Source organism: Syngnathus leptorhynchus, chromosome 4 (assembly GCF_054491065.1).
Source record: "Syngnathus leptorhynchus isolate UIUO chromosome 4, UIUO_Slep, whole genome shotgun sequence".
Classification (NCBI taxonomy): domain Eukaryota; kingdom Metazoa; phylum Chordata; class Actinopteri; order Syngnathiformes; family Syngnathidae; genus Syngnathus; species Syngnathus leptorhynchus.
In genome coordinates this window covers 441,556-502,503 of record NC_141198.1, presented here as the reverse complement: position 1 = coordinate 502,503, position 60,948 = coordinate 441,556, and the positions used below count along the sequence as shown (strand labels likewise).

Sequence of the window (60,948 nt, the reverse complement as noted above, 5' to 3'; positions counted from 1 at the left end):
TTTCATCAGTGCAGTTCACACAGTGTTTACACAATCTTTTGGTGAATAGCTTTGGGGTTAACCCTAACTCACATTATCCACATAAACTTCGAATACGATTTTATATACAACAAAACGTGGATGATTTGCAAAATTGTACGGTGAATATGAAAACCTTGCTCATACCAACAGGTCAGTAACATATTACACACTCCCACCCACCCACGCACGTACGTACACTCACAGTGTCGGCACGCAAGACTCCCTTTTATCAATGGTTCTCTCCTAGCTCCGTCCCGACTACACACGTCACAGGCGTGACGAATGGTAAATGAGCGAAACGCAGCACGTCAACACAACTCGTTCAACTGCCAGACGAATAGGGAGCACATTTAAAAGGATAATAGGAATGTTATAATAGATTTTTTTAAATTTACCAAAACCACATTGTGTTTAGAGTGCGCTCATTCGACAGGTTGACTAGTGGTGCGATGAGGCGTCTTCACACGGGCCACGCCTACATTGCCGTCACCAAGGAAACGGGGCGCGGCATGAGCGTCACTGAAGCCGGTGGGCGCTGTGATTGGCTTAATCCTCGTATGATGTAGTAACGTGTGATGGTTCCATGTTGCCTCGCTTAATTGCAGAATCCGCTCTACTTGGATGAAACTGATTTTGGGAGGCCCAGGTCCAGCCCATTCCCCATCACCTTGACTAGAGTAGCCTTTATCGCTAAAGGTCTGTCCCATTCCATTCTCCTCGCCCTCACAGGTAAGTCACTCTTGTCTTGTGTGTATTTGTATCGGTCTTTTGCATCGGTAACATTTACATGCTCCAGTACCATGTAAACTGAACGCATATACTGAGCAGCCTTAAAAACGTATACTGTAGAGAGTTACCAATTCAGCATTTGTAAAAGTAAAAGCTACTTGGTCAACTCATACGCAAGTCCATTTATTAAAATAAGTCATTCTGTGATGTGTTCTAAGGGTGTAAACATCTGAATAATTATAGAACTTTCAAAGCTGGTTTTAAAATCAATAACACCACTAAAGCCTGAGAATCTCATTAACCTTTAATAACAAAAGCTATAAAACAAACATTTTATGTACATTACAATGCATAAGATAATAATTACATCACAGTACAAGATCTTGTCCCATTCTTAAAAAAAACAGTATATTTCCTGAAGATTGAAATGGATAAAATAGGCTAGTGGCCAAAAATGAAATGAACATCTAGACGAAAATAACACTTATACCTCATATGAATATAGTGTAATGTCCTGTATTATTTGTTGTCGTATCCGGGCGTGTGAGGGTGGGGCCAGGAGTGAAGTGACGTCATGCGGGTGGGTTGTGTGGGCTGGTTAGCTTGGCAATCAGTGTGAGGTGCATGGGCGTAAGTTGTGGCCACCAGCAACTCCTGTTGGAATGTGTTTTTCTGTTGCCTTGTTTTGTTATAATAAAAGCGGCGATCAAACCGTCTGAACATCCTCGACGCACTGAGGGGCATTACATTGGTGTCAAAAGTCTTGGGTTCACTTGTACGGCAACTGTTGTGTGTCAGGATGTTCGGCGACGGCGGGCGGCCGAAGGTAAAGGTGGAAGCTGAGCCGTGCAGCTGGTATGGCGAGCGGCCGAAGGTAAAGGAAGAGGCCGTGCCGTGTGTTATTGACATGCCCGAGCCGAGTTGGCCCCAGCGTGATCGCCATTTTTGTGGTGTTTCGTGCCTTCCTGATCGTGAGCCCGACCAAGTAAAGCTGCGTCATGACGTAGCGGCGGCGCTGGACGTAGGTAAACATGGCGGCGCCCTTGAGCTCGCGTGGCCGGCGATAAAAGCGCTTAAGTTTTCCGGGAAGGGAAGTTGGGAAGCGTATCGAGCTCAGTTCGAGTTGGCGGCTGATGCAGCGGATTGGTCGAAGAGGGTGGCGCTTTTGCTGACGGAAGACGGTACGTCCTCTCTGCTGCTGCTGAGCCCCGAGGAGAGATTAGATTACAGCGCGCTAATGAGAGCGTTGCAGAGGCGCTTTGGGGAGTTCAATTTAAAAGACTCTCTGCGCTGTGAGTTCAAGCAGCGTGTTCGGCGCTTGGATGAGCCACTCTGTTGCCTCGGCCATGAGATTGAGAGCCTGGGTCGGCGCGCGTAAGCTGGCATGCCGGTTGGAGTCCAAAATGAACTGGTACGTGATCAATTTATCGAAGCTCTCAGACCGGATGAGCTGCGCCCACACGTCCAGCCAGCCCATCCGACAGCGCTGGGAGAGGTGCTGGCCCTCGCCATGGAGAGGGAGATTGCAGTGAAGGGGACGCTACAATCATCAACCTGCTCCGTTTCGGCAATGTCGTTGTCAGAAGGGGAGGATTGCAAACCGTCGTGGGTGGAGGAGCGGGTGTGTGCGATAAAAACGCTCGCTCAGCACAGCGTGAGGAAGGGAGCAGTTAGCGTGTGCGCCCCGCGGTCTGCTGGGGTTGTGGGCAGTCTGGTCATCTGCTGCGTCGCTGCCCGAAGATGACAAACCAGCAAGGAAACGGAAAGGGGTCCGTGTAACCCGGATGACGCGGACCCTTCCAGATGGTGACCGGGAACAGCAACCTGCATGTGGAAGGGCTGTGTGCCGAGACACCCATGTCTAGAGTGAGCCTGTTGTGATGCTCGGATGGACAGACGTGGAGGACCCCAGCCATGTTTGCGTGCTGATCGGAAATGTTTCCTGCACGGCCCTGGTGGACACAGGGTCTTCAGCCACAATTGTGAGGTTTGATGTTCCAGTGGGAACTGTCTTGCAATCGACTTAACAAACTGAGGACGGTGACTGGTGAAACAGCCCAGATGAAAGGAAAAGGGACCTTTGCATTTACCTGGGGGGGGGGGGGGGGGGTGAACGATTTACTCAGCTTGGGTAGCGGATGAGAGTGACCCTTGTATTCTGGGCTCGGACTATTTGAAAGCTGCAAAGTGTGTGGTGGACTTGAGTGCTGGAGTGCTCACCCTGCCGGATGGTCAGCATGTGGAGCTGATTGCGGCGTCTCAACGCAGCACTGCGGAAGTGAACATCGACACCATGGACTCTGCAGAGGAGAACCTGCAGGTGGGGACGACACCGGCCAGCCCTCCCAGGTTAATCGCAGTGCTGAACCATCCCCCCCAGTCTACGGTAGATTGGGTACAGTTCGCTCGCCCCGAGATGTACCACTCACTGGGGGAAGCAACGTCGTCCTGGCCAGCTGCGTCAGCGGCCTTAGCCCCCGGTCAGCCAGCAGAGGACCGGGGCGATCCGTTCCATCTGGGAAAAGAACTGCAATGGGCTGGACTGGATGTCGAGCAGCGGGAGCAGTTGTGGCAGGTGCTGTGGAACTTTGAGTACTTATTTGCCCTCAGTGAGAATCAGGTGGGCCTCACTCACTTGGTGGAGCACCGCATCGACACCGGGAACGTGCGACCTGTCAAGGTGCGGTCCCGACGCTTACCTCTGGTCCAGCAGGAGGCTTCAGATTAGGAGGTCAGTGCCATGATCGAGGCAGGATTATAGAGCCCTCCGACAGTCCGTGGGTGTCTGGCGTGGTCATGGTGCCCAGAAAGAAGAGTGCCAGACCGCGTTTCTGTGTGGACTACAGGTCAATTAATAAAGTGATGAGGAAGGACTCCTACCCACTTCCGCGGATAGATAAGACACTGGACTTGGTGTCAGGGTCTGCCTGGTTCTCATCGCTTGACTTGCGCAGTGGCTACTGGCACGTCCCTCTGACTGTTGAGTCCAGACTTAAAACGGCATTTTGTACCACCTGTGGGCATTGGCAGTATAAGGTCATGCGTTTTGGACTATGCAATGCACCAGGAACATTTGAGCGATTGAAGGATACCGTGCTCTCAAACATTCCAAGGCAGAAGTGCTTGGTGTATTTGGATTATGTCCTCGTCCATGGTGGGTCCTTCCAGGCCGCACTGGATTCTCTGAGGCTGGTGCTTGGGAGAATTGCGGTGGCTGGACTGAAACTACATCCAGAAAAGTGCCACTTTATGGGGCGAGAGGTCGAGTTCCTGGGCCACCGTGTAAACGGCGAAGGCATCAGCACGTTGGAGGAGAAGGTCAGTGTAACCAAAGACTGGCCAGTACTGAGAGACCAGAAGCAGCTTAAAAGCTTTTTGGGGCTGGCCTCCCACTACAGACAGTTCGTGAAAGGATTTTCTTGCATCGGGGCGCCCTTGTTCCGCCTCCTTCGAGGTGACCAATCCTTCACGTGGACACCGGACTGACGGGGCGTTTTCCACCCTAAAGGGTGCGCTCATCAGTGCTTCTGTTCTCAACCCACCAGATCCAGCGCTGTCTTTTGTGCTGGACACAGACGCTAGTAACGTCGGCATGGGGGGAGTGTTGTCGCAGGTGGCGCCAGATGGTGAGAGTGGTGGCCTACTTCAGCCGCACCTTCAGTAAGAGTGAACACCGCTACTGTGTCACCAGACGTGAACTGCTGGCAGTTGTTTTGGCGGCACGTCACTTCAAATACTACCTGTGTGGCGTGCCATTCACCATCAGGACTGACCACGCTGCCCTGCAGTGGTTAATGTCATTCAAGAAACCTGAGGGTCAAGTGGCACGGTGGCTAAAGGAGCTGCAGGCATTCCACTTCACTGTGGTGCATCGGGCTGGGGCCCGGCACGCCAACGCCGATGCCCTTTCCCGCATGGGCGTGAGTTGTGGCCACCAGCAACTCCTGTTCGAATGTGTTTTTCTGTTGCCTTTTTTGTTATAAAAGAAGCGCTGATCAAACTGTCTGAACATCCTTGACGCACTGAGGGGCATTACAATATTTTGATAGTATATGCATGAAGCTTTGATTGTCTGTTCTCTGGTGGTCTGCATCAACCCCTTCAATATCAACATATCATTAAAAAAGAATGCTCAATTATTTATTTAAAAAAACATTTGGAATTCCACGCCCTGTCAGTTTGAAATACATAATCTCTTGTTTTTTAATGAAAAGGATTAAATTAAAAGGAAAGGAGAAGGAAATTAAAAAACATCACAAATCAATTAATTGAAAACCCTAATACATATTAATTGAGTATTGAAGTTAGTTGTTGTTAGTTGCAGCCCTAGTGGACATGATCATATTAGTTTCAAGTTTGGCAGAACCATTACCCTGCTCACTACTAAACCACATTGAAATAGACAACTCAATGCACCGCTGTTTTCAACTGGACACATTTAGTATTGTTCTACTGTGGCTATAAATGCAGATGTTGTTGGTGGTGGTTTTTCATGTAGTATGTGGAAAATTGTAGTTTTTTTTTCACCCTCTTAGTGTTGTGCTTCTCCCATTCCGGTATCCAACAGTGCTCTTCCACCATGCTGACCCACCTGTTCCGTATTCATGGCCTGGTGGTGGCTTCCCATCCTTGGGAGGTCATTGTAGGCACCGTCACCCTCACAGTCTGTATGATGTCCATGAATATGTTCACTGGAAATGACCAAATCTGTGGCTGGAACTTTGACTGCCCCAAAACAGATGAGGTGAGTGAATCCAATACTTTAAATATTAAAACTGTGGTTGCATTGTTTTTCATTTCACATCAAGCTGGTGGCCAGCATCTTGCCTGCCAGAATTGTACATGTGGATTATAGTTAAAATAGTTTATTTAATCTCCATGATCTCTTGCCACACACTGGGCAACAGCAGATCCTTGGTCTTAACCATATTTCTCTATCTGTCTCGCATGGTGCATAAGTGGTCAGTTAGCATGTCTCCCTCATAATTCTTGTGCTTTACAATTAAACTGTGGGTGGTCAGGCTCCCTTAGCATTCCAACACCATGCATTATCAAGCTGTCACAAGTCAGAATAGACCTGACATATTATTATTTGGATCCTTGTATTGCAAGCTGAAAATACACAACACCACTGTATATCATTAATGAGAATTTTCCATGGATCCGCGGATTTCCGTGTTTTTTTTCCGTAGAAAGTATCATTTTTGTGAATAGTGTAAATCCGTCGTTTATATATCCGTATAGTTTACATCCATGCTTGAAGCTTCATGGAATTGTCCTCACTATCCAAAGCATTTTTTTTGTAATATTTCGCCTGCCCGCCGCGAAGGCATCTTACAGAAATCGGCTTGCCTCTGTAAACCTGTAAACTAACTGGCAGCAGTGATGCGACAACATCCACTTTATTTTTTGCAGCATTTTGGCGTTTGTTTTTTACACCACCACAAGTGTTTTTACACCACCACAATGTGAATTTTAGATTGGGTTTTCATCACTTGTAGACAAGTATATATATATATATATATATATATATATATATATATATATATATATATATATATATATATATATATATATATATTGAGCAGTGTATATATATTCATTCACTGCTCAAAAGAATTAAAGGAACACTTTGTAAACACATCAAATTTCAATGGTGAAAAAAAAGTTGGATATCTATACTGATATGGACAGTTTAATGTCTCAGGAACAAAAGGATGCCACATCTTTTGATCTTTTGATCTTTTGATGGAAATAAAAGTTTTCAGACTACAGAGGATATAGACACCCCAAAAATCAAAGTGAAAAAATTATGTGGCAGGCTCGTCCATTTTGCCTAAATTCAATTTCTGCAATTCAAAACTCTTTTCAATATCTTGTGTAGCCCCTACATGCTTGTATGCATGCTTGACAACGTCACGGCATGCTCCTAATGAGACGACGGATGGTGTCTTGTGGGATGTCCTCCCAGATCTGTCTAAGGGCATCAATGAGCTCTTGCAAAGTCTAACGAGCAACCTGGCGGCGTCTGATGGACCGAAACATTCTGTCCCAAAGGTGTTCTATCAGGTTTAGATCAGGTGATTGTGAGGGCTATTCAATTGTATCAATTCCTTCATCCTCCAGATACTGTCTGCATACTCTTGCCACATGAGGCCGGGAATGTCGTGGATCAGGAGGAACCCAGGACCTACTGCACCACCTGACCATGGGTGCAAGGATTTCATCCCGATACCTAATGGCAGTCAGACTGCCGTTCTCTAGCTTGTAGAGGTCTGTTCGTCCCTCCATGGAAATGCCTCCCCAGACCATCACTGACTCACCACCAAACCGGTCATGCTGAATGATGTTGCAGGCAGCATAGCGCTCTCCTTGGCTTCTCCAGACCCTTTCACGTCTATCACAGGTGCTCAGGGTAAACCTGCTCTCATCTGTGAAAAGCACAGGGCGCCAGTGGCGGACTTGCCAATTCTGGTGTTCTATGGCAAATGTCAATCGAGCTCCACGGTGCTAAGTATTGAGCATTGGGCACATCCATCCATCCATCCATCCATCCATCCATCCATCCATCCATCCATCCATCCATCCATCCATCCATCCATCCATCCATCCATCTTCTTCCGCTTCAGGTCGCGGGGACAGCAGCTTTAGGAAGGACTCCCAGACTTCCCTCTCCCCAGCCACTTCAATCCATCTCATCCCGGGGGATCCCAAAGCGTTCCCAGGCCAGCCGAGAGACATCGTCTCTCCAGCGCGTCCTGGGGCGTCCCCGGGGTCTCCTACCGGTGGAACATGCCCGGAACACCTCCCCAGGGAGGCGTCCAGGAGGCATCCTGCTGAGATGCCCGAGCCACCTCATCTGGCTCCTCTCAACGTGGAGGAGCAGCGGCTCTACTCCGAGTCCTCCAGTGTTTTGGGGGGAGGTGGGGGTAGTAGTAGTAACTTCGTGACACAATCCCTCAAATCAAATCTTAGTGGTTTGGTAAGTTTCCTGGCTTTGAAATGAAGAAGCATACACTACATTTTGCCTTGAAGTGCAAGAAAAAAAAAAGATAATAAAATACGCATACACATGACTGATGCAAGTCAGTCAGGATCGCAAAGGGATGCACCAACTACTGAAGACTACAGGACAGGTCATGTGTCATCTGCCCCATATAACTCAGACTTGATTTATGTAATGCAATACCACAATGCACACTTATTGTCTCGTGGTGATGAGTGTGTGGCATACTGCAACTGAATCTAATGGAGTAATCTAATCATCACTTAACGTCAGTATTATGTATCTTAATAGCATTGAGCGTGGCAAAAAGACACCCAAAAATCTTAGTGGTTTGGTAAATTTCCTGACTTTCAAAAGGAAGACTCACACTACAGGTACTCAGAAACCCGGATGACAGAGCTTCTCACCCTATCTCTACGGGAGAGCCCGGACACCCTGCGGAGGAAACTCATTTCGGCCGCTTGTATCCTGGATCTCGTTCTTACGGTCTTACGGATCTCGTTCTTATGGCCACCTCCAGGCCTGGCTCCAGAGGGGGGCCCTGGTGACCCGCATCCGGGCGAGGGAAAACTAAGTCCATTTTCGTTTGTCATCATGAGGGGCTTTGGTGAGCCGTGCTTTGTCTGGCCCCTCATCTAGGACCCTTTTGCCATGGGTGACCCTACCAGGGGCATGAAGCCCCAGACAACATGGCTCCTAGGATCATAGGGGCACGCAAACCCCTCCACCACAATAAGGTGACGACTCACGTCACGTTAATTCCATCAACACCAATGCAGCTGAAAGTGATTAACAACCTCCTCTGCCACGTGCCTGACCAAAACCTTATCAGAAAAGTGTAATTGAATTCATGTCATACCCTGATAAAAAACTGTTCCTTTAATTTTTTTGAGCAGTGTATATATATATATATATATATAGAAATATATATATATATATTTCTATATATATATATACACCGTATTTTTCGGACTAAAAGTCGCACCGGAGTTTAAGTCACATTTAGGGGAAAATTTATTTGACAAAATCCAACACCAAGAACAGATATGAACCACCAACAACAGGCTAAATGATATGGTATGCTAACGTGACATAAACACAAATGAGGAGCTGAGACAGGCCTGACGTAACATTAACAGTTATTCAAATAACTATAATATAAATAACACGTTTATCAAACCATCTGTGTCACTCCAAATCATTAAATCGAGCGATCGAATTCGTCATCCTTTCTGTAAATAACGCCGTGTGTGCGTCACGCCGCTGACGTCGGACTCGTCGTCGGACTCGTCGTCGGACTCGTCGTCGGACTCGTCGTCGGACTCGTCGTCGGACTCGTCGTCGGACTCGTCGTCAGTTGCAGTACAAATTATTCCACAGGCCCAAATAAGAATATATATACTACATATCAAATAACAATAATATCTTTGTCTTGTGTTACTTAAAAAAACAAAACAAAAAAACAACACAGCTGTTGACTCTGGAACGAGGTGTGCCGCTGACGTCAGACTAGATATATCAAATAAATGTAATATAGACAACAATTTTGTCGAACCATCCGTGTCACTCCAAATCATTAAATCCATCGGAATCTTCATCTTTTGTCACTTAAAAAAAAAAAACACACAGCTGTTGCCGCCGGAACTACGTGTGCCGCTGACGTCAGACTAGATATATCAAATAAATGTAATATAAACAAAAATTTTAACGAACCATCTGTGTCACTCCAAATCATTAAATCCATCGGAATATTCATTCTCTGTGTCAATTAAAATAATAATAATAATTAAAAAAAAATTGTTGACTCCAGACCTACGTGCGCCGCTGACGTCAGCCTTGTCGTCAGCCTCGCCGTCAGCCACGCCGTCAGCCTCGTTGTCAGCCTTGTCGTCAGCTTCGTCGTCAGCCTTGTCATCAGCCTCGTCGTCAGTTGCGGCTCCAATTATTCACAGATCTATGTATATAACTATATTGTAGCGTTACCAAAGTACCAGGCAAGATGTGGGTTTGTTAAAGGCCTCTTTATTTCACAAAACAAGAGCTCAACATATGTGTGTGTGCTCCGGGCAAGCGCCCTGGATTCCAACTTGTTGAATTGAGTTACAAAAATACAATGTTCCATATTTGTCTGCCAAACTCTGCCCACATTCAGTGACTAACCTTAACATCATTTTGAAGTTATCTATTTTTATTATGTACTCTTTCATACTGTGTATTTTATCAGATGTCTGCCATGCTGCATTTAAATTATTATTATTTTTATTGTCGTAGAGATGTGTTACAAGGGATGTCCTTTTACCATATTTCTATGCACCATGTCCTTAACATCTTATTTTTGAACACTATGCAACCCATTTCTAATTGTGTGCACATCATTTTGACAGCAAATTCTGAGCAGTGACGTAATCATCCTGACCATCACACGTTGCATTGCCATCGTCTACATTTACTTTCAGTTCCAGAACTTGAGACAACTGGGATCCAAATATATTTTAGGTATCAAAATTGTTGCTATTACTCAGGACAATTACTAAAATCAATTTTGTGTGTGATTTTTGACTCATCCTTTTTTTTTTCCAGGCATTGCAGGGCTTTTTACAATTTTTTCTAGCTTTGTGTTCAGCACAGTGGTCATTCATTTCCTTGATAAAGAACTGACTGGCCTAAAGTAAGTTGTTAAAAATCATCTTCTTCTTCTACTTCCTCCTTTTCTTATTGTTGTTATTCAAGGGTTGAAATAAGCGGTTTCATATCGCTGTTTATACACCAGGATTAATAGTTTGCACCTCATTATTACATATTAAATAGCAACTGAGAATCACACGCCGACGTCAGAAGTAGTGATGAATACTGGGAGCCTTCCCCATGTTCATTTGAAAGAGCCAGAACATGATTGGCAAATACAAATTGTCTGAGACTAATCGTCAACTACAAATGGTCTGAGACTAATTTTCAATTAGTTACTGCCCCAAGGCTCGATTGGCAGTAAGAGTTCAAAAGGTATACAAAGAAGAGGTCTATTTAGTAATGGTGAAGAAAACAGGGACAGCACAGTAAAACTAAAAAATGCAATTTCTGGAGAAATTGCATGTGAAGGCGAAGACTTTGAATAACCTCTTGGGGAATGCTGGCAAATGATGTTGAAACGAGTTGAATTAATTGAGAAATGTAGAATATAGAAGTGTAAAACGAAATTTTTGAGAATTTGTGGTGAATTTCAAAATTAAAAATTTGTAATTTTAAAAGTTGTGGAATAGGTAGGAAAATGATGAACAGTTGAAAGTTGGAACGGGTTGAATCGGTTGAAAAATGTAGAAATTAGAGTTGAAAAACGAAAGTTTGGAGAATTTGGTGTGAATTTCAAAATTGAATTTTTTTTAATTTTGGTAAGTTGAAAGTTGTGGAATAGGTAGGGAAAAGATGAACAGTTGAAAGTTGGAACGGGTTAAATCGGTTGAAAAATGTGGAGGTAGAGCAAATGTTGAATTCCCATAAAGAATGAATGGGAATTTAGAAAACAAAAACTGTGCCAAAAATGTTTGACATTTGGAATGAAACAAAATATTCAGGTTCCGACAAAATATACGCGTTCAGTAGGTTCACCTTTGGGGTTAAAATGGGTTGAATTTGACAAACATTTTAGAAGTTAAAGAAAATGTTGAATCCCCATAGAGAATGAATGGGAATTTAGAAAGCAAAAACTGTGCCAAATATTTTTGAAATTTGGAACGAAACAAGGGTGGCTCGGTGGCGCATTGGGTAGCACGTCCCCTTCACAGTTAGGAGGGTGCGGGTTCGAGTCCACCTCCGGCCCTCCCTGTGTGGAGTTTTCATGTTCTCCCCGTGTCTGTGTGGGTTTTCTCCGGGCACTCCGGTTTCCTCCCACATCCCCAAAACATGCTTGGTAGGCCGATTGAGCACTTCAAATTGTCCCTAGGTGTGAGTGTGAGTGCAAGTGGTTGTTTGTCTCTGTGTGCCTTGCGATTGGCTGGCAACCGGTTCAGGGTATCCCCCGCCTACTTCCCGATGATAGCTGGGATAGGCTCCAGCACACCCGCGACCCCCGTGGGTACTAAGCGGTTCAGAAAATGGATGGATGGATGGATGGAAAGAAACGAAATATGCGGGTTCAGACGAAGGAGGTTCACTTTTGGGGTTAAAATGTTGAAAGGGGTTGAATCGGACAAAAATTGTAGAAGTTAGAGCAAATGTTGAATCCCCATAGAGAATGAATGTGAATATGAAAAACAAAAACTGTGGTAAATTTTTTTAAAATTTGGAACAAAACAAAATATACGGGTTTAGACAAAATATACGTGTTCAGGAGGTTCACTTTTGGGGTTAAAATGTTGAACCTGGTTGAATCGGACTAAAATTGCAAAAGTTAGAGCAAATGTAGCTATTTAGGGCACCTCTTATTGAAATAAGGTCATTTCCAGTTTAATTGGGGCACTTCTGGTATAATTTAGGGCACTTCTGGTTTACTTTGGTCACTTCCGGTTTGAAAAGGTCACTTCAGGTTCATTAGGGTCACTTACGGTGTGATTTTGGTTGCTCCCGGGTTTATTTCGGCCACTTCCGGTTTAAGTTAGGTCACTTCCGGTTTAAGTTAGGTCACTTTCAGTTTAGCTGAGGTCACTTCCGCGTCATTTGGGTCACTTCCGGTTTGATTTGGGGCACTTCCGGTTTACCTGAGGTCACTTCCGGTTTATTTGGGGGTCACTTCTGGTTTGATTTCGGGCACTTCCGGTTCATGCTGAGTTCATTCGGGGGCACTTCAGGGTCAATCCAAGATGGCCGCCACACTGAAGTGGGAGTCAAGGGTTGAATTGTGGACGCATCGTGGAAGTGGGGGTGAAGGGGGTGAATATGCATAGCATAAGGTGAACAAAGTCAATAAAATTGGAATGGATTAAATCGGTTGAAAAATGTAGAAATTTTAATGGAAAAACCAAATTTTGGAGAATTTGGCCAGAATTTCAAAATTGAAACATTTTAGAATTTTTGGTAAGTGGGAAGTTGTGGAATAGGTAGGCAAAAGATGAACAGTTGAAAGTTGGAACGGGTTGAATCGGTGGAGTAATGTAGAAATTAGAAGGGAAAAATGAAATTTTGGAGAATTTGGCGTGAATTTCAAATTTGAAAATTTTGAATTTTTGGGAAGTGGAAAGTTAAGGAATAGGTAGGCAAAAGATGAACAGTTGAAAGTTGGAAAGGGTTGAATTAGTTGAAAAATTTAGTAATTAGAGGTGAAAAACAGAATTTTGTGAAATTTTGTGGACATTTTAATTGTGAAAACCTGAAATTTTTTAATTTGGCAATTTTGGGAATGCCGATAATCTTTCCGAATGTGATTCGAATGTGCTGAATGATGTGGATTTCAAACTGGAACGCCGTAGAAGTGAAATGTTGAATGTTCCATTAAGAATGAATGGGGAAAAATTTGTCTTAAATTTGCAAATTTTGCGAAAACTGAATATTTTCGGAACGAGTTCAATGGAAGTGCTCATCTCATGAATATTTGGCATACATCAAAAGTGGAATGGAGTGAATCGGTTGAATTATGTGACTATTCGCCTTCACACTAATAAAGTGAATGGTATAGAATAACATATGTGTGAAGGCCTTCACACAAAAAGATGAATGTGTAGAATAACGTGTGAAGGCTATTGCCTTCACACAATAATAATAATAAAGTGAATGGTGTAGAATAACATATGTGTGAAGGCCATCGCCTTCACACAATGAATTTTCTGGACATACGGATTAGCTACTCAAAATTTTATTAACAGCGAGTATCGAAAAAACTGTTTTTCATGCATTATATTCCATGATCAATTGGCCTAACATGCATGTTTTTGGAATGTGGGAGGAAACTGGACAACCCGGAGAAAACCCACGCAGGCACGGAGAGAACATGCAAACTCCACACGGAGAGGGCCAAATCGAACCCACAACCTCTGATGTGCAAATCAACCAATCAATCAATAAATGAGCGAATTCCTTGATGCAGCTCCGAGGGATTGAACTGAAAAAAAAAAGCTTGACAAAATTAGAAAGTTACTTCCTCCTCAAAGTATCTCATTTTTCCACAGTTGTTTATTTATCTATTTCATTCATTTATTTATTATTTTGTTGATTTTGTTTTTCCTGGCCTTCCCTGGGGTTAAGATCCTGGGGTCTCAATATTTTTCTCGTATGGGTATGTGAAGCCCTTTGAGATGTTTCTGTGACTAAGGGCTATTTTAATAAATTTGACTTGATTCGCAAATTGCTCTGCAAAGAAATTACATTTTAAAATCTTAATTTATTATGACTATTATTGTTATTTTATTATACTGCTGTCATACATTTGAGAAACTTCAGTGGTTCATTGTCTTTCTGGTGTGCCTTTCAGTGAAGCTCTACCTTTCTTTCTGCTCCTGATCGACCTTTCCAAAGCATGTGCTCTTGCCAAATTTGCACTTAGCTCCAGTTCTCAGGTACCAAAAATGTGCAGAATAAATGTACGATTGATTGATTGATTGATTGATTGATTGATTGATTTTGCAATGTCAGTGTTTCTTATTTTCAGGAGGAAGTTAGATTGATTTTTGGATTTATTTATTTTTTGTTTCAGGATGAAGTTAGGGAGAATATTGCTCGAGGTATGGCAGTACTGGGACCTACATTCACCTTAGATGCATTGGTGGAGTGTTTAGTGATCGGTGTGGGAACCATGTCAGGTACTGTTATTTTGAATGTGAAGGAAAAAAAGAAGCATAACGAAAGTCTTGAGACTGGAAGTTGATTTTTATTTGATTATGGTTAGGGTTAAGTCAAAAAGTCGACCAGGTCCCTTGTGTCGATCTCACAAATTGCTCAAAACAAAAATGCATGCCTTGTAATTAAAAATATTTAGTGACCCCGGAACCAATGTTAAAGTGTACCCGCAGAGCTCCCACATTGAGGCCTTGCTGGGGAAAGGGAGTATTAATGTGAAGTTTGGTCAATCCCCCGCTTTTTAATGGATGGCACTATTTTGGAACTGGATGACTATCATTGACAGGGCCTTTCACCCTGCTCCTGCTATTGAGTGGATAGCCATATTGCTTGCCTATGACTGGAAATTGTTTTCTTTTTCACGAGGTGACTAATATTTTCACTAGGCGACTTTAATAAGCCGTCATATGGGAGAAAAAGTCCACTGTACGCCAGGCAGGCCACTGATCAAGCTCCTTGCCGCTGCTGTGGCACCTGCTTCCTTCTTCGGTTTGAGATGTCAAAAAAATCCATATTGCCCAGACAGTGGACAACACCTGTTTCTAACGAATCATTCCAATTTTGCAGCACCAATATTGATGAAAGGTTCATCACTCTGTCATTGGAAAGGCACGAAAAAAAATAGCCAACTGCTGCAAGTTTGCGGCGCCGCCGTTGCAGCGACGCCGTTGCAGCGACGCCGCTTGCTTGCTCATTCAGCATGCTGTGTTGTCTACCCAATTTTAACGAACTGAGTGATCCTTCCAATTTTGCAGTGTCAATATGGAAAAAAGGTCTGTCAATCTGTTACCGATGACACGCTCTCTCTGTGCGACATCCACGAGTATACTTTAAGCCACTTTTGTATATCCGCATGCACAGTCGTTGCTCCGGCCTCTGTTTTTTTTATTACTGACGATGAGCCGGCGCTGCTCGTTGGTGCCAGAGGTAAAAACAACACAGGTTAAAATTGAGTTTTGTTTTAGCAAATTCACACTGGACAAGCTCAATCTTCTTCACAGTATGCCCCATTGCTACTTGGGGCAAAGTGTCTTCCACTCAATTGTGATCACGGTGCACGTTAAAGCCTCTCCAGCCAACTTAGCTTAGCAAAGCTTCCCGTCTGTGTAATATTACACGCAAAGTCATTAAAACAGCCAAGAATGTTGTTTATTCTATGAGTGTAAATTATTTGGATGTCAAGCTTCCAAAATGCAATTATAAAATGCCTCGTAATTTTGTATATTTCAGGTGTTCGGCAGTTAGAAATAATGTGCTGCTTTGGCTGCATGTCTATTTTAGCCAACTATTTTGTCTTCATGACATTCTTCCCTGCATGTGTGTCACTTGTGCTGGAGGTAAGAATTTAGTTTATCTTTCCATGCAGTCAAAGTGTTTGGAATTGTATTTATGATGCCTGTTTCTTTCCTGAAGCTGTCTCGTGAGAGTCAGGAAGGCCATCCGATTTGGCAGCTGAGCCAGCTCTCTCAGGTGATAGAGGAAGAGCAGGATAACAAACCAAATCCTGTCACCCAAAGAGTAAAAATGATAATGGTAATACTAGTATTTTCTTCAGTCAACAACAAACATTGTGTTGTTTTTTTCTTTAATCTCAGAACGTGCTTGATGAGTTATGTATCTGCTTTGTCTGCAGTCTCTGGGCCTTGTTATGGTTCATGCTCACAGTCGGTGGATTGCTGAGCCCCTATTCAATGACGCAGTGGGAATTCCACTGAGTACCTTTGGTGAAGAACACCTGTCCCCCAGGAGGATCGAACCAGAGAGACCTCTGTGGCATTTTTACCTCACCAGGTAAGTGGACATCAACATTCCAGCTTCTGTCAAACAAGAAAGTCAATGTTCAAAAATGTTTTCAAATTGTTGTCAAAAAACATCCTAACCATGGCTCACTAATTAGTAATTTACATTTGACTCAATCACAGTCTTAACGAACACAAATCAATTCATGCATCTCACATCAATAACAAGACATCAAGCCTCTTATGATGATGGGACTACTGTGTGAGGTGCTCAGCTTCAGAGCCACAGCTAGACCAAAATACAGATAAATGTAATATTTGGTCTGGTTTATGTTTGTGAAAGGAGCTATGAGGAGGAGCTATATGCAATGCATGCAAAAGACATGAATGAGTGATGATAAACACATTGTTTTAGTCCCATCCATCCGTTCAGCGCTGCCCCTTAGCACCTCAGCGTGTGCTCCCTGGGAAAGAGAAGGTTCAGTGAAAACAGTTTTTTAGTTACCGTATTTTCCTCACCATAAGGCGCTTTGGGTTAAAAGGCGCAGACTCAATTACGGGGTCTATTTTGTATATAACCCACACATAGGACGCACCGCATTATAGAGCACATGCATTCCATGACTTATGGTAAACGAAAAAACGTCACAGGAGCAAGACAATGAGTTAGGTTGTACTTAATTCTACTGTTTAACCATGTACTCTATTGTACTCACACTATTGTTAATCGATATTCATACGCAAATCCGTCCAATTCCGCATCTTCTGTATTCAAATTAAACAGTTGGGCAAATTTGCCACTAAACATGCCAAGTTCCCTCTCGTCAGTGTCTTGTTTTTGTCACGTTGCTCAATGATCCTGGCTTTCCAGAAAGATTTAATTGTGCCTCATAAGCAAGTCTCTTTGTCTATGTCATTTTAGAGGGTCCCAATGCTGTTTTCCTTGCACAAACAATAGTACCGTAATTTTCGGACTATTAGTCGCTCCGGAGTATAAGTCGCACCACCCATAAAATGCACAATAACGTGAAAAAAAACATATATAAGTCGCTCCGGAGTATAAGTCGCACTTTTGGGGCAAATGTATTTGTCAAAATCCAACACCAAAAACAGACACGAACCAGCAACAACAGGCTAAACGATACGGTATGCTAACGTGACATACACAAACGAGAGGCTGAGAACGGGCCTAACGTAACATTCAGACAAATGATTATTACATAAATAACACGTTTATCAAACCATCTGTGTCACTCCAAATCATAAAATACATCGATCATCGACCGTGTAAACAATTTCGCGTACGCGCGCCGCCGGACTCGTGATTTGCATGTCTAATTATTCCACAGACCCATATAACAATATATAAAGTATATTTCAAATAACTATCATATAGCAACAATATTACCAAACCATCTGTCACTCCAAATCATAAAATACATCGATCATCAATCGTGTAAACAATGCCGCGTACGCGCGCCGTCAGACTCGTGATTTGCATGTCTAATTATTCCACAGACCCATATAACGATATACAAAGTATATTTCAAATAACTATCATATAGCAACAATATTACCAAACCATCTGTCACCCCAAATCATAAAATCCATCGATCATTGATCGTGTAAACAATGCTGCGTACGTGCGCCGTCGGACTCGTGATTTGCATGTCTAATTATTCCACAGACCCATATAACGATATATAAAGTATATTTCAAATAACTATCATATAGCAACAATATTACCAAACCATCTGTCACTCCAAATCATAAAATACATTGATCATCGATCGTGTAAACAATGTCGCGTACGCGCGCCGTCGGACTCGTGATTTGAATGTCTGGCGTGATGTGTGCTCGCATGCTGTCCATCACAAGCAGAGCTTGCATCCTAAATTGCATTGCTGCCCCTACTGTTTTTTTTTTTTTTTTTTTTTACATCACCACACTAAATTCTCTTCACCAGACCTGTGCTTTTTAAAAACTAAAAAAAACAGCGCTTTCCCCTCCCAGTTGTTGCGTCACGGCCAATGGTGAAATTTAAATCACCCTCGTTCAGTTTAGTTTGAAAATAACTATATTTCTTTTTCAGTTGTTTTTTTTTGTTTTGTTTATTTGTTTTATGAACTTGAATATTGTGCTTTAAAGTGTGAATTGCTTTATTCGTTTTTTCAGTGTATTAAAAATATGTGAGGTGATCAACTGTACTAGTAAGTAATGTGTTAATGATCAAGTAAATTAAAAAAAAAAACAACAACATATAAGTCGCTCCTGAGTATAAGTCGCCCACCCACCCAAACTATGAAAAAAAACCGCGACTTATAGTCCGAAAATTACGGTATTTATTTATCAATGGCGGCGGAGGTATGTACTCTACATCAGTGGTCCTCAACCTTTTTTGCGCCATGGACCGGTTACGTGTCAGAAATATTTTCGCGGACAGGCCTTTTTATAATTAAATATTACATTTATATAAATAAATAAATAGTTAAATAAATAAATAATACATTCATAATAAATATATAAATACGATGAAATAAAATGATACGACTGGCATAAAAACAAGTATAAACGACATGAAAAATAAAACTCACCATTACGTTGAATTAGTGGGAGCACTGAGCTTGTTTCTCAGAAACGAGCCAGTCCCATCTAGGCGTAATCGGAGACAATGACACCCGAAGTAGTTAAGGTTTGTCTTATAATGCAGGATGCTTGGTCTCCATGTGCCGAAGCAGTTTTGAAGGCTTCATTGCCTCGTTAGCTACCCTGTCGCCATATAATATGCAGAGTGGGCTTGGCGCGTCAGTCACCGGTGGTGATAAATCCATATTTTAAGTAGGTCTCCAGAAATTGTCAAAAAAAATGTCATGTGCGGCTTGGCAGCCCGGTACCAAGTGACCCACGGACCGGATACCGGTCCATGGCCCAATGGTTGGGGACCTCTGCTCTACGTGTTACGTGAAGTCCTCTGATTGATTTACCGCCCCGATCTACGTAAACCGTAATGTCCTCTGATTGGCTCATCGGGTCTACATATTATGCCTGTTTATTACGTCTGTGTGGCAGAAGCCACACAAAACAACTTTACAGATTTGCATAAACGGTAGTATTTATTTATCAATGGCGATGGAGGTACTATGTACAAACGATAGTATGTATATATGTATGTATGTATGAATGATAGTCAATGGCGGCGGAGGTACCTACTGCTGTACGTCCAGTCCTCTGATTGGTTTACCGACCTGATCTACGCAAAACGTAATGTTCTCTGGTTAGTTCATCAGGTGCTTTTATATTATGTGATAGTATTTATTTACAAGTGGCGACGGAGGTACGTACTCCTCTACGTGTTACATCCAGTCCTCTGATTGTTTTTTTTTGGCCCGATCTACGTAAATCATAATATCCTCTGATTGGTTCATCGGGTCTTCATATTACGTGTGTATATTACAGAAGCCACACAAAACAGAAGCCACTTAACAGATTTTGGAATTTGGTCTGCACCAATGGCGCACCTTATTTTTTTGAGAAAATTAAAGGCTTTAAAGTGCGCCTTATGGTGAACCAATGTTCTCCGACAGAATGATCACCATGGATATTGAGCAGGTGATCTGCCTGTCCTTGGCTCTGCTTCTGGCCATCAAGTACATCTTCTTTGAGCAAGTGGAGATGGAGTCTACCCTATCAATAAGGAACCCCATTACTATGTCCCTGGCTCCACGACAGGACATGGAGAGTTGCTGCCGGAAGGAGGTTGATCTTACCCAACACCATGCACTCACTACGAGTCTTCCGCCTACCATGAGAACCAACAGGGAACCTATAGGTATGCTTGTGCTAAATTGGAGTCAATTGACCACCCCAGCCTATTTGTTTGTTTGTTTGTTTGTTTGTTTGTTTGTTTGTTTGTTTGTTTGTATTTCTCTTCTGTTTTATACCAAGTAAAAAATATTCGAGGGTTGGAGAAAAACATTTAACATTTTTTTTTGCAAGTTGATCCAAGGCTTTTATTAAAAACTCAAAAATGACAACATAATGAATTAACATCATATTTACAAGTGTCTCTCATTTTCTTTACTATTCCTTCTTACCATTATCTCTCTCTGATCGCCTATTGCGCAACTCCGGCTCGTGCAGTCAGTGTCTAATTGATGAGTAATTTACAATCATGTGCGGGCTCTTTCAAATGAATATGAGAACGGGTTCCAGTACACATCACTACTTTTGACAGTCAGCATTTGTGTCTCAATTTTGCTATTTATTATCCATCACTGAGGTGCAAAATAGGACTTTTGATGTAAAAACAGAGACACAAAACCACTTATTTTGGGCCTTGGTAAATATCTTTTATTTTTTGTCTCTATTTTTAGTTTACTTTTTACAATTTTTAGTAGGATATCCAAATAGCAAACTCCATATTTGAAAGCTTCAATTGTAGTTTGTGAAATGATTATTCCTTATTTGTTTCTACAGCCTGTTATATAAATATTTAGAGCATGTGTTCAACACAGTTTAATCTTGTCCAACTTTATGTATGTATATCTAGAAAGTGTTTATTTTTCAAAGTTAATTTATTTTAAAAACCCACTATTAATGTCAATAGTATTGTTTTTAATAGTATGCAAAGCGATATGACATCAATGAAATCAATTTGTTTGTATAATCGTTCATAGTTTAGCATGATTTATAATAAAACTTTTATTCCTACATCACAGCTTATAACTCTGTTTACATTTTGTCATTGTTTCTTTAGATGATGTCATCCGGCCCCTAGTTGATCCTGTTAATGATTTAGGGTCAAGTAATGTCTCCATTCTTGGTAAAGGAGAAAAAGACATCAAATCTGAAATCACTGAGCCACATCTCCCCTTGATGCCAAGAGACCTTTTTGAATGTGTGTCCATTCTCAACAATCCAGTGGTAAGACACCTCTACTTAGTTTTGGTACTTCCTAGGCTTAACCAAGGACCTTGAGTATTGTAATTCATGCCATATCAAATGGATATGATCATGAAAATTCCATGAAATATTGAAAACTCAACTTTAAACAAACGAAAATAATTAAGGATGTATTTAGACCAGAAAGGTCCTTTGGTCCGCTTGCTTGGTCCAGACCAAAAACGGGCTTAATTTTTTTCGCATGGTGTGGTTCTTATTCAGACTGTACATTTTGCAAGCGAAGTACACTTTGTGAACACACTCACGCCTGTGACGATCTGTGCTCCCATTGGACAGCAATGACCAGGGCAGCAAACAGAGCACAGACCCAGAAATGGAGGAAAACATGTGAGTCCTACACACTGCATTCCTGCTGTGCATATTTGGGCTGTTGGTTCAGATCTACGCTGTTTGTATTCACACCTGAGGCGAATCCCACCAGAGTCTCGGGTCTCTTTCTTTAATTCGCACCAGGATTCGTATGCATGTATTCACACTTGCACAAAAGGTCCGGACCAGCATTAAAATCGAATCCTGGTCCGTTTAAAGCTGACCAAATAGTCAGGTCTGAATACACCCTAAGACTGCATTTGGTCTGGACCAAACAAGCGGACTAAAGGACTTCTCTGGTTTGAATGCACCCTTAAATAATGCCCAATGTTTTAAGATCCAATCATATATGCAGGCTTAGCGAACATTGAAATCAGATGGGCACAAACACCCAAAACAGGAATAGAACAGGTTATTAACAAGTAACTTAATCAGAATACATTTTCAAAGTAACTTTTTCAACCCCGTCAATTACGAATTAAATTTGTTAAAAAATCTCATGAATTCAATCTTCTCTCTCATATGTCTTCTCTCCCATATTTCCCATCCACAATGATAGAGTGGTCCTCACTCTAACTTATTTGCAAGAACCACACGGGAGACAGTATGCCCTTTGAGCACTTGCAAGTGGAGAATTTGTTTGTTACTGTAGGTACAGCGATGTTCGAACAAAGTCTGCCTTTGGTCTCTTGCAAGAGCATATTTATTGAGAACAAGCAGGGTGGGGATGACATTGGACATGTTAGGTGGTCACCTCAGTAACTGGTTAATCAGTGCGGAGGGTCCCAGCTGATTGTTGAAGGTCGTGGAAATAAAATCTAGTGGAGCATTTTAGATGACTAACTAAGCAAGAATGTTTCCACACCATTTAGAAAGTTTCAAAAACTGAATGGTAAAACTTTTCAGAGTGCCCTCTTCAGAGTGACCAATGCCTCTGACTCAGGTTCCACCTCCCTCCTCATTCCTCTCAACCTCACTGCTGCGTTCGACACCATTGACCACAACATCCTTTTACACCGCCTCCAATACCACATTGGATGCCAAATCTCACCCCCACACTGTCACTTGTGGGGTAACCCAGGGCTCCGTGCTCAGTCCCACCCTCTTCACCATCTACATGCTTCCCCTCGGGTGTGTCGTCAGCAGGCATGGAATTCACTTCCATTGCGATGCTGACAATTACACAGCTGTACCTCGAGGTCATCCCTTCCGCTCCCCCCTCCCCCTTGACACTATCCCTGGAGGAGATAGGGGCATGGATAGGAAAGTACTTCCTGCAGCTGAATGGCCCAAAAATAGAAGCCATTAAAACTTCTCACTAACTCAACTCCTCACCTATTACTTCCGTTTCATTCTTTGGTCACAGCATTCCCCTCGATCCCTGTATTACCAACCTTGGTGTCGTTTAACCCTAACCTCTCTTTTGACAATCATGTCAACCACATTTTCAAAACTTCCTTCTTCCACCTCCGTAACATTTCCAAAGTTCACTCTTCACTCACACCATCTTAGGGCACCGCAGATGGTGGTGTAAGGAACGAGTGGAGCCAGGGCGACCAAATGCAGCTTGAACCAGGATTTAATGAAGGGAAAGGGAGTTGGAAGGGAGTCAGGTGGGGAAACGAAAACACATACGGAAAGGAGACTCACGGCCAGCAAAAAGACTGACAGACAGACCGGCAGAAATCGACTTGGAGATGGATAAGATTCTGACCATGAGCCTCCAGACAAGACCGGGGTAAAACAAGACGACAGGACATGAACACTGGGCGCGGACAGGGACAGAACACAACAGTAGACACCGACAAGGAGGAACACACGGGCAGGGTTTAAATACATCAGGTAACAAGAGGGAGCAGGTGACAGACATGACGATAACGAAGGGGTGTGGCTGAGGGAAGTTGCCGACCGAGCGTATCTGGCACGGCACGTGACAGGTGGAAGCCTTTAAGAAAGGACTAAAAACCTATTTGTTTCGAAAAGCTTGCTACTTTTTAACAATATTGCTGCTGTAATTTTACCTATCCTGTTTCTGTAGCACTTTGAGATTTGCCTTCAAATGTAAAGTGCATTATAAATAAAATTATTATTATTATCATTATGTAATGGGTGGCACCGGGTAGCACGTCCGCCTCACAGTTAGGAGGGTGCGGGTTCGATTCCACCTCCGGCCCTCCCTGTGTGGAGTTTGCATGTTCTCCCCGTGGGTTTTCTCCGGGTACTCTGGTTTCCTCCTACATCCCAAAAACATGCTTGGTAGGCCGATTGAGCACTCTAAATTGCCCCTAGGTGTGAGTGCGAGTGCGGATGGTTGTTCGTCTCTGTGTGCCCTGCGATTGGGTGGCAACCAGTTCAGGGTGTCCCCCGCCTACTGCCCAATGACGGCTGGGCTATCTCCAGCATGCCCGCGACCCCCGTGGGGACAAAGCGGTTCTGAAAATGGATGGGTGGATTATGTAATGGTAAAGATGTCTGTCAGTAATTCATCTAAGTCTGCCCTCCAACAAAGCAAAAAACAAAGGCTTTATTACTTCACTTAAAGCGAACGACTGTGGTCATCTTTTTTCAAAGTTCCAAAAGCCATGAGTGAGGGTTGTCAAACATTTGATTGTAATACATAATGCAGTGTGAACATTAAGACTGCACTTAAATACAGAAACAAGAAAAACGATTTAATGATTGAATTAAGATGGAGAGCATGTAAATTAAATAAACATTATATGTAAATAAATATTTGAAAACCAAATGTTCTCAAAGTTTAAATGCACATGCTTAGTAATTAGTTAAAACTGAACTGTAATTGACAAATGGACTATTCTAGATTTAAAAACTGTTTATGATGTTTCAACCGTACAACAATTGTCATCTGATCTCAAACAAATCCATGACACAGTCTGACATTTGTTTTTGCAGCAAGGGCCCCGTTTCCTTAGTGATGCTGAGGTGATGATGCTGGTCAACTCCAAACACATTCCATCTTACAAACTGGAGGCCGTCATGGAGAGGCCTGAGAGAGGTGTGGCCATACGGAGACAGATGATTTCACCAAAGCTTTCCTTTCCCTCTGCACTCTCATCTTTGCCATTCACAGATTATGACTACTCCAAGGTAAGATGATTCAAATGAAGGAAACACAAATAATATTTTCTGCATGTTAAACAAAGCTATGACTGTGTCCTCCAGGTCATGGGCACCTGCTGTGAAAATGTGATTGGATATATGCCTGTGCCGGTGGGTGTGGCTGGGCCACTACATCTGGATGAGAAGCAGTTCCATGTTCCCATGGCAACAACAGAGGGATGCCTTGTGGCTAGCACGAATCGGGGATGTCGGGCAATTGCGGTGAATTTAGTATTTTGTAGTTTTGAAGATGTAAACAGTACATAGCATATGTCCTAAAGGGAGCTGCTATAACTGATTTGGAACTTTCTCAGCCATTTCAGTGCCTGAACTCACACCCCAAGTCTCAGCTTGTTATTCGTGCTGACATCATTGAATGAGTGCTGGATCAGTTTGTTACTCTCTCGCACTCGCTTTCGATCGCTTACTCGCCCTCTCTCATGTAATGTGCTATGTAATGTGGTTTTTTTTTGTTTTAGTGAGTAATTAATCAATCGGCTTTATTTATTGCATGTAAAACGTCTCGTAGTTCCACTTTTTGCCATTAAGTAACAATGTCAATTCATTGGGTATGAATCAGAAACCCTGTGATATAGAGGATTGCTGTAATTTGGAAGCTGAAGTTCTTTGACACCAACTCTTGAACTTTTCTGTCACAATTTATAACTGTATACTGTATTAGTCTTATAAAAGGATATATTTTCACACCATTATCATTGGTACCATGAAAAAATACTAGTGAGCCAAATATTACCGTATTTTTTGCACCATAAGGCACACTTAAAAGCCTTTAATTTTCTCAAATAAGGTTTTTAATAAGGTGTGTTTTTTGTGTGGACCGAATTCCAATAGTAATTCTGTAGTATGTAGACCCGATGAACCAATCAGAATACATTGCGTTTTATGTAGATCGGGGTGGGGGGGGGGTAAACCAATCAGAGGACTATACATCAAAGTCAAAGTCCGCTTTATTGTCAATTTCTTCACGTTAAGGCACACAAAGAGATCGAGATTACGTTTCCCACTGTCCCACGGTGACTAGACACAGTACACAACACTTACAATCAAATAGCACAAAGAGTAAAAAAGAACAGACAAGAGCAATGAATACGTTGAGTATGTGCTTCCGCCATCATTGGTAAATAAATATCGGTTTGTGTAAAGCAAACAGCATTAGGACCCTCTAAAATGGCACACACAAAGAGACATGCTTGCGAGGCACAATTAGAGCTTTCTAGAAAGCCGGGATCATTGCTGAAGAGCGACGTGATAACGACAAGACAATGACGAGAGGGAACTTGTTTAACGAGAGGGTCATGTTTAATGGCAAACTTCCCCAACTGTGTAGTAATTCGAATACAGAAGATGAGGACTTTGATGGATCACTGTCTTGCTTGACGATTTTTGTTGTTGTTGATTTTGTTTACCGTAAGTCCTGACATGCATGCGCCCAATAATGCGGTCTACCCTATGTGTTGATTAAGTACAGAAGAGCCCATGAAATTGATTGCCTTATGGTCTGAAAAATACATTACTTTTGCATTTTGTGAGTGTCTGACTGGCTATGTCTTCTGTACTTCTGTAGCTTGGAGGTGGAGCCAGGTGTCGCATACTTGCTGATAGTATGACACGAGGACCTGTGGTGAGGCTGCCTTCTGCCTGCCAGGCTGCTGAGGTTAAAGCCTGGCTAGAAAGCACTGATGGTTTCCAGACTATCAGAGAAGCCTTTGACAACACCAGCAGGTAAATTGACCACACCTGTTAACATGTAGTGTACATGTCCGCATAAAGTGTTTACCATGATGAGGCACATTTGTGGTTGACGTGGCAGGTTTGCTCAGCTCCAGAAACTTCTTGTTGGTCTGGCTGGAAGAAATCTGTACATTCGTTTTCATGCTAAGACAGGGGATGCAATGGGAATGAATATGATCTCAAAGGTAATTGACAAAGAACTTTGTGAGAGTCATTATGTCAGTGTCAATTAAATTCTATTCTGACATGAAAAATTGGCATGGCAAATTAATGGTGTACCTGTGATCATAGTGTGTTGTGTCCTGATGCAGGGTACAGAGCAAGCTTTGAACAAACTTCAGCAGCATTTTCCTGAGGTGCACGTTTTGGCTCTCAGTGGGAACTACTGTACGGATAAGAAACCAGCTGCAGTCAACTGGATAGAGGGCAGAGGAAAATCGGCAGTCTGTGAGGCCACCATCCCTTCTAATGTAGTCAGAGAGGTAAGTTTAGGTTTATCTTGTTTGCAAAATATTTTGTCTCTAGCAAAGTAATCCCTTTAAAGTAGACACATGGTTCCAAGACGTATGTGACAAAATTACCTGGATTTCTGCATAAATATTCATAAAATGTAATTGTAATTAGTCATATTTATGACGGACAACACAGTTTGCTCCATCGGATACTACATACACATACAAACAATTGTGTTTCCATGTTTTTTTTTAACACATTAAACAGAGTGCTGATTTTGTATGTTAGTACCGGTTTGCCGTTCTTTGGCAGCAATAAGAACAACCAAATGTTTCCTGTATTGGCAAAACTGTTTCACTTTTGCAATATTGTTGGGACCAGGGTGTTCACGTGAAGTAAACAATACCACCTAAACTGGACTAGACAGACAGCTAAAATTCAGAACAGTCAGAGTCACGTTTACTTATTGAGGAGACTGAGGTCCTTCAACATAAGCAGGGTCTTGCTCAGGACCTTTTATGACACTGTGGTGTCCTCTGCATCATTTTGTTATTGTGTGCTTGAGAGAAGGCATCTTGGGCAGAGATGAGAAAAGACTTAACTGAGCAGTTAAGAAAGCTAGCTCTGTCCTAGGCCGTCACTCAGCCCCCCAATTAAATGTGCAATATCTACGAAACCGTAGCAGCACAAACGAAACTTTTTGCAGCACAAACCAGCACAAACAAAGCTCAAAAGTAAGTGGAGGGCTGAGTGACGTCATCGCTATAAATTAAATGTGTATTGTCGACGAAACCATAGCAGCACAAACAAAAGTTTTTGCGGCACAAACCAGCACAAATGAACGGTATCATTTTGGGTCCATTTGGAAGTAAATGGGGGGCGGGGGCTACGTGACGTCATCGCTATAAATTAAATGTGCAATATCTACGAAATCGTAGCAGCACAAACGAAACTTTTTGCAGCACAAACCAACACAAACGAAGCACAAATGAACGGTACCATTTTGGGTCCATTTGGAAGTAAATGGGAGGCTAAGTGACGTCATCGCTATAAATTAAATGTGTAATATTTATGAAACTGTAGCAGCACAAAGGAAAGTTTTTGCAGCACAAACCAGCACAAACGAAGCACAAACCAATGGTACCATTTTGGGTTCATTTGGAGCAGATAGGGGCCTGAGTGAACTCTGGATGACCTTTAAAATAATCTTTCATAACTATAAAACCATTGCAGCACAAACGAAATTTTTTACGGCACAAACCAGCACAAACGAAACACAAACGAAACAGACTATTTTCCTTAAATTTTGCGCGGGGTGGGGGGCCAGCTTCACGCAGGTTTATTGAGTAAGTAATCAAATAATTGTATTAAATTTATTTTTTGCTATTAGGTTTATTGTAATTGTTTTTTTTCTCTAGAAGTACTGCTGAAGAACCATTTTTTGTATGTTCTGTATTTTTCAATGATCCAACAAATCAAACAAAATAAGCAACAATTAAGCAATACCAAAAGAGAGCATGTGATGTTGTACACCAACTCTTTGAAACTGAGAGCTAATTTTGGGTACTAGTTCAGGCTATTTCAGGTTCTTTGTACTACAGCTGCAAAAAAAAAAAAAAATAGTTTCAGAATACATTAAACTGTCTATAATTTGTTTCTTTTAATTGATTATGATTGAGTCACTGGTCTTTACTTTCAGAAAATGGGAGCAAATGACTCTAGTAATGCATTAAAAAATATATTATTCCTGAGTAATTGACAGTGTTAATCCACGGTTAGCGCGGGTATTGTCATGGTAAATATTTCCTTGGTCAATTTGTCTGTCAAAATTCCACTACCAACCATGAATGTTTGTATGAAAGGAAGGGGGAAAATTGCATATGCAAATTGCATATAGTCAGTAATCCCACACTCTCCCGACAGCCAGTGACGCATGATTGGTTACAGTATAATCACGACATCGCTTCCAGCCAATGATGTATTGTTTACATCTGCAGCTGTTGGCGCACTAGCACTTATGTTACGTTTGTAGAATGGGTGAAAACGCAAACATTTTCAAACAAACCCTAACTTTTTGCACGTCAAAACAAACTTTTGCTTTCGAGTCATGTAAAACAACTTTGAATTACACCCCTCCTGTGTTTTGGGGGGAGGTGGGGGTAGTAGTAGTAACTACGTGACACAATCATCCCCCCATCAAATCTTAGTGGTTTGGTAAGTTTCCTGGCTTACTGGCATTTTGCCTTGAAGTGCAAGGAAAAAAAAGATAATAAAATACGCATACACATGACTGATGCAAGTCAGTCAGGATCGCAAAGGGATGCACCAACTACTGAAGACTACAGGACAGGTCATGTGTCATCTGCCGCATATAACTCAGACTTGATTTATGTAATGCAATACCACAATGCACACTTATTGTCTCGTGGTGATGTGTGTGGCATACTGCAACTGAATCTAATGGAGTAATCTAATCATCACTTACTTACCAGCTCAGTGGCCTAGTAGTAGAGTGTCCGCCCTGAGACTGGAAGGTTGTGGGTTCAAACCCCGGCCGGGTCATACCAAAGACTATAAAAATGGAACCCATTGCCTCCCTGCTTGGCACTCAGCATTAAGGGTTGGAATTGGGGGGTTAGATCACCAAAAATGATTCCCGAGCGCGGCGCCGCTGCTGCTCACTGCTCCCCTCTCCCCCAGGGGATGGATCAAAATCACATGGGGATGGGTTAAATGCAGAGTGCTTGTGATTTAGGGCTATATAAACTTGACTTGATTGATTGATTGATTGACTTAACGTCAGTATTATGTATCTTAATAACATTGAGCGTGGCAAAAAGACACCCAAAAATCTTAGTGGTTTGGTAAATTCCCTGACTTTCAAAAGGAAGACTCACACTACAGGTACTCAGAAACCCTATCGAATGACCAAGCTTCTCAGCCTATGGCTAAGGGAAAGCCTGGACACCTTGCGGGGATAACTTATTTTGACCACTTGTATCTGGGATCTTGTTCTTTCGGTCTCGACCAATAGCTGGTGACTATAGGTGAAGGTAGGAACATAGATCGACCGAGAGCTTCGCCTTTCGGCTCAGCTCTTTCTTCACCACGACAGACGGGTACATAGTCCGCATCACAGCACACGGGGCACCAATCTACCTGTTGATCTCCCCCTCTATCCTACCCTCAGTCGTGAACAAGACCCCAAGATACTTGAACTTCTCCGCTTGCAGGATTTCATCTAAGACACAGAGAGGGCATTCCAATCTTTTCCAACTGAGGAGCATGGTTTATTTTGACCCCTTCCATAGGTGGTGAGCCCGTGGGAAGGAAGTGCTGATTTTTATCTTAAGTGCTTCATACTCAGCTGCGAACTGCTGCAGTGAGAATTGAAGATTATGGCTTGAAGACGCCAACAGAACCACATCCTCTGCAAAAAGCAGAGATGCAACTCTGAGGCCTCCAAACCTCACCCCTTAAACTCCTCAGCTGCGCTTAAAAATTTTGCGCACAAAGGTTATGAGGGCAGCCTTAGTCCAAACCTCACTGGAAACAAATCTGACTTACTGCCGGGAATACAGACCAAATTCTGACATCATTTGTAGAGGTACTGAACTGCCCTTATCAAGGTGTTCAGTACCCCGTGCTCCCGAAGCAACCTCCACAGAACTCCCTGAGGGACATGGTCCAACGCCTTCTCCGACGGACCCTTCTCTCCAACACCCCTGAATAGACCTTACCACAAGGTTTGAGGAGTATGATTCCTCTGTAGTTGGAACACACCCTCCGGCCCCCCTTCTTGAAAAGGGGAATCACCACCCTGCTCTGCTAGTCGAGAGGCACTGTCCCCAATGTCCATGCAATGTTGTAGAAGTGTGTCAACAAGGACAGCCCCACAACATCAAGAGCCTTTAGGAACTCCGGGCAGATTTCACCCACCCTTTGGGATTTGCCACCGAGGAGTGTTTTTAACCACCTTGGTGATTTCAACCCCGGAGAAGCCCACCACTGCCTCCTCCAGGACATGGGAAAAGTTCTGCTTGAAACCTCAACGTTGAAATGTTTTCTAGAGGGGATTCTGCCAGAGGCTCCCAGCAAACCCTCACGATACATTTGAGACCAGGTCAGACCGGCATCTTCCCCCACCATTGGAGCTAACACACTACCAGGTGGTGGTTAGTTGACAGCTCTGCCCATCTCTTCACCGAAGTGTCCAAAACATGCATCCATACACCCCCCCCCCCCCCCCCCCCTTCAGTCCAGCTCACTGTGCACCCTGACCATTTGGCCCCTCCCAAAGGGAGCGCTCCAAGTGTTTGCCATTGAGATGCATCCGGACAAAGGAAAAAAAAGTCCAGAATTATCCTTCATCATTAGGGATCCTGTCATCGTGCTTTGCCTGGCCCCTCACCTCGGACCTGTTTGCCATGGGTGACCCTGCCAGGGGCATAAAGCCCCCGACAACTTAGCTCCGGGAATCATTGGGACACACAAACCCCTCCACCATAATAAGGTGACGGCTCATGAATAATATTTACAGTTAAATGTTATGAGAATGTTTAATGAAAATCATAATTCAACAAATTCCTTAGAGAGACCCAAAACAATAGTCTGTAAAGCATCATGTGTGTTTTTAAATACATAAAATATGTTGAAAGATAACAACAAAAACAAGGACTGAGATATATTTAGTCCTGAATTGCTGAGGTATTGCATATAACCCTCTTAGTTAGCCTGATTTCTTGGGGAAATGGCCTAGAAAAAAGGGCGAGCTGATTCATCCAGGGAACAGCATGAGTTGCCCTTCTCTGCTATGTTAGTGCCCTCATTTCATTTGTGGGGATTCGGCACAATTGTCACTTCCTTATTGATGATATGTTATGGTTTTCATTTGTTTAAAATGGAGACAGTGCACAACACATTGACCATGACAAAGTTGAGAAAGATGCTCGGTGCCAGGTTATAGCATAAATGCTAATTTACACCTGTAGTCTCTGAGCAGGTTAACAACTGTTAATAACTAGGCCCATTTCTACTAATACAAAATGCAGTTAGCCATCAAGCGATGACCACAGCCTTAAAAAAATCCAATTCCCAAAAGTGTTCTCTTTTGTGTTATTGGGGTTACAGTTGCCATGTGCATACATGAGCAGTGATCATAGCCACATAGTGGCAAAAACAGTTGGCATTGTGGTTAACTGCACTCAAATCTGGCTACAAAAACGTTATACTGTTTTGCCAAATTGACTAAAAGATTATATAAACCAGCGCCAACCCAGTAGTTGTACACCATACTCACCTGACTTTCATGCAGACAGCGTGGTTTCAGTTCATGCTCACTGACAATGTGAGTAAATCATTGTCGTATAGAAAATGAATAATTATTGTTTATGAAAGAAAACTCAATGTTCTGAGGTCTCAATTTGGCGGCATTTACCTACAGTGAGTACTATCATCATAGGTTTTGAAAACCACGGCAGAAGCTCTGGTGGAGGTCAATGTCAATAAAAACCTTGTTGGCTCGGCGATGGCTGGCAGCATTGGTGGATTTAATGCACATGCAGCTAACCTGGTCGCAGCCATATACATTGCCTGTGGACAGGTAATATCATTCTATCGCTGCTCATTTTATTTTGATTCCTAGGTTAATAGTGTAGCCTTATGTGTGCACCCCAGGATCCTGCCCAGTCGGTGAGCAGCAGTAACTGCATCACCCTGATGGAGGTGTCAGGCCCTACAGGTGAAGACCTTTACATCAGCTGCACCATGCCCTCAATAGAGCTTGGCACTGTAGGGGGTGGAACAAACCTGCGTCCCCAACAAGCTTGCCTCCAGGTATACTCACATTGCATGACCATAAATAATTTGTGCAAGTAGTGTAATTGTGCATTCACATTAATGTTGTTCTTGTGCCTAAAAAGGTATCAATGAAATATTGGAATGTTTCATTGCAAAAGTAAGATTTGTATTTGGCCATTTTTTCCTCAAAGACACTAGAGGGGGTCGAAAGACGTGGAGTGAGTTCAGATGCATAATATTGCTAAAAATGACAGCATTGGGACATCCCCATTAAATACGTATCACAATAAAACTGACAGCTCAGTATTATTGTTTTAAAATGTCTGATTTGTTGTGTCATGTACGAGACAGGACAACCAGGTGCAGCACAAACCTCAGCTTATTTAGAAAAAGGGAAGTGGAAGAATGGGGTTCCAGGTTGGATAGCCAAGGGATTGTCAGGGCTGAGTGACAACAGGTGCCGGGACACGGCTGGACATTTCACAGAGTTGCACGTAGGCAAGCAAGTAGACGGGCAGAACAGCAGGCAGGTGGGCAGGTAGGTGGGCAGGCTAGTAGGCGGGCAGACAGGCAGGCAGGTGGGGGATAACGGGGAAGGAGAACAGGCATAGTTGGTCGGGTCAGGCAATGTCCAGACCAATAGTTGTTGGGTCAGGCAGGGTTTGGTAATAGAGATCAGTTTGAGAGACGGCCAGAACGGGTAGCAACGCGGACAAACTGACAAGGAATGACGGGAAACAAGGGTTTAACTCTTTAAATGCCAATTATTTTTGGAAAAGACAACCTCTAAAATCCCAAACAATTTTGAGCATTTTCATTTGTTTTTCAAGGCCTACAGAATATTGTTTGCTATGGCTATGTAAACATGGGTGGCACCAAAGAAAGACTAGACTCCATTCTTTCAAAGAAGAAAAATGTATGATTCTACCTTAGACTGTTCTTTAGTTATCACAATTTGAAAATAGCTTGGTTTCACTCAAATCAGCAATCTCAGAAAATAAGGAGAAAGTGAGTTTGAAAATTTGTTTTTTGTGCAAAATTCTGCACAACTGTGATTTTGACACTAATACTTTTTGGTTTAGTGACGTCTCAACAGCCCTTCCCTTCTATAAAACATGAGCAAAATAATGAAAATGTATTTTTGATGGCAAAACCATTTATTGCCATATTTGATAATGTGCTCAAACAGCATTATTTTCACATTTGACAATCTATTTAGAAATGTTGGGCCATTTACAGAGATGTTTGCTCACAATGCGTGTGTGTGTTCTGCTATTTAAAAGGGATTTGTGCGCATCAGAATACTCGTCAGATGACAGCGATTAATCCGAACTGTGGCACAAAGCATACACTGTGTATGCCCGAGCTGGCGGTGGCTTCTGGAGCGGACTTCTGTGTCTGTCGCATACTCACAGCCGTCTCCTCTAAGTTCGCTCCATCGTGTTCCTCTACTGGACTGACAAAGAGCAATAGTTTGTTTAATTGTAAGCTACTTGAAAGCCAATCGCTTCTTTTTCGCTCACTCTCTGACTTCTTCCTCCATAACTCCACAACTACACTCTCCATTGTGCTCCCATTTGGGCTGGGCTTACACTTTACGTTACCTCTCTATGAACCAGCAAGAGCAACTCTGCCATCAAGTGGTTGGAGTTGACCACTACAATGCTCTATAGACCTGATTTTAAATGGAGAGGTGGCCAGGTTCCTTTTTGACCCATTAATAAAATTAAAGTAAGTTGACGGGAATCCTTGTCGACAGGATATTACGTCATTGTAAAATCTTTTCAAAAGATTTTCACAAAAAAAAAAAGACACCGCGATAAACGAACCGCGATGTAGCAAGGAATTGCTGTAATTTGAATTTCAAGTGACATCAGCGGCGCGGCGGTTGTTTACAAAAAGGAAAAAGATTAGATCACGGGATGACGAAGATGACGAAGGGCCCCACGTACTACCGGCATCATTAGCGGCTTTGTTTGTAAGTGACACGGAGGACGAAGAGTTTGAAGGATTTAATGATTTGGAGTGACACAGAAGGTTTGAAAACTATTATGGCTTTTACGCACGCCTGGTCCTACTCAACGGAGGCTGTCCGGGGACGATGGATGGGGCTCGGACATGGCTTTTACGTACGCCCGGTCCTACTCTACGGAGCTCTCTTTCACCTCCGTGGATGGAAGTCGGGGGCCGGCGCTCGGCCGGGTGGCTGTCCGAGGACGATGGATGGGGCTCGGACATGGCTTTTACGCACACCCGGTCCTACTCTACGGATTTCTCTTTCACCCCCGTGGATGGCAGTCGGGGCTGGCGCTCGGCCGGGTGGCTGTCCGGGGACGGTGGATGGGGCTCGGACATAGATTTTAAGCACGCCCGGTCCTATTCTATGGAGCTCTCTTCCACCTCCGTGGCTGGAAATGCCACCTCCAGGGATGGAAGTCCACGCTGCCGCACGCCTGGAAGTCAACTTTTATTATAGTATTATTATATACGAGATCTGTGGAATAACGACGAGGCTGACGTCAGAGCGCACGCGCGGCATTGTTGACAAATGACGAGGAATTTGATCAATCGATTTAATGGAGTGACACAAATGATTTGATAATATTGTTGTAATATGATAGTTATTTGAAATATACTTTATATATCGTTATATGGGTCTGTGGGATAATTAGAAATGCAACTTACGAGTCTGACGTCAGTGGTGCATATGCGGCGGACAGCGGCATTGTTTACATAAAGGACGATCAATGGATTTAATGAATTGGAGTGACACAGACGGTTTTATAAACGTGTTATTTATGTAATAGTTATTAGAATAACTGAATGTTACGTCAGGCCTGTTCTCAGCTCTTCGTTTGTATTTATGTCACGTTAGCATACCTATCGTTTAGCCTGTTGTTGCTCATTCATGTCTGTTCTTGATGTCGGACTTTGTCGAAGAAATTTCCCCCAAAATGCGACCTATACTTCGGACCGACTTATAGATGGTTTTTTTTCACGTTATTTTGCATTTTATGGCTAATGCGACCTATATTCCGGAGCGAATTTTAGTCAGAAAAATACGGTAATGTCAATGACGGGTATTTTGAATTGAATAGAATTGAATTGAAGAGTTGAATACATGCCCAGATGAGCACTGAATGTGTGAAGCCGCGAGTTGGCGTGGCAGTTAGTGAATGTGGAGCGGAGACGTGACCGTTTTTCACACAGGCGTAGGGGAGATTAGAAATTTACAAGCACCTTTTGGTGCGATGATAAAAAAAAAAAATCCCAGGGTTTTTGACAGACTGAACAATAGCATATGACTTTGACCAGTAACAATTGGCATTTTATAATTGGAATTTATTTTTTGGATGTTTTGGGAAAAGTGAAGGTTGCATTTTAATGCCACATGATTTTTCCCCCAAAAATCTTTGAGTCAGAATTTTGTTTGTGCGTGTGGTCAGATGCTGGGTGTACAGGGGGCCAGTGAAGCTTGTCCAGGGGAGAATGCCAGGCAGCTTGCCAAAGTGGTGTGTGCCACTGTGCTGGCTGGAGAACTGTCACTCATGTCTGCTCTGGCAGCCGGCCATCTGGTTAAGAGTCACATGACCCATAACAGGTAAGGATTTTTTTAGGTAGTATGCTATTCAAAATTAAATATTTTTGTTGTATTTAAGTACATTCTTATGTCATAGAAATAACCGAAAGATGTTAATACTGTACTTGATTTCAGAGTGATTGTTAAATGTAAGGACATCACAGGGCTTAAATTCTAGCTTATTTTAAACTAAGCTTAAATAAGCGTAAAAAATGAATAAAAAAAAAAAATAATAATTCTGTCTTTAGATCCAAAGTGAACCTCCAAGAGATGGGAACCTGTGTCAAGTAAGCCTCCTGAGAGTATGACAGCATGGCTCACCTCTGAGCCATGTCACTGACTATCAGCTAGTCCAGGATCATATCGCCAAATAAGGGACTAAGATGACTGCGGACTTAAAGTGCTTTCAAGATAACACGTGTATTTGGTCTGGACATGGTGTGGTCTGTTTCGCTTCGACTGTATGATTTTATTTCAATGTAAATTGAGTTTGTATAAAATCATACAATAAATGCAAATCACCTTTATAAAAATAAAAAAGTTAACTGTGTTATGTTGAACAGGTGCTGGTGCTGTATGGCATCAAAGGCTGCATAGGACACAACAGAAAAACTGCTGTTATGGACACAATTTCATTTTCCCACATAATTTTTGATAATTTGTTTGATTGAGCATAAATCGATTATGCGTACCTTAAGTGATGCACAATGTTGATGTAATAGAAAAGTGACTGTTGTGTTATCAGAGGTGGGCATTACATCCCAGGTACAGAATGGTCCATAAAGACACCCATTTTGCAGATGAAGGTAAAGGGATGAGAATGAAAAATTTTTTTTAGAACTTATTAATGAGGACTGAGGGTTTTCATCCATCCCAGTCATCATTCTTTCCGGATCAAGTGCTGACTCAACTCTCAGTACGTCCAAGGAACCATTTTGGCACACTGACACAGAAGTCTGCCAAAGACTGGGGTTTCCGTTTACGCTTTGTGTCACGTGTAATCCTTATGTTCAGAGTGTGACTGTTAAAAAGAAAAAAAAAACATGTTGATTTCTGTATGAAAGCGGTAACAAAATCAGACTCTAGTAAAATAAAGTTATTTTATTTTTTATCTTTTTATAAAATCGTATTAATAAGAGATTACATTGACAGAAATACTGCTGAGATAGGCCCCAGCATGCCCGCACCTTCGGTTCGGATGATGAATAAAATGTTTGAACGATCGACTTATTTAATTGTTACACTGTCAAGGAAATCTTGTAATATATCTAGGGGCCTTTGTGTCACTGTAGTGTCTTTCTACATTATTTCATTCATGTAATTTTATTTTATGCTTCATGTACACACCCCATTTGGAATATTCTGACCGGATCAAGGCCATTTCGATCAAGATTTTACTACCATCACGATTGAAAACAAATTGCCCTTACCATGTATGTCTGTCGTCAGTATTCAAATTTCTGTTATTGCCAGAAGCTCTCATTGCATCTCCATTAGGAAGTGTTAACATAACAGCGCAAGCGTGAAAAATTTGTGAAATAACACGTAATACGTTTAAAGTAGAAATGGACAGTAGGATGTTGACACGGAAGTCGTTCCAGGTTCGTCTTCTCATAGTATTTCTGGAATATTTCGTCAATCTACACGTCAAAATAATTAGTTTCGATTGAAAGTGTGAGGGTGGCACGGTGGGGCACTGGTTAGCATGTCTGTCTCACAGTTCAGAGGTTGTGGTGTGGTGTTTGCATGTTCTCCCCGTGCTCAGTTTCCTCCCACATCCTAAAAACATGCTTGGTAGGCCAATTGAGCACTCCAAATTGCCTGTAGGTGTGAGTGTGACTGTGAATGGTTGTTTGTTTATGTTGTTCGTCTATTGGCTGGCGACCAGTTCAAGGTGCCTAATGCCTGAAGTCAGCTGGGATGGGGTCTAGCACGCCTGTGACCTTTGTGAGGAGAAGCAGTTTAGAAGATGAAAGTGTGTTGCATGAACTTGCAAGTCCCAGTCCAGGGTTCGGCAACCCAAAATGTTCAAAGAGCCATATTGGCCGAAAAAAAAAACAAAAACATACCTGTCTGGAGCCGCAAAAATCGAAAAGCCTTTTATAATGCAACATAGACTGTCAATACATAAGTTGTATTCCTACCATTAAAATAATGTAAAAAATAATGGTATCAATTTGATCATTTCTTCTTGTGGCCCATTAGAGTTCACGTACCTGCATAGCAGAGCTGTCTGTTCAATATTGGTCATGTCACACGACTCATCCATCACAGGCAATTGAGAAAGCTGGAGCAGAATTGATGTCCTTGATCTGCTGATCGGTGATATTGTTTGTGCGGAGAGGCATGTCTTTAATTTTCTGAATGATCTCGGTTTTGTTCTTGAAGTCCGAAAATAGGACTCTGATGTTTTAATGAATGAATCAGTCATGAACTCGCCATTGGCGAATGGTTTTCCGCGCTTTATTATCTCCCGGGCTGCAACATAACTTGCAGCAGTCGTAGAGTTTGGAGATGCAATCCACTTATTGAAACTGTTTTTTCGTTCCCCAAATTACACCTTTCCTCTCAGTTCCAACAGGGTGATCGGCAGCAAATTTAGCATGCTTTAGCTTAAAATGTCGCTTCAAATTCTTCTTCTTGTTATTCGACAACTTCTCATTGCAAATCAAACATGCAGGCAATGCTTCAGCATTGGCAATGAAAGCAAAAAGTTCAGTCCATTCTTTCTTAAAGCCTCTGTTCTCATCAGCAATATTTCTCTTTTTGTCTTTTGAATCCATGGCCCATCACTCACACACCTGTTTGTTTACAACTCATCTGTGCTGTGTCGCAGGTATGACGCAATTTTGCTATTTGGCGTCATTCTTCAGTATTTTTAATAGATTTACAACTACATACATTTTTAAAGCATAAGAATTCTTGTGTCATGATAACCATAGAAAAACCATATTTAAAAAACCAACAACAACAAAAAAAATCATATTTTTCCATTTTCATGCATTTTTGCAAAAACTCCAGGGAGCCGCTAGGGGCGTGCAAAAGAGCCGCATGCGGCTCCGGAGCTGCGGGTTGCCGACCCCTGTCCTAGTCGGATCAATATTTTAGTGCCAAGGAAACAATACATGTGATTATAATTTTAATCTGAACTCTGGTCAGATTAAAACATTTGTATCCACCTAAACAGCCATGGTCAGTGTCATAGTCCAACAAATCACACATAAGCCAATTTACAAAAACCAACATGCCTGAAAGGGAAGTGGGAAGAAAACATCAAGTCAAGTTTTCGTGACACAAAAAGATAAACAAAAAAAAAAGATGTGAATGTTAAATTGGTGCACATAATTTACTAAATGGAGGGCGATGTCTTTAGGATGGCTGCTGGATAATATTTTGTACGACACTGTCCTGTTTTTGTTTCACAACCAGGAAAATGGAACACAGGAAGGAGTGTGAGAAGGAGACAGCAACAAGACAAACAAGAGCAACAAAACAACAAGCAGAACATGAACACTACAAGTCAGCCATTGCAAAAGAGAAAATCATATCATGGACTAGGAAAAGGCCAAAGTTATCCGCACTGAAGAAAATAAACATCAGCGTTGGATCGGGGAGGCCATTAAGATCCGTAAACGAGGCCCGAAGACCATCAACAGGGACGAGGGAGCCTACATGCTCTCCACCACCTGGAGCGGCATTTTGGAGAGGTGAACGGACAGCAGAGGGCGTGACTCATCTGTCAAATCTGACAGGTGAGTCACGCCTTCATCCATCAGCTGATAAAGACACGTCACAACCACACCAGTGACACTCTGATGAAGGCGGAAGTACACGCCGAAACATGTCAGGTAATGCAACCTAAAATAAATTGTTTGTGATAAAAGAACCAAAAAAGTGATATATATATATATATATATATATATATATATATATATATATATATATATATATATATATATATATATATATATAAAATGTTCCAGCATCAAATTACTTGTAGTTTTATTAAAGTGGCACATAATCCTTCATCTTCACCTTCATCTTCTTCCGTTTATCCGGGGTCGGGTCGCGGGGGCAGCAGCTTTAGGAGGGACTCCCAGACCTCCCTCTCCCCAGCCACTTCCTCCAGCTCATCCCGGGAGATCCCAAGGCGTTCCCAGGCCAGCCGAGAGACGTAGTCTCTCCAGCGCGTCCTGGGTTGTCCCCGGGGTCTCCTACCGGTGGGAAATGCCCGGAACACCTCCCCAGGGAGGCGTCCAGGAGGCATCCTAATGAGATGCCCGAGCCACCTCATCTGGCTCCTCTCAACGTGGAGGAGCAGCGGCTCTACTCCGAGTCTCTCCCGGATGACCGAGCTTCTTACCCTATCTCTAAGGGAGAGCCCGGACACCCTGCGGAGGAAACTCATTTCAGCCGCTTGTATCCTGGATCTCGTTCTTTCGGTCACGACCCATAGCTCGTGACCATAGGTGAGGGTAGGAGTGTAGATCGACCAGTAAATCGAGAGCTTTGCCATTTGGCTCAGCTCTCTCTTCACCACGACCAGTACAGAGTCCGCATTACTGCCGACGCTGCACCGATCCGCCTGGCAATCTCGTGCTCCATCCTGCCCTCATTCGTGAACAAGACCCCAAGATACTTGAGCTGGTCCACTGTTCCACGGCCAGGACGAAAGCCACACTGCTCCTCCTGAATCCGAGGTTCGACCTCCCGACGGATCCTCCTCTCCAGCACCCCTGAATAGACCTTACCAGGGAGGCTGAGGAGTGTGATTCCCCTGTAATTGGAACACACCCTCCGGTCCCCCTTCTTAAAGAGGGGAACCACCACCCCAGTCTGCGAATCCAGAGGCACCGTCCCCGATGTCCACGCAATGCTGTAGAGGCGTGTCAGCCATGACAGCCCCACAACATCCAGAGCCTTTAAGAACTCCGGACAGATCTTATCCATCCCAGGGGCCTTGCGCCCGAGGAGATTGTTAACTACCTCAGTGACTTCGACCCCAGAGATTGGAGAATCCACCTCAGAGTCTCCAGGCCCTGCGTCCACAATTGAAGACGTGTCAGTGGAATTGAGGAGGTCTTTGAAGTATTCTCTGACACGTAGCCATGACAGCCCCACAACATCCAGAGCCTTTAAGAACTCCGGGCGGATCTCATCCACCGGTGGGGCCTTGCCACCGAGGAGTTTTTTACCTACCTCAGTGACTTCGACCTCCGAGATTGGAGAGTGGAGGCGGCTCAGAGTCCTCAGGCCCTGCTTCCACAATGGAAGGCGTGTCGGTGGAATTGAGGAGGTCTTCGAAGTATTCCCCCCACCGACTCACGACATCCTGAGTCGAGGTCAGCAGCACACCATCTCCACTGCAAACAGTGTTGACCGTGCACTGCTTCCCCCTCCTGAAACGCCAGATGGTGGACCAGAATTTCCTCGAAGTCGTCCGGAAGTCATTCTCCATGGCCTCGCCAAACTCCTCCCACGCCTGGGTTTTTGCCTCAGAAACCGCCAAAGCCGCGTTCCGCTTGGTCATCCGGTACCTGTCAGCTGCCTCCGGAGTCCCGCAGGCCAAAACAGCCCTATAGGACTCCTTCTTCAGCTTGACGGCATCCCTTACCGCCGGTGTCCACCAGCGGGTTCGGGGATTGCCGCCACGACAGGCACCAACAACCTTACGGCCACAGCTCCGGTCGGCTGCCTCAACAATGGAGGCGCGGAACATGGTCCACTCGGACTCAATGTCCCCCGCCTCCCCCGGGACGTGGGAAAAGCTCTGCCGGAGGTGGGAGTTGAAGCTCTTCCTGACAGGGGATTCTGCCAGACGTTCCCAGCAGACCCTCACAGAGCGTTTGGGTCTGCCAGGTCGGACCGGCATCTTCCCCAACATTGGAGCCAACCCACCACCATGTGGTAATCAGTTGACAGCTCCGCAACTCTCTTCACCCGAGTGTCCAAAACATGAGGCCGCAAATCCGATGACACGACTACAAGGTTGATCAACAAACTGCGGCCTAGGGTGTCCTGGTGCCAAGTGCACACATGGACACCCTTATGCTTGAACATGGTGTTCATTATAGAAAATCCGTGTCAAGCACAGAAGTCCAATAATAGAACACAGCTCGGGTTCAGATCGGGGGGGGGGCGTTCCTCCCAATTACGCCCTTCCAGGTCTCACTGTAATTGCCCACGTGAGCATTGAAGTCACCCAGTAGAACGATGGAGTCCCCAGAAGGAGCGCTCTCCAGCACTTCCTCCACGGACTCTAAGAAGTGGGTACTCTGAGCTTCCGTTCGGTGCATAGACACAAACAACAGTCAGGACCCGTCCCCCCACCCGAAGGCGGAGGGAGGCTACCCTCTCGCTCACCGGGGTGAACCCCAATGTGCAGGCGCCCAGCCGGGGGGCAATAAGTATGCCAACACCTGCTCTAGTCGGAACCTTTCTGCCTCACACACCAGCTTGGGCTCTTTTCCAGCCAGAGAGGTGACATCGCATGTCCCTAGAGCCAGCCTCTGCAGCCCGGGATCGGACCGCCAAGGTCCCCGCCTTTGGCCGCTGCCCAGCTCACTATGCACCCGACCCTTTTGGCCCCTCCTATAGGTGGTGAGCCCATTGGAAGGGGGACCCACATTTTCTTTTCGGGCTATTCCCGACCGGACCCCATGAGCGAAGGCCCGGCCACCAGGCGCTCGCCTTCGAGCCCCAGCTCCAGGCCTGGCTCCAGAGAGGGGCCCCGCTGACCCGCGTCCGGGCGAGGGAAAACGACATCCATATATTTTATTCATCATAAGGGGTCTTCTGAGCCGTGCTTTGTCTGGCCCCTCACCTAGGACCCTTCTGCCATGGGTGATCCTACCAGGAGCATGAAGCCCCAGACAACATGGCTCCTAGGATCATAGGGGCACGCAAACCCCTCCACCACGATAAGGTGACGACTCACGGATAGATCATAGATCGCCAAAAAATTTTTTTCACCATTGAAATCTGATGTGTTTTCAAAGTGTTCCTTTAATTTTTTTGAACAGTGTATATTTGTATAACATGTAATATGTCTTGTCACCGAGGGATAGTAGGAAACGCAATTTCAATCTCTTTGTGTCGTGACGTGAAGAAATTGACAAGAAAGCAGACTTTCTTGACTTTGATGTAGCTCCTCTGACGGAAAAAGTGGGGGCACATAAAACATATGAATGTAAGCCAATTGTTGGGTTGACTTCCACCTTTAGCTGGACGCGTCAATTGACGCGCATCACAACTTTGCGTCATGACTACTTAATACGCGTTTTTAGGAAAAATTTGAAAAAATCTGACTTTTATCGACTTAGCATGCTTAGTAGAAAAACAAAGACAAAAACCTATTTACATTAGTTGTGTGCAAGATACAGCAGTTTATACCTAGAACAGCTAGATGCGTCAATTGACACAATGGAACATTATAGCATGCACAGTATTATATATATTATCCATTAAAGGGAAATGTGCTTTCAGCAGTTTGCAAACATATTTTTTAAGGTTGTGTTAAACTTATAATCATATCAATATAATATCTAGTATTGGAGTGCTCGTGTGGATTGGTGGGTGGCGAAGAATGTGCAGGCAAACTGCATGAACTTGTTTTCTTCGAAGTGTTGTGGAACAGGCCCAGACAGGGAGTACCTCAAGGTTGGTGAGAAACGAGAACATCACGTCCAGGTGGTCGGGCTTCGCGGGGAAAACCCAATCGCCTGACCACAGCAATAACACCTAGACGGGGAGGAGATGGCCATCGACCAATCATCACACAATGTTTGGCATGTTTTAATATTCACATTGTGTTTCTTGAAAACTGGGCAACCCGGAAGAATGTGTCGTCTTTTGGTGGTCACAAAAACGGAAGAGTTTTAGTGTAAGGGACCCGGGACCCAGGCCTGTATTAGTTCGCTTTGTCAGGAATAAACAATTGGTAAATTTGGTCTGATTGATCTACTGGTCTTCTCTTTGACAGAACGAACTCACAAAATTGTTAGGTGCGCCAGTGTGTGGATTGGGACATAGCAACTCGTGTTAAGTGTTGAACGCAATTTTGAGTCAGATCAATAGCTAAAATCCGTATCCTAACACCATGTAACAAAGTGCAACAAAATATAATAAAGTGTTTGTTTACATGTTTACTCGACCCGCTTCCAGCCAAACTAAAGAATTATTTCAAATCTTAGGACCGTCCGTTTTAAATATAATTAATCTGTTTGTCTCCTCTGGGATAGTGCCAACACCCTTTAAAACCGCTATCATTAAACCGCTACTTAAGTGACCAAATCTTGACCCGCACTGTCTCAGTGATTATAGGCCAGTTTTAAATCTCCCATTTATAGCAAAACTTCTTGAAAAAGTAGTAGCGCAGCAGCTTATTGATTACATGATCGCTAATAATCGATTTGAATCTTTTCAGTCTGGTTTTAGAGCTAATCATTCCACTGAGACAGCACTTGCTAAAGTGACTAATGATCTCATAGCTATGGATTCAACACTTCATCGGTATTGTTACTACTCCATCTTAGTGCTGCCTTCGACACTGTAGACTTCGATATTTTATTAGAGCGTCTTAAAGGTTGCGTTGGTATTTCAGGGTCAGCACTAGGCTGGTTTCATTCATATCTATCAGACAGGACGCACCGAGTGGTCCATGGCAATACATCCTCTGAGCTCTATAAGGTTACGTGTGGTGTCCCACAAGAATCAGTACTAGGACCAATTCTATTTAATATTTATATGATTCCGCTTGGGGACATAATACATAAATATAATATTAGTTTTTAGTGTTACGTGGATGACACCCAATTATATATGCCGTTATCAATGACAGATCCGCAGGACTGTTGTAATCTTGAGCCGTGCCTCGCAGAGATCAAGCAATGGATGTCTCTCAACTTCCTTCGTCTTAACCCAGATAAAACTGAGATGTTGATAATTGGTCCAACTCGTTATCAACATTTATTTAAGCAAACCACTATAACTATAGATAACCGTACTATCACTCAGAGTGATACTGTAACTAATCTCGGGGTAATATTTGACCAAACACTCTCCTTTCAAAAGCATATTAAGAATAAAACCAGAATTGCGTTTTTTCACCTTCGTAATATTGCTAAGATTCGCCCAATCCTCCCGGTGATGCGGAAATTATTATACATGCGTTTATCACGTTGCGCCTGGACTACTGTAGTGCATTATTCTCTGGTCTTCCCAAGTCCAGCATCAAAAGTCTACAGTTAGTACAAAATGCTGCTGCAAGGCTGCTCTCACAGACAAGAACATTTGATCACATTACCCCAATATTAGCCAACTTACACTGGCTCCCGGTCCATTTAAGATGTGACTTCAAGGTTCCTCTATTACCCTATAAATCATTGCATGGCTTAGCGCCTTCATATCTCATCGACCTAGTTGTTCCTTATGTTCCGTCTCGTAACCTTCGTTCGCAAAACGCTAGTCTTTTAGTGACACAGAGGGACAAGAAAATGTCTGCAGGGTCTAGAGCATTTTCTATTCGGGCTCCAGAGCTCTGGAATGCCCTACCAATGGATATTAGAACTGCTACCTCAGTAGAAACATTTAAGACACGTTTAAAGACATATTTCTATGTTATGGCCTTTAATTAACCTGTAGTGGCCGATTCGGCTGGAGTTTGTTTTTGCTCTCTCTCCCCCCGACCCCACTCTCCCCACCCCTGGGAGGTGGTTAGGTGACACCCAAGCTGACAGCGGCTATCTAGATTCTCGTGGACCAATTCAGGATGAGGGAACTGCAGCGGATTACCCTCTTCGAAGACACTGCCAGGACAATCAAGGGCACCTCCGACAGCTCTTCGCTTTGGCCTGGACATCCACTTTTTGATTTCCATATTATGTATTTTATGTGCCCTCTTTGCATCCATTGCAGCCTGGCGATCCAGAAAGGGGGATCCTTCCATCTGTGGTCCCTTCTCAAGGTTTCTCATTTTTCTTTTGGTAGGGGATTTTTGAGTTTTTCCTTGCCCTTTTGGGAGCTCAAGATCAGGGGATGTTTTGAGAATAATTGTCCATTGTTTGTCTATGTGAAGCCCTTTGAGACTGCTTGTGATTTAGGGCTGTACAAATAAACTTGACTTGAAGTGTAAGAAAGTGTAACAAAGTTCTTTCACAAGCATTTCTGTCACAGACCTGCATGTTTGTGCTTGTTCCTAATATCAGACAGCCTTATCTTTGCAGGCAATGCAAATTTTAGCCATACATTTTCCACATACAGGACGTCTGCAAACATCACAGACGGTTACAGTTCTGTTGCGGCTACATCCTACTTTTATCTGACAAGTCACTTTAGTTGTCAATTTAAAATATATATAAAATACGGCTCCATAAGTGTCATCACTTCATGTGTCCCCAAACTGTTGACTCTCTACTCATCCCTTCCAAGGCATGGCTTCACGCCGAGGCGGTACTTTGTTCCAACTTCAGCTAGGACCCAAAACTTGATTCCAAACTTGTCGGGTTTATTTGGCATATATTGAGTGAACCTACAGCGAGTTTTTGTTGGAAACAGCTGTGAATCCTGCAGAATATATGCCTTCTGACTGTTCTCAACAAATCTGTCCAAAACCCATGATATCAAACAAAACTTGTCTTTCTTGACCCTCTCTCCACGAGTGGAACGCACATCAAAACGGATGTACTTTTTTATTTTTTTGAATCGGTCACGAGGCATTGCTTGACGAAAGGCTTGGCATCCATATTTTTCTGACCATAGCAAATCTAGTGGAAGGTTCTTGGCATTAAAGAGAAATGTGCTTTCAGCAGTTTACAAACATATTTTTTAAGGTTGTGTTAAACTCAAAATCATATCAATATAATATCTAGTATTGGAGTGCATGTGTGGATTGGTGGGGGTGAGGAATGTGCAGGCACACTGCATGAACTTGTCTTCTTCAAAGTGTTGTGGAACAGGCCCAGGAAGGGAGTACCAGACGAAGAGAGTACGGGACGGTACGGGACGAGGGGAGTACCGGACGATAACAACCTCAAGGTTGGTGAGGAACGAGAACAAAGAACAACACCACGTCTAGCTGGATGGGCTTCGAGAGGAAAAAAACAACCTCCTGACCAGAGTGATGACACCTCGACGGGGAGGAGATGGCCATCTACCAATCATCACACAATGTTTTGCATGTTTTAATATTCATATTGTGTATCTTTAAAACTGGGCAACCCGGAAGAATGTGTCGTCTTTTGGTGGTCACAAAAACGCACGAGTTTTAGTGTGAGGGACCCGGGACCCAGGCCTGTATTAGTGCGCTTTGTTAGGAATAAACAATTGGTAAATTTGGTCTGATTGAGCTACTGGTCTTCTCTTTGACAGTACGAAAATTGTTAGGTGCGCCAGTGTGTGGATTGGGAAATAGCAACTGTGTGTTGATCGCAATTTGGAGTCAGATCCATAGCTAAAAATCTGTTTCCTAACAATTTCTTGGTGACCCCGGCGTGATGTCAAGAGAAGGGTAATTGACAACTCGTGGTCTGTATCCAGGACACCGGACAGCGTTTGGGACGCTGTCTCTCGCTCGGCGAACCGTTTGGAATAAAGTGCACAACGTTGAGCTGGTACGTCTCCTCAACCCTGAGCGCTCATCACTGATAAGGTAAGCAGAATACCTGTTACTATAAGTCGAAATTCTGCAAATTGAAAGAGGAAATTTAAGAGGAGACTGTTGTTCAGATCAAATAAAGTTTGCAAGAAGTTAAGATACATATGGTGAATAAATTTGGAACTTATGTGTGTGACGTGCACGGTAATGTGGCAAAGGAGCATGTGAGACACCGAAAAGTTTTCGCGAAATTGGAAGCCGACAAATTTTTTCAGGGCTTTTCAACAACTTGGGACATGTTGTGGCCTGCTACGGCAGTTGCAGCAAAAAGAGACATGTTAGAGGACGAGCAGAAAGGCGCTGGCTGGCGTAAGCGCAAGGTGCTCGAGAAGCACATTAGGGAGAGGGAGGAAGAGCGACGCTCTTTGCACAATTTGACAACAGCTGCAAGAGGTTTGTTCGCCACTCAGAAGAAACTGCCCGTAGAAAGTGTTGTTAATGGGAGAAAAGCAGAGGAGGTAGAGAAAGCTGGCATAGACTTAGTGCAGAGAACGAGGAGCTAAAGAAGAAAGTTGATCGAGATGATGAGCAGCGTAGACAGGAAGCGCAGATGTTAAAATGGGTAACGGAGAAAATGAGACAAGACGCAAAGAGCGAGTGGAGACAGAAAGAGTGTTCACAGCGGGACGGCAGCGAAGGTGAGGAAGAAGATGATGTTGTGATGCAACAGAGGAAAATGTTAGCGTACGCGAATCAGGACAGTAGCAAAAGTGCAGGCAGGGAGAGAGAGAGAGAGACACGGAGAGAATATAATTTGCGGAGTGGGCCGAGGTGCAGAAAAAATGAATTGATGTGTTTGCTGGTGACCACATCGCACGGTCAGCACTACGAGCCCATGGTGCTCTGTGATGTGACTGCGATGATGGAAAAGATGCCCCCACTACACAGAGGAGGCAAGGTGTGGCTGAACAAGTTTTTGGCTCTGATGAGTGGACAGAGCTGTACACTTGGTGACATGCGACAGATGTTGGCAGGAGCATGCTCCCTAGTGCAATTACAGGCGATTGAGGAAGCAGCAGGCACAGCGAGACTGGGGAGGGATGTGCCCTTGCCACAAGTAGCAGCGCCCCTGTTTGAAAACATTAAATTGACTTTCCCACAACCCACCGATCTGGCCCCCACTATGTTTCCTTATGATGTGAAAATGTCACCTGCCCAACATTATGTAACGTGTGGAGAGTTGGATTGAAACCACAGGTCGCCATGCCGCTCTCACGCACGAGGCAGAGATGCTCTTCCGGACGGCGCTGGTGGATGGACTTCCGCCAGATGTGAAGAAGCAGCTAATGTCAGACCCTGACATTCTGGTTTGTGCCGAGGAACGATTTAAACGTCATCTTTCGCATCACTGCAGAATGTTCACTGAGTCACAAGCTAAAGTTGATAACGAGACAGACGCATTATCCAAACAGTTGTTGAAATTACAGTTGGCAAAAATGCATGGTGAAGCTAAACAGTCTAAATCACAGAAAAAGGAAATGCAAATGTCACAGGCTCCTCAGGTGGTGGGGCGCGGAAGGGGCCAGTTCCAGGGCGGATACAGAGGCCGGGGAGGGAATGCACCTGCTTACCCGGGGAGGGCAACATACAAACCCCATTCACCCAACGAATGCTTCATCTGCGGCGAAACCGATCACTGGGCAAAAGAATGCCCGCAGTATCGACCGCGCGGAGCCGCCCGCCCAGCCGGAGGCCCGCCACATAAACCCGAGGCGCCGATGCAACAGGCAGGAACAGCTCCGTCTGCTGAAAGGCCCTGGCAACAGCCACAAACACACGGAGGTCAGTACTACCAACATGATGATCTCTGGTGTGGACAATTTGAATAGGGCTGCCCGGGGAGCCAGAGAAGCAGTGGCCCAGCGGAGCCAATGCTTCATGTGACAGTGGAGGGAAAACCTGTGCAGATGCTGGTGGACACAGGAGCAACATATTCATCCATAAACACTGCCCTTCCTGTATCCTCACTGTCAAAGAACACAACAACTTTAGTCGGCTTCTCGGGAAAACCACAAACTCTGCCTTTTACCAAACCACTTAAAACTGTGATCACCCGGACGGGGTGTAGACTGTGGCACAAATACATCCATTCCACAGACACTCCGATCAATTTGATGGCGCCCCTACCAACAGAAGCAGAAACTGCAACCATCTACTGGGCCAGGCTGGAGCCAGAGACCCCTGCTGGTGGTGGTGTGTTCTCGACCTACCTACTGTGGAAACCCTGGATCTGCTCACTGGCGCCATACCACCCACCTGTTGATCCTTTGCATTGCACTCTATATTATGACCAAAAAAGTGATGATGTATATCGGAATTTGTTTAAAGAAATTGAAGGGCACATGTGGGATTTAACTTCATCACGCAGTTTGATTGGTAAAGAGGGAGTTGCAGCGGCAATGAACGGACATGTGAACAAATGCAGTGGTTCAAAATGACAGAGAAAGGGGTGCCACACATTTCGCTGGCTATTGCCCCAGGACACGAGCCCAGACAATTGAGCTCAATGGTCAAGCAGTTGTTGCAACAGACCGATTGGCGGAAAACTCACATTCCTAATTTGTACTGGTCTGAGTCTCAGAATGCATACCAAATTAAACAACCCATGGCAGACACAGGATTGCTGGAGATGATGTTGGTGTCCCGCGGTTCAGTAATCTGGACGGGGAACACCCCGACTCCTGTTTGCCTCTGTCGCTCTCACATGCGTGCCGCCCAGGATGCCACATCCCCGGAACAAAAATCAGTCTGGCTGGCAGCGAAGGCTGTCAAATGATCAGATGGCTTGTGGGTAGGACCCAAAGGCCAGCCCGCTCTTCCGGAGGGAAGGCTAATGGTGGAGGTCCTATCACAGGCACACACACCTTCCCATGTGGGTCCCCATGCCATGATGATCCATCTTCGAAGTTGGTGGCATCCCAGACCTTTGGACGTGGTCTGAAATTTCGTTGCGGATTGTGAGTCCGGCCAGACATTCAATGCACGTCCTACGTTGAAGCCTAAACCCGGCCTGTTTCAGCCGACGCCGTGGCCGGGAGCAGAGGTGATCATTGATTTCACCGACATGTATACAAGAGTGAATGGGAAACGCTTTTTGCTTGTGTTGGTTGACGCTTACTCAGGCTGGCCTGAGGCATATCTGTGCTCGAAGGAAGATTCTGGTGCTGTGATCAAGGCTTTGATCACCCATTACATCCCCACACATGGTTTTCCGGCCCTGATCCGCTCTGACAATGGTACACACTTTAACAACAAAGCCTTGGCCAAGGTGGAATCAATTTTGGGTTTGAAGCATCGATTTGGCAGTGTCTACCATCCTCAGAGCCAGGGCAAAGTTGAACGAATGAACCGGACGTTGAAGGAAAAACTGGCCAAAATTATTGCTCAAATGAAAATGAATTGGCTCCAAGCGCTTCCGCTTGCCTTGTTGTCTGTGCGGCAATCTGTTGACAGGCACACTGGATTTGCACCGTTTGAATTGATGACTGGTCGTCTAATGCCAGGACCAGCAACGACGCTCGTCCCACCGGAGGATGTTACGATACCAAATTTGTCTCATACAGCATACTGGTCCTATTTGTCTGCTTTGGTGTCCAGTGTTTCTGCACAGATTGGAGAGAAATCCGCTGCGGCTGTGGCGGAGGAAGGCGTGTCGGTGGAGAAACAGCTCACGCCATACATGTACGTCCGAGTCATCTCCAGAAAGTGGACGGAGTCTCGGTGGAAGGGCCCCTTTCGTGTCTTGGCCAGGACGTCTCACGCGGCCCAGCTCGACTTCAAAGGACGCCGGTGGTATCACTACTCACACCTACGTCCGGCCCCAGAGTTTGTTCCGTCATGATGAAGGTATTCCTGTTTGGCCGTGTCCCGGACCCGGCCAAGAGGGGGGGGGGGGGCAGAAGGAGAAGGAGCAGCAATACGGAAAAGTAAAGGGGAGGGCTCGAAAGGTTTTTTGATTTTTCAGAATTAATATTAGATTGAAGACTCTAAAAATTGTCCCTAGGTATGAGTGCGAGTGCGGATGGTTGTTTGTCTCTGTGTGCCCTGCAATTGGCTGGCAACCGGTTCAGGGTGTCCCCCGCCTACTGCCCGATGACGGCTGGGATAGGCTCCAGCACGCCCCGCGACCCCCGTGGGGACAAAGCGGTTCAGAAAATGAATGAATGAATATTAGTAGTGCTATTTTTATTAAGTTGTCTTTTTGTGTGGACATTGATGACAATTAATGAGACCATCCAGGGGAAAAAGTCCCAGATTCAAATTTCACCCACCTATAGACAATATTGATGCAGAGGAAAAGTAGTTTATGAAGCTGAGGTGAACACAACAGAAGAGCTCTCACGAGAGGAACAGGGAGGTTTGAGACAGAGATGTGACAGCGGAAATTGGCAAACGTATGTCACGTTGTTTAATTGGACAGAGACAAACCAAACGTTACAGGACAAACTGGAAAAGTACCAGAGAAGGGTGTGGAGGAAGCAAATTGAACAGGTAAGGGAAGTATTGGATTTAGCCCCACCAGACAGAGAAGGGACATGTATTCACCACTGTAAAGAGGATGGACAGTTTGTAGTTGCTTCATGTCATGGACAAAAGAAGTTGACATATGGAGAAAGTCAAAGTCAAAAAGTCAAAGTCAAAGTCCGCTTTATTGTCAATTTCTTCACATGCCAGGCACACAAAGAGATCAAAATTACGTTTCCCACCGTCCCACGGTGACAAGACACAGTACACAACACATACAAGCAAATAGCACAAAGAGTAAAAACAATAGATAAGAGCGCTGAATAAGTAATAAGCAAATAAACTAAATAAATAAACAATAAATAAATAGACAAATAAGAGCAGCAAAATGGAGCAAGCACGCTAATAGCAGACAGCTAGATCATAGCGCAAAAGAACAGGACGTCATGCAGCAGAGGGTGGGGGGGGGAGGGAATTCAGGATCCGGACAGCTTGGAGCACGAAGCTGTCCCCGAGTCTGGTGGTGCGGGAGCGCAGGCATCTGTATCTCTTCCCAGAGGGCAGAAGTACAAACAAAGAGTGAGCGGGGTGACTCTCATCACACACAATCGCAGCCGCTTTGCGGGTGAGATGGGAGGCGTAAACTTCCTTCAGGGAGGGGAGTGGAGCCCCGATGATTTTACTCGCAGTGGTCACTATGCGCTGCAGGGCCTTCATGTTGTACTCAGAGCAGCCACCACCCCACACAGCGATGCAGCTGGAGAGGACGCTCTCAATGGTGCCACGGTAGAATGTGGTCATGACGGCGGGAGGAGCACTCGCCCGCCTGAGTTTCCGCAGAAAGTACAGGCGGCGCTGGGCCTTCTTCGCCAGCGACGCAGTGTTGGTGGTCCAGGAGAGGTCCTCACTGATGTGCACCCCCAGGAATCTGGTGCTACTCACTCTCTCCACCACAGCTCCGTCGACGGTCAGCGGCAGGTGGCGGGTGTGACCCTTCCGGAAGTCAATGATAATCTCCTTGGTCTTGTTGACGTTCAGCAGAAGGTTGTTGTCCCTGCACCAAACGGCCAAAAGGTCGACCTCCGATCTGTAGTGAGTCTCGTCGCCACCGGTGATCAGACCCACCACAGTCGTGTCGTCGGCATATTTCAGCACGCGGTTGCTGCCGTAGGTCGCAGTGCAGTCATGCGTCAGCAGGGTGAAGAGCAGCGGACTGATCACGCAGCCTTGAGGGGCCCCCGTGCTCAGCGTGATGCTGCCGGAGACACTGTCGCCCACACGCACTACTTGAGGCCTCTGACAGAGGAAGTCCAGTAGCCAGTTGCAAAGGGAGGTACTGAGGCCCAGCTTGACAAGTTTGCAAATGAGACGCTGTGGAACAATGGTGTTGAATGCAGAACTGAAGTCCACAAACAGCAATCTCACATACGAGTCCCTGTTCTCCAGGTGGGTGAGGGCAGAGTGGAGGGTTGTTTTATTTTATTTATGGTTTTTCAATGCTTAGGGAATGAGTTTGGTTTGTCCTCAGTTGAGAGGGCATTGGAGAGTCACGGCATAAAATTATTCACTAAAAAAGAAAGCCCGTTTTTGACAACCATGTGACTCAACAAAATATGACATGTTTAAAGTTAAAGGGAACCGGCATAAGTATTGGGACAATAGATTCCACATGGTGCAAATTCAATTTGTCACTGACTGTAACCTCTCCTCTCTTGTAAAGACATCTGGTTGTGGTGTGGTGATGACAAATTATATGATCGCTTGCCAAAGAATGCATCAGGTATCTGTGCCCTTGTGTCTTTGATAATTCCTGTGGTGGTTGTCCCCATTGAAATACAGAATCTCAATTGGGACCTGGAGTCCCCATTGGCGGAGCTCCTGAAGCGAGCCAAAAGAGACGTTTTGCCCCCGTGGTTGAGCGACGACAATCCAACATATATTGACGCTATAGGAGTGCCCCGAGGTGTACCAGATGAGTATAAACCCGTTAATCAAATGGCCTCGGGATTCGAAAGTATCTTCCTATGGATCACCCCCAATAAAAATGTAGACCGTATTAATTACGTTCACTACAATGTCCAACGACTGGGTAATTATACAGCTGAATCAATTACCTCAGTTCATGAACAATTGGCCGCAACGTCATTAATGGCGTTCCAAAATAGAATTGCGTTGGACATGCTATTGGCTAAGGAATATGGTGTGTGTGGAATGTTTGGTGATGCATGTTGTACTTTCATCCCAAACAACACGGCACCAGAGGAACGACTGACCAAGGCATTGGAAGGACTAAAGACAGTGAACAAAAAGATGAAAGATCATTCAGGTGTACACACCGATATTTGGTCTGATTGGATGAAAACGTTCGGAAACTGGAAAGGGCTCATCATGTCTGTGCTTGTTGCTGTGGCTATTTTTACTACAATTATGATGTTATGCGGTTGTTGTATTCCATGTATTAGATCACTCGCTGTCCGGTTGATTGAGAAAACCGTAGGCCCGTTGCCACCGATGGGCCAATATGGGAAGGAAGGACTGATAGCACGCTGGTAGTTGTTTGCTAGAGTAACGGGTGATGACCTCATAAATGAGGTCATGAGAGGGACTAAAGAGAAATGTGCTTTCAGCAGTTTGCAAACATATTTTTTAAGTTTGTGTTAAACTCATAATCATATCAATATAATATCTAGTATTGGAGTGCATGTGTGGATTGGTGGGGGTGCGGAATGTGCAGGCACACTGCATGAACTTGTCTTCTTCAAAGTGTTGTGGAACAGGCCCAGGAAGGGAGTACCAGACGAAGAGAGTACGGGACGGTACGGGACGGGGGGAGTACCGGACGATAACACCTCAAGGTCGGTGAGGAACGAGAACGAAGAACAACACCACGTCCAGGTGGATGGGCTTCGAGAGGAAAAAACCAACCTCCTGACCAGAGTGATGACACCTCGACGGGGAGGAGATGGCCATCGACCAATCATCACACAATGTTTTGCATGTTTTAATATTCATATTGTGTATCTTTAAAACTGGGTAACCCGGAAGAATGTGTCGTCTTTTGGTGGTCACAAAAACGCACGAGTTTTAGTGTGAGGGACCCGGGACCCAGGCCTGTATTAGTGCGCTTTGTTAGGAATAAACAATTGGTAAATTTGGTCTGATTGATCTACTGGTCTTCTCTTTGACAGAACGAACTCGCAAAATTGTTAGGTGCGCCAGTGTGTGGATTGGGACATAGCAACTTGTGTTAAGTGTTGATCGCAATTTGGAGTCAGATCAATAGCTAAAAATCTGTATCCTAACAGCATCCATACACCCTCCCAAGTACAGCAACCCAATAAATGCATCAAGCTCATCATCTGATATATCCCACAACGGATCAGAGGTGCGGGCATACTCAAGAGTGCAGCGGTTGACGTGACGAGTCATGCCTTCATCAACAAGTAGTCTGAATGCATCAACAGGTGTTCGGACAGTTCTGGTGCAATTTGTAGGACCTGCTTTTGCTGTAAATACATTCTGTACCTGCATTCGTCCAAGGGGTGCTGTTACTCCTAAAATCTTCCACTCTGTGCCATCTTTGCTGCTAACCTTACAGCCCACCTTACTTTCATTGTGTAGAGCACTGACTGGAACAGCAACCCCTTTTATAGGGTCCCCTTCTTCTCTGTGAGAAGATGCCTCCTCCACTTCGATAGCATCCCCCTTTTCTCTGTATAAGGGTGCCGCCTCTACTCCTACCGCGTCCCCTTCTTCCATGTCTGATGTGACGGCATCGGAGCTCGACGACGTTACTGCATATTCTTCGGTATCACTGCTTGTTGATACGTCATCAAACTTCACCAGAGACGTCATCGCCGCTGTCTGTATCAAGCAGGTTCTGAAGATGTTCGAGAGCCTGTTTGGCAGTGTGGCGATGTGGGTGCGTGCTTTGTTGTTGTAGTTGTGACGAACACGGGTCGCCTGGCGCTTCAGCCTGCTTACTTTCTTTTGAAAGTCGATGCGACTTGGATTTTGTTCTCTTCATCTCTAAATTATGATACAAATTACACTCGTCACTCCGCTACGATATCCTCACAATTACGTTCTCGGGGCGTGCACGCGAACAAGACGATTGCGATAACATGACGTGAGCAACAACTTGTGATGTGCGACGGTAACGTGTCGCATCGATGGCGCGTCAATTGACGCACCCCGCTCTTAGAGGTAGATCAAAACGGCCGCTGTTCTCGTGTTAAGGACATTTTAGCCCTGTCAAGCGGAGATCAAAGACTGCAGATCCATTTTTAAAACTCATTTGAAGACCCATTTTTATTATTTGGCCTTTGACTGACTTTCGACTGTTACTGTTGTTCTGCTACTGTTTATTAATTTGTATTTCAATTTACTCATTTCAATAAATTTGTATTGTACTGTATTGTAAATACCTACCTACCTACCTACCTACCTACCTACCTACCTACCTACCTACCTACCTACCTACCTACCTACCTACCTACCTACCTATCACTAAAATAACATTGGGGAGGGATTAATATGGATGAGCGCTTGATGAGTGGAAATGAGAAAAACTGCCAGCAGAGGGGAGCGGTGTACCTTTTTAGATTGAAACTCACCTGTGTTTTCCAAGTTTAAAGTCGGTGCAGGGCGGGTTCGTGGTCTTGGTTCCACAGCCCAGTTAACAGTCAGAGAATCTGAAACATACATTCGAACTGATGACATACTCTGCTGTTTAGCACTGGCATTGGGCGAAATCCTTGTGTCTTGAAGAACATCACTTTTCAGAAGACCCTAAGAACGGCATGTTTGGTCAACCAGCAAGCCATTTTCAACACATTTTAGATAGGTAAATAATTTGCCAAATAAAATGACACCCACATGCAGTCCGCATTAATTTTTTTCAGATCTACCAGTCAGTCCGACTGGTAGATCTGAAAAAAATTAATTTAATTTACATAAGCATAGAATGATACATAGAATGACAGGAGATATGCATCTCTATCACAGGGTATTTTTATGAGTGAAATAAACAGACATATGTGTGTGTCATAAATGAAAAAATGATGATCTCTTGGAAATATGACAAGGTCTTAATGTGACACAGCCATCCATCCCTATGACTTACAAGCACCATTCACAGTGCTTGTACACGGAGAAAAACATTGGGGTGATATTTACTGGGAAATAAATGGTTTTTTTGTAAAATGTGAGTAAATTGTACTTGCATTTTATCACTTTATTCAATAGTAAATACATTTGCCATAATCTATATTCTTTGAATTTTACTAATTTCTATTGTAAGAATTGTAAATGGGCTTTCACTTACATAGACTTCAAGGTCTTCTCTTTTTGGTAACAAGGTTTGAAAATCAAATCATCAATCTTGGGATTTGTGATGGAGGTTTCAATTGTATATCCATCTATCCATCCTTTCATTTTCTGAACCGCTTTTAATCATGAGGATGGCAGGCGTGCTGGAGCCTATCCCAGCTGACTTGGGGCAGTAAGTGGGGGACACCCTGAACCAGTTGCCAGCCAATTGCAAGTCACACAGAGACAACCGACCACTCACACTCATACCTATGGGCAGTTCAATCGGCCTACCATGCATGTTTTTGGGATGTGGGAGGAAACTGGAATTCCCAGAAGAAACCCACGCAAGCACGGGGAGAACACGCAAACCCCACACAGGAAGGCTGGAGCCGGAATCGAGCCCGCAACCTCTTAGCAGATGTGCTAACCATGTTCGTCTTTGATAATTAAGACTCATTAAATTCTTGAGCGATTTTCAAACAGATTGGTATGTCACAAACCTCTTAAATCCATCTTTAAGCTCACACCATAATAAAACGCCTTTGAAAACGTCACAAAAGAAAACTGTCCCATACAAAGGGACAAATGAACACATTGTTGGGAAAGTGCTATAAAGAAATGAATGAATAAAGTTCAGGGCGTAATCTGCCTTTCCCTGATGTCAGAAGAGTACCCAAGTCGAGGACGGAGGGCAGACCTGCAAAATAGGGTAGTGTCCATCTCTGCATATAGGCATAGATATTTTTAAGCTGTACAGTAACTGCAGTAACATGCTCATCCAACCCAAGAAGCGATCCTTTATATGTCTTTTCATTTTTATTTTGATCTTACTTGCTCTATACACAAACATGTGGGGGTAAAAAATTTTGACCCATTGTACAAACAACATGGTGAACAAAGGAAGAAAGGGATTCAACATGAGAGAGTACAGAGGCAGAGAGTAAATTGGTGTTTGACAACTGCCGATGGATGTCACTGTGGTGTTGATGATGTGCTGACAGACTCTTCCTTCTGGTTTGCTTGGTAATGACTGATTTGCATAGTTTGGTTCTTTCCTAAGAAGTGTGAGGAGTAGCCTATATTATGGTGAGAGACATTTTCGCCATTATGTTAGAAAAAAACTTGGAAAAACATGAAGGTTGACGCAATGGATTTAGTAATTATTTAACAAGTTATTTTGAATAAGTACCAATGAGAGCTATACAAACCTAACATGAATGATTGCTTGTGCTCCAGCGATTGTAATTTAAAAAGACATTTCTTGATACGTTTTACTTTTAAATCATTTAACATTAGAAAAAGAGAAAACTCACATAAAAAAACAAAGTGACACACATTTCCCAGAAACTGTTAAATAAAAAGACCATTCTGTGAAAACAAAATGGCGCTGAGTAAAGTTCACATCATCTTGATGCTTGCTGTGCAGAAAAGTGAGCTAGTAACTGTTTGAATGGAATCTACTATTTACTGGTCCTGTCAAGACAGTACAAGGCATCGTTGTTGACATTTCCCAGGCTCTTACTGTTCTGTGCACTTTCCAACAGGCAGTCACACCACAATGAAAAAAAACATGCTTTAATGCTCCCTTCTCTACTAATATTTGAGCGTGGCACCGGTTATATGCAGCTACAAGCTAGAACCCTAAAATAAAAAGCAGTGGCACAGAAATCTTGTATTGGGCTATTGTATTTGTTTGACTAGAAGAATATTTGCTATGGTTGTGTGATTAAAAAAGTAACAAATCGGGTTATTAACAAGAATTACTTATGGTCAACAAAGTCTATTATTGGAAAAGTAAATATGATTCAATATTTACAGGTAGACACGCACAATGAGAAACTACAGTAGACTGCCATGGAACAGTTCATTAATGCAATAATAAGGTCAGACTAATGGAAATATTATTTCATCATATGTTTGTGTAAAACAACATGATGCAATGAATTAAAATAAAAGAAATGTGCATGTGTTTGTTCAAACGTGACAGGCAACTAACAAAATGTGCTGTACAAAAAGAGGGGTGCTTGACAAAACGGTGGTATGTTGACGCAACAGTGGGGTCATCTCATTCGAAGATGGCATCTAAAACTATGTTTCATACGATGCCTGATAGAGCAGCGTCAGTACGTTGGTTCAGAACAAGTTCACAAGAAAGAGTACAGGACCCAGAACATGAAAACACTAACCGACCAGAGGAACAAAACCAACACAATGCAAGAACTCAAAACAAATTACATACCTGCAAATCAGTGTGACTTCTGCTATTGCCTTTGCAAGACCAGTTCAGATATGAACACACATACATGTACAATGGCATCTACTATGTCTGGACTGGGATTTATTAAGGACAAATAAAATGTCCTTAATAATGTAAATGGGTCGTCGCGAATTTACACAATAAATCAGGTGTGCTCTGCCCAACCCCTGCTGAACCCCTGAGACCGACTCACCTATCCCCTCGGGTTCGATTGAGTTTTCATGGTTCCCATGAAAGGTAATAATACCAAAAAAAGGTCTGTTCTATGTTTACCTTACTCACTGCCCATTCGTCACTCAGCAGTCGAAATACAGAAGCAGTGTTGCATGTAGCAATACTTGGGTTACTTTGTCCAAGGTAGCAAGAATTTGTTCATTTCATGTAATTGGAATGATTGTCTCTCCGCAACTGACAACTCGTTTCATCAGTTGGACACAACATGCCCGCGATAAACATCAAAGAAAAATCACAGGAACTTTTGTAGCTTGACTTTGTCCTCAATAAATCTCAGTCCAGACATAGTAGATGCCATTGTACATGTACATATGTGTGGATTATCTGTGGTGTATCTTGTTTGGAAAACGATGTTCACCTTTGCCGATCTAAGGTGACGTTCTGAGGGTGCAGCAAGGGAAAACAGTTCCAACTGACAGGATGAGGAAGTGTGCATGCATGTCTTACGGCTAATTAGGAAGCCTAAACTCCTTTTTTGTTGTAGACAGAAAACATTGGGCTTGAAATCAAAACAATAAATATGAAACACGATGAACAGGTTTTATTTCTTACGTGCAGTGATTTCACCAGATTCTCTGAACCTTTTGATGATATTATGGATCGTAAATGTTGAAATCCCTAAATTCCTTGCAATTTTGCTTCGAGAAATGTTGTTCTTAAACTGTTCAACTATTTTCTCACGCAGTTGTGGCCAAAGTGATGAACCTCGCCCAATCCTTGCTTGTGAATGACTGTGCATGGTTGGGGAGGCTCCTTTTATACCCAATCATGGTACCCACCTGTTCCCAATTAGCC

At 43.8% G+C, this 60,948-nt stretch overlaps 2 protein-coding genes across 15 annotated transcripts; both read left to right on the top strand.

Annotated features, from left to right (window-relative positions):
* The first annotated feature begins 608 nt into the window (after positions 1-608).
* On the top strand, positions 609-55,544 carry LOC147057589 (3-hydroxy-3-methylglutaryl-coenzyme A reductase-like). 14 transcript variants are annotated; one of them, XR_015065941.1, is made up of 23 exons: positions 609-750; positions 5,318-5,494; positions 10,141-10,252; positions 10,337-10,424; positions 14,154-14,238; positions 14,376-14,481; positions 15,749-15,855; positions 15,932-16,051; positions 16,152-16,309; positions 19,842-20,086; positions 21,014-21,180; positions 24,442-24,636; positions 24,712-24,870; positions 26,234-26,391; positions 26,480-26,585; positions 26,712-26,882; positions 32,315-32,455; positions 32,530-32,688; positions 39,662-40,080; positions 43,060-43,157; positions 47,768-47,879; positions 49,083-51,731; positions 54,189-55,524. XR_015065941.1 is itself a non-coding variant. In XM_085910794.1 (20 exons), exons 2-20 carry the CDS (start codon positions 5,330-5,332, stop codon positions 36,521-36,523), a joined length of 2,640 nt encoding a protein of 879 aa, XP_085766920.1. In that variant the 5' UTR covers positions 609-750; positions 5,318-5,329; the 3' UTR covers positions 36,524-38,327. The 14 variants fall into 14 exon arrangements, 1 of the variants encoding a protein (XP_085766920.1); XR_015065944.1 differs by having other exon boundaries at positions 51,483-51,731; positions 54,189-55,520; XR_015065935.1 differs by having other exon boundaries at positions 43,060-47,557; positions 47,768-51,731; positions 54,189-55,543.
* Positions 2,871-5,309, top strand: LOC147057590 (retrovirus-related Pol polyprotein from transposon 17.6). Its single transcript, XM_085910795.1, is given in 4 exon segments — positions 2,871-3,497; positions 3,500-4,232; positions 4,234-4,377; positions 4,379-5,309. Coding segments are annotated over 4 exon segments (1,686 nt in total). The 5' UTR covers positions 2,871-3,043; the 3' UTR covers positions 4,734-5,309.
* Positions 55,545-60,948: the final 5,404 nt, after the last annotated feature.

Excerpts from the sequence above, each read along its gene's own strand:
- LOC147057589 (XM_085910794.1), top strand. The coding sequence starts at position 5,330 with ATGCTGACCCACCTGTTCCGTATTCATGGCCTGGTGGTGGCTTCCCAT. Across the intron at positions 20,087-21,013 it reads AACCAACAGGGAACCTATAG|ATGATGTCATCCGGCCCCTA; the intron begins GTATGCTTGTGC and ends TTGTTTCTTTAG. Across the intron at positions 26,392-26,479 it reads GCCTTTGACAACACCAGCAG|GTTTGCTCAGCTCCAGAAAC; the intron begins GTAAATTGACCA and ends TTGACGTGGCAG.